The following is a 72,089-nucleotide window of genomic DNA, read 5'->3' on the forward strand; positions in this document are numbered from 1 at the left end:
TTTGCTTGGCATTTCCGGGTATTTCTCTACTGGTTGGGCCATGTTAACAATACCGTGTAACTGTCACGTTTGAAGGGACGAAATCGTGACATCTTCACGTCTCCCAGCATGGTAAATCGTCACATGCTCACGTCTTGCCGTGATACCGGGTTGCATACATTAGTATGCATTGATGTTGAAGTACTTAGGCTACACCACATTTCGGGTCCCGGGGGGGGCGATTTCCGCCAAAGATTTGGAAATTGGTCCGTGCGCAAAGCATTGTGGGAATTTTAAGACCGCGGAGTCTACACATGTGCAGCCTCGAAATGTCTCGTTACGAAGTACGCCGGCCTCGGTAGAATTCCAAGTATGCTGGACATTGGAACAGTCCTTCGGCGGCACTCGATGACGTAGTATGCTTCAGATAGTGAGAGGGGTCTGCCTGCAGGCCTCCACTCTCAGGACAGTTCCGGTGTAGGCTCCACTGTCAGGACACCTCCACTCTCAGTACAGGAAGTGACGATTCTGATGAACACGTTTTTTTCCCTGCCCCCCGAAGGACTCGTCTGATGGAAGTTTTCAAATCACAATGGAGACTCATCACGGAGGTGATGAGTCCGCTCATCATGCACTTTGGGTCGGCCTTGGTCAAGTACTTTTGACCCCCCCAGCCTGGTTCTCGTAAAAGTTGACATTTTTCGCTCAAATGACACAATGGAGGAATGTAACGGGAGTTGACAGGGGACTCTGCCCGCCTCACGAGTGCCTATTTTTTTTTGTGTGGCTATTTCACCCAGTTCCTTCTACCGGGGACACTGCCTGGTCTCGGGTGTCCCCCCCCGGCCTGTGTCCAGCCGTTTCCCCCCCCCCACTCATCCATATATTAACGGATTTTGACAATTTCTGTTGCATTTTTCTCCTCTCCTCTCACAGATCGAATGGCAAACGCGACCCACCATCGGAGGGCCTCCACCGGCCCGGCCTAGTGCCGGTGCTCTGGCGGTCGGTTCCTCCGAACTGTGGGTTCGACTCTGATGGCCGGGAGGGTGTGCTGCGTTGGGGTGGGTGGAGTTTCCCGGCTGGAACCTCCCCACCTCCGCCGCGGTGCACCCGGCAAACACGGTTGTTTCTCGAACCCTCCACTGTTGTCTAGCGGTGTAACAAAATAGAAGATGTCGTTATTTATATATATAAATATATATAGATATAATAAGTGGTCAGTGGCGATTTTATTTGTATTAAGCGTGCCAAATTTTTCCTGTTCGGAAAGTGGTGCTGTACTGAGAGTAACAATACAAGGTGTCCTATTTTTATATATATATATATATATATATATATAAAGATACATATATATATATAATTATTACAATTATTATATATCATATATATAGGTATTATGAGACTAGAGAGAAGATACAGAGGGGAGATAGAGAGATATAGAGAAATAGAGATAGAGGGATATAGATAGATATAGAGAGAGATAGATAGAGAGATATACATAGAGAGACAGAGGGATAGAGAGAAGATGGGATAGATATATATATGATATATATATATATATAGAGATATAGATATATATATAGATATAATATATAGATATATACAGAGGTATATAGATAGAGACATAGTAATATATATATACATATGTATATATACATATGTATAGATATTATACATATGTATATATATATATACATATGGTATATATATATAGATAGATATATGTATAGATAGATATACATAGTATAGAGAGATATATATATATATATATATAATATATATATATACATATGTATATATATAGATATACATATGTTATATATATATATAGATATATATATATACAGATATATATATATATATATATATATATACATAGTATATATATATATATATATCTCTATCCCTCTCTCTCTATATATATATAAGTGTCAGTACGATTTTATTTTGTATTTGCGTGCATTTCCTGTTCGGAAAGTGGCGCTGTACTGATAGTGGCGATTTTATTTTGTAATTCTTAGCGTGCATGCACTTCCTGTCCTGAGAGTGGAGGTGTCCTCAGAGTGGAGGTGTCCTGAGACTGGCGCCTGCAGGCAGGCTCCCATGGAAATAGTGTCTCTGGAGCAGCCTTCCTCGACATTGAGAAACACCCCCAGTGTATCCTCGATTATAGCTCCTCCAGAGAGCCTCCTCGATGCTCGGTCCTCGATGTGCATTTAGAGAAATGAGATGTCCTTCAACATGGCGCGCTGAAATCCATTTCTGGGTCACTACCGGAGGACCGAGAAGTCGAGGAGGGGAAATTCGAGAATTGAGAAGCCTTCTGTGTGTGTAAAAAGACGATCCACAAGCAGAGATTTGAGATCCACAAGCAGAGATTTGAGATCCACAAGCGCATTTTTGGTTGACAAATACTAAATAGATTCACACTTGCCTGATCGAAAGTTGTCAATGTTAAAGGTCCCATGTCGTGGCCATTTCCACTGATCATAATTCCATTATTGAGGTATACTAAAATAGATTTATACTGTGCAATTTTCCAAACTCACATTGGTTTCGCATACAGCATCTCTGTAAAGTATGTGTATTCACCGGTATTAACTCTCTGTCCTAAACGGCTCTTTGGAGCTCTTGCCCCCCCCCCCCTCCCTGTGAGCCCAGTGTGCTCCGATTGGTCAGCTCGGCCACTCTGTTCTGATTAGTCAACCACCAAAGAGGCTCCGCCCATGTCTAACAGTGCTTTTTTCGGCTCGCTCTGAGCGGAACATCAGTGTCTTACAATGGCGTCGGTACAGCCGTATATGTTATACGCTAACTAACCGAACTGTACCTACAACTGTTGTTATAGAAGAGTAAGTTATTTTTACATGTAATAAACTACTACTGTTTGATTAAAAATCTAATCATGGTTTGCTATATATGAATGATATGTTATAGGAGCAAATAATTCAGGGAAGAAAGGCTACTAAGTATTTCCATCAAACTTTATTTTTAGAAATGTACAAAATGAATATGTGTAAATATACATAAATACACTGTATATCATCCTTTCCTCCCCTTATAGGCGTTTTCGGCATCTTGCCTATCAGGTGTACTTTGAGGGTTTTTGACTCTGCAGACCGTTTACATGCATAAAAACCTTCATAACACACAAGGGGACGGGTAATAACCGGAAAAGCATGACATGGGACCTTTAAAGAGATATTCACAAATTCCTTTCGTTTATTTGTAAATTAATTGTATTCACAGATCTTTTTTTTATTTGTGAAAATATTTTGCGTATTTGCAGATCTGTTTTACATTTGCACATTTATTTGTGAGTTTGCAAATCTTTTAAATGCATTTGTGGATAGTATTTTTCATTTACAAATCACATATTTACACACAAATTATTTTTATGTTCACACAAATATTTATGAGACAAATCTAAGCCCATAAATACGCTTAATTAAATAAAACTGATCTGCACAAGCGAAGTCTCGCAGTGTGTCGAGCAGGGGTCGCTCTGGGCCGGCGAAGTTCGTTTTCCCATGATGCACCTGTGTTTCCTTTCTATCTCGCGCCTTTGCTCGCGCAGACCATCTTGCCTCTCAGATCCTCAGATTGCTGCTGTCAGCCGCTGCCAGCTCCGTGTTGTTGTAGTAAATAATGGCGGCATCGGGAGGAGGATTATCCCCTCCCGCTACCGTGGCGGGCTTGAGCATCCAAGCGCCGGCTCGGGCTCGCTTCCCGGGTCGGCCGTGCACGGTTCGCAGCAGGCTGCGCTCGGAGAAACGTATCAAATGCGGAAGGTTGGGCTCGGACGACGGGGATCTGGCTTCCGAAGGGCCGAGGCCCGTAAACATCGGCCTGGCGTTGAGCGAGGACCCGGCCCTGCTGCGCCTGCTCGGGGTGTGGGAGAAGCACAGCAGGCAGAGAGATGCGGGCTTCATGTCCAGTGAAGAGGAGGTGAATAAGCTAACTGTAGCCCGTCAGCTAGATGTGTAACAAAGGGTTTAACGGGGTGCATAAAGCCAGTTTGTTCAAATAACGATATTAGAATTAAATTATGTGTTACTTACAAAAAGTATTTAGGCTAACGTAGAGCTAGTTAGCCGTAACTTGGATAGCAAACAGTAACCCAAAATAGGCATTATGCTAGCCGTCTGCCTGCAGGGTATGCTTAAGATTGGTTGAGTATATTATAATTATATTGTACAAAATATGAATTATGTCTTTTGACATAAATAAATGGTGATATTATTGCTGTAAGTTGCAACAGCCATACATACACAGATATCAGCGTCAGTCCAGCTGAGTTTGTTTGCATGATAAGAGCATTAGGCGGAAACTTTGGCGGTATGATGACAATCGTGAATGAGTGTTGTTGTTGAAACCACTAAATGTCTTTGTGTATTCATCCCCTGACGCGCTTTGTTGAGTTGAATTTCCCACTCTGTGCTGACATACACAGGCGGCTTATCTTGTCGTATTTAACGTTGCAGCTGCTTGATCTGGGTTCACACTCTCCACGTTGTAGCTGTCAGCTGACTGCTCGGTGTTTTGAAAGTGATGCAAAGGGGACGCAAACAGAAAAATCACCTAGATTTGAATCATTAAAAAACATTGGACCACACTGAACAATCTTAAACCTTTCTTAAACTTAATTCTGCACTGCCCTTTGTTTATAAACATTTATCAAGCCCATCATGACTCTCCCTTTTGATAATTGATGTTTTTTTAGAGGTAAAGTTAAAGAGTAATCAAACTTCTTCTCTTTATAAGATCACTCTATTTAAAATAGCAGGAGTTTTAGTTGATGGCCTGCAAGCTACAAGAAAGCATGGAGTTAATGCAAAGTGCCATCTGCTAAAATCAAGTCTGGCTGATTGACATGGATGAGAGGGGGCAATAGCACTGAGGTAGAAATCGTGTTGGGAGAGATTTATTTAGTTTTTCATTTGATTATTAATCATATTTAGGCTTTGTGGACATTCAGGGTTTAGCCTCACTGGGCCTTTATAAATAAACAAGCTTAAACAGTCTTTTGATGCTTTTTATGCACTCTGGCCTTATTTAGATTAAAAATGCAAAAGCAATTCCTGTCAGGAATCTATTTCTTTTTCATGTGAATATTTTTGTTATTTGTGGAACGGTGAAAAACGTCCCCACCTTTGACAACACATTTAGCTTTCTTGTCGGTGTGCTGCTCTTGTTGTTCTGCGTTTAATGGCGGATCACAAAACAAATGTTACAGGTGCATACCGCCACCCACTAAATAATACAAACACATGTACCATTATCACCCAATAAAAAGTGTTTGGTGTATACAATGCATCCTTAGTAAGACCTGGATTCATTCATAATGAAACAAAATATTTTACGACAAACAAAAGAGGAATACACCACAGTATTTATATTATCTGTGTTTGTTCACAGAAGCAAGTGTCTTACATTTCATTCACATCAAGGGTGGTCTCCTTGTAGCTCCGTCCAGACAGGATCCGGGTTGATTATGGTATCATGCCAAATTTGTATCTAATCATATTATTTAATCCAGAGCAGGGGCTTTAGTGTCTGACATCAGTCGGACTTCACTGATGCAATCCCTTTAGAGTGGACTGTAACAGTCACATGGCCCGTGCTTAAGCTTGTGGGTGCTGTTCAACTGGAGAACCACACGTCACCTAGTGCCACACACTCATGTGCTCCTCAAGGGTTTGGAATATATATCAGTGGGAAGATTTCATATCTGACAGATCTATGGAGATGTTATTATATTGCACAGGAAGATGGATGTGAGAGATATGGAATCGGGTCAAAGCGTGATTTTGATCTGCTGTAGTATCTAATCTTTGCATCTCAGGTAGAGGCGTGAATGAGGGGTTGCTGCACGCTGACTGTTCCAACGATCTACTTAAATATTTGTGGCGATATAAATGATTCTGTATTACCCAGTATTCTGCTTGATCAAAATCTCTATTAGGGGAGAAATGGTTAAAAAAAGCCTGCTTTTTATTCGAATGTAGCTTCAATTCAATTCAATTCAAAACCTTTATTTATCCAGTTGAAATCCCATTGAGATCAATGATCTCTTTTTCAAGGGAGACCTGCTGCAGTAGGTTCCACATGAAGACATAAAAACATAAACAACAGAACAACAAAAGGACATCATACAGCAAAAATTACAGGGATTACAATTTACATAGCTATCCACATGTACAGGTACCAACAGCATCTGATGGTGTAGCGTCCAACCGAGCTTTAAAAACATGTAGTGGTACCAGATTGGTAATTTTCCATTCTTTTTGCAGACTGTTCCAAGTTAGTGGAGCTGCACATCTAAAAGCTTTCTTCCCTTGAGTGTAACACTGTGTATAACTACCATTATCAATCATGCACATGCAGAGAATCGGCTGAGTTATTTCTTAAAGTGAATTTACAGATTGAAACACCAGCACTGTTCTGATGCAACTCTGGAGTAAGACTGATGGTGCTGTGGCAAAAATTGCCCACACAATTCCATTTGTATTTTTTACCATTTTCTCTTTTTGATTCCTTATGGCACAATGAGGTGATAAATATGCATGTAATCTGGTTTTACTTTCACAATGAAAACAGCAATAATTACAAGTGACCTGGAAAATGTTCAAATGTTAAGATTTCTTTGACATTTTGGTTAAAAGTTGGCCCTTAAATTTTGTTTTATTTGTCACACTGATGGTGTGTAGGTCAGTCTAACGCCTAATGTAAAAACAAGTTATCTGAAGCAAACCTATTTTATTTTCAACATGTCTAAATGTATTATGTCAATTTAATGGTTGTACTTTCTTTCTTCTTCAGGAGGACGTTTTCACTGGATTTGGGACCACCACAGCTAGTCCACAGAAAACTCCTAGGTCGTCTTTACTCAGCCGAGCAAAGCTTCCCCCAGCTTCAGTCCGCTCTCTGGAAGCAAAGCCTCTATTAGGAAAGATTATACCTAAGAGTCCAAAATCGTCTCTTATTGGAAAAATTGTATCCAGAGTTCCTAAAGAAGACCATGGTTTCATAGAGAGCCCATCTAAAGACCAAGATATACCCAAGGTGCTGATTAAACTGCACGGCAAGCAGGTAGCTCCTACTGTAGTAGCCAAACATGCTGGCGCGCAGGCCTCAGATAGACAGAGCCGTACAAGAGCAGCAGGCTTTATTAGGAGAGCAGGAAAATCAGCATACTCGCGCAACATGCAAAACCAAACAGCCGCTACCTCAGCTGGTGGCACCAGGCAAGCTTCCAAGGTCAAAGAACCAGGCGAGGTGTCTGAGGATTCAGACACGGACCAATCTCAGCCACAGATATCTGTGAAACGCATGATTGGGCACACCAGACGCACCTCCCAAGCAGCAGCTCTGTCGTTCACATCCTTTCAGAAACGGCAGAGGAAGAGAACGGCTAAGGGTATGGGTGCCTCTCCAGAGGCCGGAGCTGAGGCCCAGAGTGGAGACGAAGCAGCAATGCCACTCGAGTGTAAAGCCACAGATTCCCCTGAAAAAGGAATACTCAAAAGGAAACACAAATCTCTGTATGGGCACAAGCGAAAGCCGAAGCCAAACGCTTCGCCAGAAGTTAGACGTCCGAAAGTTCGTCGTAATCGAACTAGGCATGTTTTTTACACCTATGTAACGGAGCCCATTCCAGCCCCACTGACTCCGGGTGGGAACCAGCAGCAGATGCAGAGTCAGAGTATCACCCCATCTGAGGGTGACCCCAACACCTCCACTACTGTAACGAGTGGACGGTCCTCCCGCGTCATCAAAACTCCAAAGAGGTTCCTGGACGAGGAAATGATCCCCTTTCCGAAGGGTTCTCTGGCAACATGGCAGAAAAGTCAACAGAGAGAGGATGGAAAACCAAGTCCATCATACCATGACTCGAGTTATGATGGCAACTCGCTGCAGTCAGACTGTGACTCTACATCTGTGACCGACAGCCCGTCTGCAAAGTTCCCATCAAAGCCCAGGCCAGGCACGAGCCACCTCGAGATTTACAAGAACCTTAAGAAACTGACCTTGAAACTGGCGGAGAAAAAGAAAGGCCACTCAGACACTGAAGGGAGCTATCAACAAAGTGGCGACGGGTTGACCTCTCACGTCAGGAAGAAGCGGCGCTCGAAGCTCATGATGGAGGAGATGGATGCGCCGGGTGTTGTCAGGAAACTAGCCGTGTTGGTGAACGCTGATATGGCAGCCCCCTCAAGTACGCCGTCAGGAGATACAGGCAGCAACAGTAAGAATTTGTTTGTGTTATTATTTAGAGAGATCTTGTTTTTACAGAAGCTCAAACATTACAGCACTCATTTGTGAAATGTATATATTAAAAGATTTACCTGAGAATGAAACAAATCTCTAGGCCTGAAAATAGAATCCATGCATAGGCTATGTGTTTTCAGTAGTTTGTGTGCAGTGATGATGTGTCTGGTTGTACACAATCTTACCAGAGTTGCTTTATTAATGTATTTAGCTACAGATGAAGCGGGAGGCGTCCCCGGGGAGAGCAATGAGGCGGTGGAAGTCAGTGGTCCCAGCTATCGCATTGGTCTCAGTGGAGCTAATAAGACTATGCTCCACCTGCTGAAGAAAGCCAAAGTCCAGCTCATCAAAATTGATCAGCAGAAGCAGCTAAAGATGTCGCAGGTAAGAACCGAAGATCAAGTCTTTGCAGAAGTAGGAAGGAAGATTTAAAACATTCAGATTTGGATACCCTTCTTGAGTTGCATGCAGGCTCATTTGAATATACTTCTCCTCATCTGAGTACTTTAACCCAATTTTTATCTGAGTACACTGGCCTTTATTGCAGGAGGGAATTTCAGACAGGTTGAATAGAGATACATTTTGATTTTAAGAATCTGAAATTGAGCATAATATGTCCCCATTTAAATCAATCTTCCCTAACTTTTTATACTATGGATAGTTCAAAAGCCACTAAAATCCCTAAGGCTGAAATTATATGTCAATGATGTGGTTTTCAGGCTCTCAAAATTAGAATTTTGGAAATGTAAATGTTGTAGCATGTCTAACATGGAACCTTGATTTTCCCTCCTCGGCTGGGCCGACAGTTGGGCTCAGGAGAATCACGAGTGCCAGTGACGAGAAGGAGGAGGAGGAGGAGAGTTGGCTTATCTCCCAAAGATAAAAGTTCTGAGGTAATAAATTAAACATATTAATGTCATGTCATATCTGATTTGCTGGTGAGGTTCCCCTTTACAGAATATTTGTGAGTGCTTCAAATTAATCATACAGTGCTATAAACCTTTAACATAGTATAACGTTTATTTTACATTAGGAAAGGGTTGCTAAATGTGTTGTTAACCTTTGCACTTCACAATGGGAACTGTATCCAGGGTGCGTACGGGTGCTGGAAATCCTTGAAAATGCTTGAAATTGTACGAGGTGTTTTCAAGGTTTGAAAAGTGCTTGAATTTTGGGAATGGTGCTTGAATTTGGGATAAAGTGCTTGAAATTGTAAATGCTTTACTTCGCTTTTTAGATTAAAAGAAAATAAAGAAGTCGGAGCGCGCTTAATTGCTTCGCTTTTACATAAAACAGCTCCGCTCCGGCCTTCCCGCGCAATGCGCGTGACCGGCAAGTGTTTTTGTTACGTGTGTGAGTGACCTGGGCATTCTGATGAGAGTGATAGATGACAGTATGCCAGGAGGTTGCCGTTTCAACGAGCGTTGGCTAGCAGAAGACAAATACAAGCCATGGCTAAGACGAGGGTCAAGCGAAGCCCAAGAGTAGCCTCCTGCAAAGTGTGCAACAATAACGATGCGAGAGTCTGCGCTGACGAGCCACACACCACACGAAAGGTACGCCATAGTAGAGCATTTTAGATTAGGCTATCGTTGCATGTAAAATACATGACACTTTTCTCTGTGCGTGGCAAAACAAGCTCGCCAAAATGGCTTCACTAGTCTGGCAGTATTTTAAGTGTCCGAAAATGACAATAAAATAGCGGTATGCAACGTGTGTGTGAAGCAGAAATCCTGCAGCTCCACCCGCTGTGACGGACCGGTGAGCGGAGCAAAACACACATTAAGAGTTAGACCTAACACACTTAGCTATTTTATCTACCTCTGGAACAAGCTAAACTAGTTATAAATATATTTATTCTTCACTGTCGGGTCGCTCATTACTGGATCAGTGAGCTGCAGGAGATACTGACGGGCTGTCAGGAGAGAGAGAGAGAGGGGGAGAGAGCGATATCGGTATCGGCCGATACTGATTCCGGCGATCGGCTCCAAAATTGGCGATCGGAGCATCCCTAATAATTGTATATGATATGTTTTATAATGATTGATCATGAAAGTGTTATCAAAGCTGGTAAAGTTGCAGCTAGTTTGAATGACTTTGTATACTACAGAGTAGCTTGTGAATTTACTCCAGGTGGAACTAAAGTCTGATTTAACACTTGATTATATTTCACATCATTCATCCACATCTGTGAAGTAACTAAAGGTATTAATACATGTAGTGGAGTCAAAGTACACCATTTACCTCTGACTTGTGTTTACTGCCAACCTAAAAGTACCTCAAAAATAGTAATCAATAATATATTGAAAAGTTATTTGGCTGATTGTTTTATATTGGCTCAGCCAGGTTATATGGGATGCCCAGTCTACGTACAGATGGGTCACTCATTTTGAAATATTAAACTTAGTTTTCTTTTCTAACATTTTTAATTTTTCATCGTCATGTAGAATGCTATTATGAAACACACATTTGGTTGTTTATAGCATAAAGAACATCTGATTTAATGTGAGGTAGGGAAATAATCATTTGAGTATAAGTATGTGTATATAAATATGTAATTTACAACAGCTGTAAGATGCTTGAAAAGCTTGAAAATGCACCTTGAAAATGCTTGAAAAGTGCTTGAATTTGACTTTGGAAAAGGTGTAAGAACCCTGTGTATCCTACTGTGAGTTTAATGTCAGATGAGATTTCATAGTGAGATGTTGCCAATATCTGTTTACAAACATTTCTGCATTTTAAATTTTTCTTGGTTTGTGTTCAGGAGCAGCCGCTAGGTGGGCCGAGGATCAAACATGTGTGTCGGGCAGCAGCGGTGGCTCTGGGTCAGCCCCGCGCCTTGGTGCCAGACGATATCCCCCGACTCAGCGCCCTGCCGCTCCACGAGAGAGAGGGCATCACCTTTTCTCCCGCAGCAGAAGGTACAATGCAAACACATGTGATGTTTTTAGGTAAAATGCAGAAATGATCTTCACTTCGTCTTTATAAGAGATGGTACATTTTGCATTGCACTATGTATGTGCAATGATTTGGATTTGAACAAGCAAGAAACTGATGTTTTCACTTGGTGCTGTTGTTGTGATGATGATGATCACATGAAGGAATAAAAGCAGCCAATAGATGGTTAACTGATCTTCCCTGCTAAGGAACTGGTTGAACTTGTCCAGAAACTGACACAAAGGCAATAAGGGAATCAATCATTTTAGTAACTGCAGGACATGAAAAGTCTTAAAGCATTCATATTTTAATTCTGCACAAGAAGGTCTGAAATGATTGGAGTTGTGGTTGCCTGTTGTTGGCAGTGATGGTTTTTCTTTCAGATTGTTGGCTGTTACACACTTTTATATTGAAGGGAGGATTGTTGTGAAACCGGATTGTTCCTCGGATCACTGGATTGGCTGAACATCAATGTCATCAATCAATGATTATTTATATAGCCCAATATCACAAATGTTACATTTGTCTCAGTGGACTTCACAGTTTGTACAGAATATCAATATAACAATACGACACCCTCTGTCCTTAGACCCTCACATCGTACAAGGAAAAACTTCCAGAGAAACCCCACAGTTTAATGGGAAAAAATGGGAGAAACCTCATGGAGAGCAACAGAGGAGGGATCCCTCTCCCAGGACGGACAGACGTGCAATAGATGCCGTGTGTAAATGATAATTGAACATAATTGAATTATTGTTTACATTTGAAGCTTCTATCAGGGTTTTCTAATGAAGCTTCATCATTTATTAATAATTTGTGTTGCTGTCACCCAAAGTGTGCAGCATGAATTGTTGCTACAGTTGTTGCTAGGACCATGGGATAATTGTGATTTCCACTTTATTCATAGATTGATTGTAAAGAAATTGATTGACTTGAGACGGTATATAGCCATGCTCTCAGGTAGGTCAACTGTTTTTCAATTCAATTTCTCCTATTTGCTTCATAAGCGTTGTCCAAACCTAAATACATTTCTGCCAGTTTCTGTTTGGCAAAGCTGATCTGCTAAAGTACTATACTGAAAACTTCACCAGCTAAAAATATTCTCTCAAACTTAAGCTTCTGCAGTTATAACAACAACGTAAAATTTATTATTTCTTAAAAGAGCACAATATTTCTAGCTTTTGGCAAACGTTACCTGCTGAGCACAAAAAAAACAAAAAACTGCTTTGTTAGCTAAATGTAGTTGTAAATAAGATATTTGCCAGCAAAAATATCTTTTGTCACACACAGATTAGCCACCGCTGTTGGAAAGCTTTACCCAACACTGGTCGAGTGAGCATCACTCAGTATGAGGTGAGGAAGTGCCGTTTGACAAGTAGACTCACTGCCCTGCACTTTGTCTCCTGAAGAACACATCTAGTGCTAATGGGAAACAGATATCCTTCCACAATGTAAATCCAGCTTTATTATTCACTTAAAATTATGTAATTTATTTTCCGTTTGAAGTTGCTCTGTGCCAGATGACATTAACACCACTGGGGGATGCCAGAGGTTGTCAAAGGAATTAGTAGTTTTCAAATCTCAAAAGGTCAGGTAGGAGGATTTCTACCAACAATGGATTTGTCAGAGACTCTACCAGCCACCTAACTTTATTCTAAAGTGACTCTTTCTTATTCCAACACTTTAGCAATGAGTACCTTTAGAAACCAGACGACAAAAGAAAATGTGTATATACTGTAACACATTCAATCACAGCATTTAGACCTGTGATGCCTCATCAACACTCAATAGTATTTGGCATCCAAAGATGTCGCCCCTACACACATGCACTGAATATTTAAACTGTATATTGTGGCTCTTTTACCCATCCTCTCTGTCTCTTGCTTGCAGATGTGGCCGATGATGACGATGAGATGCCTGATCCGGGCCGGGATCAGTGGTTTGTCACTCAGGATCACATCCAGAGGAGGAGGAGGATGGGCAGGGGGAGGGGGAGGGGCCAAATGTTCAGGAAGAAGAAGAAGGCGGCCCAGGGTCAATATGCCATTGGGGGAGTCCGCTCCCGGCGCTGTGGATGCTGCGAGGGCTGTTTGATAGAGGAGGACTGCGCAGAGTGCACCAACTGCCTCGATAAGCCCAAGTTCGGGGGGCCCAACACCAAGCGGCAGTGTTGCGTGTAAGTTAGACTAATCAGGTTATTACATTCACGGAGAGGGCTGTTGACATTTTAGCAAATCTTTTATGGACATTGGAACAGAAGGCTATCAAGAGATGGCAGCAAAATATATTAACTATTCAAATATGGTGATCTCAAGTTTTGCATACTTGAAGAAATGCTTGAATACTGAACCATTTTAATGCTAGTTATCTAACTCTGATGTCACCTATGAAGACAAATAGGAAACATATTCTTTATTATAGTAAAGAGTGTTTTACCAAATTCTAATATATTGCAGTTAATGGTGCCTACAATACTGTTTACCCTTTAGGTTAAAAACAAACCTATTTATGATTCATCTATTTATGATTCATCTACACATTTTTGGAGATGAATCATAAATAAACATTCCAATAAAACATTCTGATCAGTCAGATAATGAAAGGGAGCACACTTTTAACAACATTCAAAGATGTCTACCACTTACATTTACTCAGTTTTAATCATGTATATAATTACCTTTTACTGTTTCTTCTTCCTCAGATATAGGAAGTGTGATCGGATTGAGAAAGCGAAGATGGATCGCGTCATCAAACCATTGAAACGTATGTCTCCAAGTCTCTAATTTAATAAAGAGCCTGCAATAATTGTATCCGTACATTTTCAAATGTGTTGCTGTAATTAATTTTCTTGAAAATATTCAACAACATATCAAAAATATTTTGCTCAAAATGAATCAAGGGGCTCCCTTTTTTCTCAGTCAAGGCAAGGCATTTCCTCCGCCCCGTGTCAGGCAGTGAGGATACGAGCTGGAAATCTAGAGTCACAGCCGAGGGATCGTCATCGAAGGCGCCTGGCCTCAGGAAACATTCTCTACGTAACATCACGCCCCGCTCCTACAGCAGCCTGCTGAAGTCTGAATCTGAGGATGAGGAGGGAGTAGAAGAAAAGTACAAGGCTGATAAATTGCCAGTTAAGACAGCTGTAGCCTCTGATAACAAGCAAGGTAACTGAAGCTTAGGTTTTGTTTTGAAGTTTTATGAGAAGTTAGGACCAAACATCACCACAGTCGAATCAGAATTGTGTCTTAGATCTGTTTCTTCTTTTGGAGGTCTCGTTCCTCAAGATGGAGGAACGCTACCAGGCGACCCTCCGACTGAGATGCCGAAGCCTCGCCGGCTGTTCTCCAGAGGACCCGGGACCAAACCCAGAGCTAACAAGGTAAAAACATCCAGCAGATTTCCCTCCTTGGTGATCCACCTGATCAAACCTGGGGCAAAAATGTTACATTTCCAAATAAGTGGAGTAAAAATGTAAAGATAAAAAAACGAAACAGTCTGTATTTATGATAATTTATTCCTCAATCAAATTGTTGTTGGTTTAAATTAAACACTTAACTGACTGTGAATATTCATGTTGATAAAAAGACCATACATATTTCGAAGTAACACTTTGCCCAGGTCTGCATCTCACTTTCATTTGTTACCAATTTTAATTATTGAATCTTTGTTGGGATGAGTGAATCTACTTTTCAAATTCAACTGTGCTAATTTTCTGTTTCTGACTTTTAAGTTTCTCCTTCATATTAAACACCTTGCATGTGCTTAACCTTATGTTTTATAAATGATATATGAGTCAAGCTGTGCTCATATAAAAAGGCTGCCTATTTACCATCCAGTTTTGAAATGTAATCTGTATCTTAAAGGTCCAGTATGCAGGATTATGATAGCAACCGACTAAATAGCACGCAATGTTTAGTGTCAGGTGATTATACACTATTGGTAACATAATATATATTATAGTCCATTTCTGCCCTAAGTCTTACACACGGGACCATTCAACGCTATGGCATGGGTTGTTTACATGGGTTAAATTAATGACCTTGCATCTTAATGTGTCAGCATTAAATACACAAACTTCCAACCACATTAGCTGAATGTTATCACACAGAATAAGATATTTTTTTAATGAAAGTAGCACCACTTGAAATTGGTTACAATAAACACAATATTTATCTTATATATTTAACTTGAGCTGAAGTAAAAGAATGCATCTTGGCTGTGCTGCCTGACTCTTTGCTTGCTTTCGTGAGTTTGATTTAATCAATTCACATTCTGATCTTATTAGGAACAGCTTGCTCTTGTCTTGAAAGAATTGCACATTACTTTTGGCTTGTCTTTCACCTTTTGAGATTCTAATGGCTTAAGTCTTCTGACATTCTTCATGAGAAATGTCTCTTTTATTATGTATAGTCGCTGCTTTCAATTGCTGAGCTAATCTCACTCTCTATTTGTTAATTGGTTTTACTGGTTTTTGTCGAAGTACCATGTACCCATGCATACGCACCTAAAAACCTCTTCATACATTTCACAATTGGAAAAATGTCGGCGACTGCCTGCTGCTCTTCATTGATGATTGACTCAATCCAGTCACTCCATCTTCCTCCTCCTTCACACACCAGCAACAAAGGAAGCCACCATATTTTGAAGACGAGAATAAAGAGGTAGCAAGTTCACAAAATCAACCACATGTGGTGTGACATCGTAAACACCCAATTAGCTTTTGTTGGCTGCAGATTTGTTTGTTCACAAATTGTTATATTTCGTCAGATAACCTGCATACATGAAATCACTCATGCACTTTGAAAAATGTAGACATACATGAAGGCTCTAATGGATGCTTTTTTTTCTATTAAGGTTTGTAAAAAGCTTTTGAATGTCTGTCGTCATACTGCATATTGCACAGGGAACAAAGACAACCCCTCTACTGAAGCTACAACACTGGAGAACTCTCTTTGTTTGTGTCAAAATCAGTACCAAATCCTACTTTATTTTTCTCTTGCTCTTTTTAAATCGGTATCAACCTCAAATCTACGTGTCCAGGTGAGGTCATAGGGAGGTATAAATCTATAAATCAAGTGTCTGTTTTAAATAGATCAATAGTTACATCAAGGTAAATTAACTTATCATATATTCTCGTACTGTCTGCCTATTTGCATGGCACAGCTTACACACCTAAATGCTTGCAAAACATGAAAAGTTATTGGAGAATATAGCTTATAAAAATGGTTTTATGATTCTGGAGACTTGCACACTTTACTTATCTAGTTCTTCTACTTTGAGCTTCTGGGTTATCTTTTCTGCTGCGGAATGCATTTGCTGAATCTTCTTTACCTTTTCTTACTTGTCATTCCTGCCTAGTGTTGTTATTGCACTTCTTTTCTGTCACTTTGGCTGCTGCCAGTCGCCACCTCTGCATGTCACTAGTATTCGTATCACTGTGGAACCTGTCGTGCTGGTTGGCTTAGGCAGTGCCCTCCTCCACAGGAACAGGAGAACACGGAGCCGATGGAGTCCAGAGACACTTTACCAGAAACCAGCCCATCCAGAAGCCCAAAGCCGAAGCTGCAGCGGCAGCTACAAATACACTTACACCGCCTGCCTGATAATACCCTGCAGTCCGCTCTGTTTTTGCTAAAGCAGCGCCCCCAGTGTCCGGATGTTGGTGCTGCAAAGTCACCTCCGATATTGACCCAGCTAATGATGCAGCCTGCTATTTCACATTCCACACCGCAGTGCTCTCCAGAACTTCCCCAGCCTGTAACACATCCCGCTTCTCCACCTTCCCCAGCATCCCCGCATCCCATAACAGACCCCTCACAGAAATTTGTGTCGTTACGATTGCACCGCTTGCCTAAGACTCTGGTGGAATCATCCTTGCATTTGCACAAAATTATCCCATCATCTCAAGAACAACAACAAGAACCCCAGTCCACACTGCAGTCAGCTGTGACAGAGGTTTCGTCAAAGTTGTGTTTTCAGGAACATCCAGAGTCTGAGGTGCAGCCCCCGGATGTTTTGCACAGAGCTAACAAAGATAAAACTGTTCAAGTGCTCCCTCAGACCGTCCATCCACACACAGAGTTACAGGAGGGCCAGCTAAAGGAGCGGGAGGACAGGCCAGTGGATCAGCCTCAAACGGAGGAGGAGGACGGTTCTGTAAAAACTGACACACACTATGTCCTTCGTTCCCAGAATCCTGCAGAGTGTGCATCAGGGAACAGCCTGACTGGGTTAACCAACGGTTTTCCCCAAAAAGGCCTGTTGCAGAACAAGTACAAGATTCGTGTGGACTTCAAGGTGAGTTTTTGCATACATTTTGGGTCATTTTATAGCATGAGGTGTACAACTTCACATTATTTTTTTCTTAATGACGAGCTGTTTAGGGAACAGAGTCTGAAATGACTAGTAAACTAATTCATTGGAAAGAAACTGCTTTGTCATTGGCTTTAAATTGCATTTTCTTCTAGCTTGAAAAGATGAACCACTAAATATTTTGTACTGCACTTGCCCTAATCCTGATATTAGAAATAAATAGGCCCTGAGACAGGTTATGGGAATATGAAGTAGATATTTTTTCTATACATTTGATTCATGAACTGATACTCAAAATGCACAAAATAAAAAAACTCATCATCTTTCCTCTTCCTTTTTCTTTTCTTTCCTTGTGTGTCCCAGGAAGACTGTGCTGTCCAGAACGTGTGGCTGATGGGCGGCCTGAGCGTCCTCACGTCCGTCCCCACCACCCCACAACCTGTCTGCCTGCTCTGCGCCAGTAAAGGACGACATGAGGTAATTCTTTACCAGAGCTTATAGAACAGGTATCATAGTTACCTATTAAAACACTGTTCTGAGAAATATAGCGGTTCGCTCAGTATTTCATATTTAATCTCCAATCTATGATGGCTTTAAGATCCCCTCCACTCATGTTTAATCTCTTAAGGTCTGACCTTGACTATGCCAAGTTGTATCTGTATCTAAAAATCTGAGATTTAAACATTAAAAAAAAAGCCAGAACTTATTGCTCCAGCGCATCATAATACATACAACTTGAGGTAGTGCGATCAGTGTTAGACGTAGGGATGGGTATCGTTTGAAATGTATCGATTCCGATTCCAGTTATCGATTCCGGTTCTTATCGATTCCCCGTTTCGATTCCAAAATTGTAAAAGAAAGAGGTCAAACGTTTAGATAACAAAAATATCTTTATTCTTTTAAGCTTTAACTGACATTTTTACAAATAAAAAAATAGACATGCAATACAAATGTATTGCACAATAGCTGTGCTTTCTTTTAACTGAGCAATGCCTGTGGCAAGGCATTACACTGTGCCTTGTCTTTTTCTTTTTTAGTGTAGTGGAGCCTCACTTTAGAGCGTTTACCGCGATCCATCTTTGGTGTTATGAAGTGACTGAGCTCGTGAACTGTCGCTGCGCGGCAACTGTGGACCTCTGTCGCCTGTCAGCGCAACTTACATGATGCCATTTAAAAAAATTAAGGGCGGTGCCGGCCGTCAACGGCCCGCTGACGACCCGCTGACGACCCGCTGACGACCCGCTGACGACCCGCTGACGACCCGCTGACGACCGGCCGTTCTGTGATTCTCCAGAACACACAGATAGCCAGTCTGCCGCTGGTATTCCACCGGGTCGCCGCGGCGCAGACGGACCCGGTGGAATACAGGGTCTACCGCGTTTAGGAACCGTTAAGCAGAACCGAAATTGTGTATTTTGTATGGGTACCCGGTACCCGGCATTTTCTTATCGGTTCTCATCTGGAACCGAGTTTCGGTTCCCAACCCTAGTTAGACGTGACGAGGCCGGATCAAGAATTTCTGGATGAGAGACTTTTTTTTATTTATGTGGGAAACCAAACCCATGCTTAAACAAATATTAATCATGGCATGTCTGGAGTTGGATTTTAGGTTGTTGTTTAGGTGTTCTGGTGCTCTGCAGTGCCAATAATAACACTATTGTTTCCTTCTTCCTTCAGATGATATTCTGCCAGATCTGCTGTGAGCCTTTCCACAGTTTCTGCCTCTCATCCGAGGAGCGCCCCCAGGAGGAGAACAAGGAGAACTGGTGCTGCAGGCGCTGCAAGTTCTGTCACGTGTGTGGCCGTCGAAGCAAGAGCACAAAGGTATGCGACCCTGCAGCCCTTAAAGGAAACCCTTTTTTCTAAAACATCTGTTTTATGTATTTATTTTCCTTGCTCAACATATTCCTTCAGTTCATACTGTAAATATAAAGACCCATTGGTAATATCCTTTAGTAGTGGGTACAAAACCAACAGTATTAGTTTTTATTAGTTGCCTTCCACACAAGCAATATGAATAATTTAAAATATTGTACATGCAAGTAGGCAATTCATTCTTGGAGTTTTTCCATCTATGGATTTCTTTAAAGAGAAATGTATATCAATCGTGTCTTCAGGTAACACGATCATTACCTTTTATACTGTTTTGGTTTTTACCTTCATATCTATTTCTTCTACTATGTTCTGAATTAACACGCTATGTTTTTCCAACTCCGATGCAAAATATACTATAGGATAATAGGTAGAATAATAGATCATATTGCTTTATTTAGATGATACTTTTTTTGACAGAGTTATGGCTTATGATGAGGTGCTAGTCAAACATTTATGCTATTTATTAACTTCATATTAAAGTACTTTTCTGTTTCCCCCCCCCCTCTAGCCAGTGTTGCAGTGCATGAGATGCCAAACCTCCTACCACCCCTCCTGCTTGGGACCAACCTACCCCAAACCTATGAACTGCAGCATGCCTTGGGTAATATACAAATAGATATTCATATTTCTATTCCTTTAAATGTTTTGGAGTGTCTAAGGGATGTTGAGAGATAAACCATAAAAAAAATGTGCCTTTTCATCGTGATCACTCCTATAGCCTCATGCTGGCTGTTTTGTGTTGTCTTTGTGCAGGTGTGCATGACATGCATTCGTTGTAAAAGCTGCGGCGTGACTCCTGGAAAGTCCTGGGACTTGGACTGGAACCACGAGCAGGATCTTTGTCCTGACTGCACTTCTCTCCACAAAAAAGGTAAGACCTCTTTAGTGTTTTAGCCATATTTTTAAGTGGCTATATGTTTGGAAAGCTCCCAGACTTAGCCACCAGGTAACCAAATGACCTGAATCTCTATGTGTGGCTCTAGCAATGGATGATGTCACTAATTATATGATCTGCGTCTCCATCAGGTAATTTCTGCACCGTCTGCAACACGTGCTACAACGCCAATGATCAACACACACAGATGATTAAGTGTTCGCAGTGCAGCCACTGGATCCATTACACATGTGAAGGACTTTCGGGTGAGTAACTCTGTTTATTTATTTATTCAATTCCAAAAATGATTCAGAGTTTTATATTACAAACACTAATTCATTTCTTGTTAGTTAGATAATCACCATGTTATGTTGCAGTATATATTATCATAGTTTCGTATGTATAATGAAACATAAGTTGTAATGTAAAAATAATACAAGTGCATGCTTTAACTTCAACTACAGCTTACTTATTTTAAAACCGAAATGAATAATAAATCTGTATAATAATGAACTCTGTGTCTGTTTGTCATGCAGATGAGCTGGTTGGGATGCTGTCGAGCCAAACGGAGAAAGTGTTTTTCAGCTGCTCCCCCTGCCGAGGGCAGCCGACTGAAGGCAGCAGCTTGAAGGTGGAGCTGCAGGGGAGGCTGGTGGACGGGCTGGAGGAGGTGCTCACTGACCTCCTCTCCCACAACACCACACAGCACCTCCTCAAGTGCAAAATGGTAAGAGCTTATCCACTGGACATTGCCTTTTTTCTTCAGTCATAATCATTCTTAATTTTTCTCTGAATGTGTGTATTAAGCTCAGGTTAAAAGTCTTACAGTTTCTTTTTTCTTTTCTTTTTTAAACATGTATTTATTGATTTTTTACATTTATCACATTACACAAACACAACCGAACATTTCCCCAACATTAGACATATGGCAGATTACAAAATAATGCGGTTAGTGTGCAGTTACTAGAAATCAGTTTAAAGTACAGACCAAGAATATAATTACATTTGCAAATTCAACAAAAATACAATAAAGGCACATCCACAAACAGAGCAGAGTATAGCTTACAATTCTCCAAATAGATCAACCATATTCAACATTTCCTCACAGTAGTTTAGTCTTTTCACTCTAACCTTCCATAGCTTCTGCAATGTCCCCATTTTTTTATAAATTCCCAAAACAATTCCCAAATGGAGTAAAATTCAGAAGCTTTCTTCCTTACTATATATGTGAGTTTCTCAAGAGCCAGACTCGAAGTTAAATTGTTAAACCAGTGGCCCAGGGAGGGGCAACCAACATTTTTCCAACACAAAGCAATTGAGCGCCTGGCTTGCAGGTTAACCATTTTTCTTTCCCTAACCGATAGCGAACAGTCTTCTTGATAAATGCTTAAAACACAAAGTTTAGGGCTTAAAGGTATTGGAGACGAGGTTATTTGGGAAATATATCTTGTCACCGAAGTCCAACATCTTTTCATTTCTACCCAATCCCACACACAATGATACAGGGTAAAGTCTTCCAGTTTCTTAAACAGAACAAGCACTGTTTCAAAAGACAATACCCCAAGATTCTAATACTTGACTTTAACACTGATAAACAAACATTTGTAACGCTTTCCTTCCCTTAAAATTCCTCAGTTTTGTTGTTGTTGCAAGGGTGTTATTGTTTTTTGGTTTTTTATATCTACCAGATGGCGGAATTATTCCTCTCATTGTCCTGTGGTTTCTGTGTTTCAGTGTCGGGAAACAAACAACACACAACTTATCAGGGAACAGCAACCAGTGTGTGATCTACAAGCCATGGAAAGCAAGTTTAAAGTGGGCGGATACAGCTCAATAGTGAGTATATTCTTACTGACAATCTACCAAGACGAGCCCTTCCTGTTTTAAATTCCTGTGCATGTACAAAAGCAGTCAGCAATAAATGAGAGTAGCAATGACATTTTCCTTTTTGGATATCTTCTGTTGTTAAATCCTCATGATTGAAGCCCTGACTTTCTTTCTTTCTCTCTTTCTTGCTCCTTCAGAAATCTTTCCATGCGGATGTTGTCTCTGTGATGAGGAAAGCGCTGAAGGAGGAGGAGCTTCTCCCCGAGGAGCTGAGACCCACCAGTCAGGCCGGGGAACGCTATGTCAAAGTAAGCTTTCCTCACAAATCTCCCACGGTATTAGTTTATTTTCAGAGATCAACGTTTCAAAATGTCCACTAGAAATCTAATAATTTGTATTCCTTTTTCCACATTAACATCTCTAGGAGGGGAACACATCTTATAGTCACAATCTTATATCTTTATGTCTATTCACTTAGGCTATTGGTGTAGCGATTTTTTCCTTTTTAATTCAATTTGTCTTCTTTTGTTCTTAAAATATGTGTTAGTTTCTCCATTTCTTTGTGTAGGGGAATCCTGTTCTACTATTTGCTTTCCTGCTATCAGCCAGCACAACCTTGACTGAGTACTTATTTTAGTACCGTTTCCTCTGTCAGATTACCAAGATTAAGTCACTGCTAAATTCCTCTGGGTTAACAGGCTGTCATTCAATTATTAGACCCAAAAAATAGCCAAGAAAAGACACCTCTACCTCAGAACATTACCCGTGATCTCACTTTAATTCTTATTTTCTTACAGGTCGTTGAGCAGATGTTCAGTTGGTTTCCTGCAAGCCAACTGAAAAAGTGGAACTTGTCATCTGGAGAATTACCAAGGTAAAAAAACAAGTAAAGTTTACACACATTAGTCTCTTAATATAAGGGTTTCAACTAACATCACTTTTTTATTATCGATTCATTTGCAGACTATGTTCACCTAGTCCAAAACCCCCCCAAAAGTTGGTTTGATATATAACAAATACACTTCTCTTTGTAGTGGCATGCTTCCTGAAGCAGTCCTCCCTCCATCTAAGGAGCACAGCTATGCGCAGTGGATGGAACGGACATACCAGCCCAAAGAGCCCAGGGGCCCACAGGCGGGGAAAACTGAGTCTGTGGTTTCCTCAGTCACGACACAGCAGTTTGGTGTCCCGCACAGCCGCACTCTGTATTCACATGGTATGTAAACTATTGTATTTGTATCATGTTTTATCAACCTTTTGACAACCAACTGTTGTTAATTTATGATAGGGAAGTATCATCTTTACAGGATTCTCACATGCAATTGCCAAAAAGGAGCTTTCTTTGTCATATTTCTGTAGTATCTGAAAAGTCAAGAGCTTAATCATGAATTAGTCTATAAACATAATAAGGAGAAACGTTTTAAATGTTAGTGAACATGTACAAATATAAAACTCAAGGTAGTTAAGAATATGTTTAATATAATTGTGTGGCCCGAAATGCAATATCTTTGAATCTGTACTTATTTGTGCTTTCTCGCATTAAAAATATATACAGTATGATACAGTATGTTCTTTTGTATGTACGTTCACAGGTGTAAAGGGTGATCTGAATAGTACCAACACTGGAGATATGAGGCAGTGTGCCCTGTGCCAACAAAATGGAGATTTTCCTCCCAGGGTGAGTTTGGCTCACAGTTTTGGCTCCATGTGTTTTTGGTGCAGCGGCTGCAACTACTAAACATTTCCACCAGCAAATATTTTACAGTTTATTTCCTTGATTCATTGTTTGGTCTAGGCTACTCTATCTGCTGCTTATTTATTGACATGAATGTATTTCCCTCCTGACAGGATGCAGGGCGGCTGCTGTACTTGGGACAGAATGAGTGGGCTCACATTAACTGCTGCCTCTGGTCTGCAGAGGTGTATGAGGATAACTGTGCTCTTTTACAAGTGCACAGCGCTGTCTCCAGAGGGCGCCACCTGGTGAGATATTACCTGGAAATAAAGGCACTGTTTCTTGTAGCTGGATAGTTATTTTGTCTCTCTAGCTCTAAATGTTTTAGGATTGGCTTATAAGTGAAAACCTGTGTGAAACATTTTATGATATCATTTTTAGTCAATAAAACATGATTTTTGTCCTTGATTCTCCAGCGCTGTGATCGTTGTGGGCAGTCAGGAGCCACGGTGGGCTGCTGTCTCTCCACCTGCCAGAGTAATTTCCACTTCATGTGTGCACGTGCCCAGCACTGTGTGTTTCAGCTGGACAGGAAGATGTTCTGCTTCAAACACAGAGATCTTGTCAGTGTGAAGGTATAGACACAATTTTCTCCCAGGTTTCTCTTGCATTTGTTTTTAAACAGTAGTGGAAGATGAACTCAGATATTTTATTCAGCTTACCAGTAGAATTACAATAGTTTAGACTCTGTAATAAACTCATTTACTCAAGATTAGTAAAGTATACGTATCCAAAAATATAAGAGTACCAAAAGGGAAATTAATAACATCGAAGATTTGCCAATTTCAAAATATTTGTTATCATATTGTTTTGATTGGTAGGGATAGGACAATATAGGCTTTTGTCACGGGTCGGTATAAAAACAACTCATACTGAGATACTTGTGTTAATTTTCCATTATTGGTATAATCCTGAATATTCGCACATTAGTGACTTGGAAAAGCTGTCTATTAATTGAATATTAATAGATCTAATATTTAAAAAAATACAGGAATTATCATGTAAGAAATAACAGACTCACACAAGGTGCAAGTATATATCGATGTGTATTGATTTGTGGTTTATCACTGTCTCTTAGACGGTGTCTGGGAAAGGGTTTGAAGTCGCTCGGCGGGTATACGTGGACTTTGATGGGATCACTCTCAGAAGAAAGTTCCTCACAGGCCTGGAGCCAGAAACCATAAACATGACCATAGGTGAGATTATCTTGTATGCTGTCTGCGGTTGATTTGAGCCACTTGTGTCTCCATAAAGAGAGGAAATATTACTGCTAAAGGACAGACTGCCCTCGGTGTGCTAACACATATCATTTCTCCTTTCTTCAAGGCTCTCTGCAGATTCAGAAACTTGGTGTGTTATCAGAGCTGTCGTCAAATGGGAGGATGCTGTATCCCGTCGGCTATCAGTAAGTGCTCATTGACAACATTCAACTGGTCGATCTCTCATTATGTTGGTGACTAAAAACTAGAGATGCACTGATGGCAATATTTCATTTTTCAAAAGCATTTACTATTAAACAACTTAAGAGAATCTAAAACTGAACCAATTTCCAGGAAATTCTGCCACTTTTACTCAAACCATATGTCAAACTACTTGTGCTGGAAAAATCAAATCCGACTGAAAATTCAATTCAATTTAACCCATTGAACTTGCTGTTTTACTATTTGTGTCAGTAAAACAGCAAGTTCAAGTTGTATATCGCACACAACAATCATGCTGCACGTGTGTTCACTGGCAAAATAATCAGATATATTGGATTATATAATTATTGTTCTCAAAACGACTTTATTTATGTAAATGTGTTCTTCTTCCCTTTCTTTACCAGATGTTCCCGGCTGTACTGGAGCACTGTGGACCCTCGTAGACGCTGCAAGTACACATGTAAAGTGACAGAAGTTAGCACGCCTCTGCCTGGTGAGGAACAAGATCCACGGTGGGACAATGAAGATAATCACACCATAATCCACAGCCCCAACCACCACAGAGGTCAGCAGGAACTTTGTATTTCTTTATTGAATGACAGACTCACTGCTGTTCTGAATCTAACTGTATTTTTGGTTGCACTAAAGTGTTTCTTTTATAATGCTATTAGTAGAGGATAAATGATTCCGGTTGCACGCTGGTTGTGTTTGTTTAACACTTTTTCTTCCCTGCCAGATATGGAGTCCCCGGAGCGTTTAAGCTCGTCATCCAGCCCAGTGAAGTCCGCTACTCCATCACCAAACTCCAAACAGCACAACACACCCGGGTCCAAAAGTCCTGGTTACACACAGACCAGGAAACCAGCAGGAGGGTCATCTCGACCTCTTCCATCTCCAGGTAAATAGTTTGGTTAATATGTTTTGATTTTAAAATCGTACTATATTCCTGAAGTAGACCTCACTGGTGCCTTCTCTTCACTCTTTCTTGTTTGATGCCTTCAGGGTCCGCTCTTCCCAAATCGCATCACATCCTGACACTGAGGGACCTGGAGGACACCCGGCGGCCTCGCAGGCTCTCATCAAGAAGCCGCTGCAGTTCCTCGCCAACAGACAGCGACCCGTCTGTGCCGATGACCCTCCGCTCTGGAGGCACCATCCAATCCAGGTGTGCTCTGTTCAGCTCCCCTCCAAGGACATCCAATTTGGGGGCAGTGTCTCCTCCTCTGTCACGACAAAACTCAGTATCACCACCAGTCTGGAGCTCACCACCCCGATCCAACTCCAGCATTACTGCAGGGCTATCACCTCGGCAAGGAGCCATCACACACTCCCCCAGAGGGAGGCAGAACTTTAAAATCACCACACCCATTTCTGCAGAAGTTCCTCAGGACTTCCTAGCATCGTCTGAGGCAGAAGACGCAGCGGTGGCCACGACCAATGGGATCTCACTAGCACCTGGTAACCTAGAGGAGGAGGTGGCCCACCTGATGGCCCAGGAGCTGCCGTACACGGTGTTCGACACGGACACAGAGGTAGCCGTGGCCTCCATGCTGAATGCTAAGCTTGACTTTGACGAGGCTCTGCTTACTGAGAACGTTGGCCTTCACTGTGTAGCACCGGGCGGGAGGGAAGAGGTGGAAAACATAGTGCAAGATTTGCAGATGCAAGAAGACCACCGGGAAAATGACTCTGAAGTTGAAGACTCAAGCCATTACTTTAAATTTGCCCGCACAGTTGTGTGTGATGCAGCTAGCAGCTCGGACGCCTCAGCACAGCTCACTTCAACGCAGTCCATCTCCCAGTTAGATGGAGCGGACGGAGGGTCGGAGAGTGATGAAAGCGAAACGATCGATGATGAAGCTCAGGAGGACACAGAAATAGAACATGGAGGGAGTCAGATCCACAGCACACATAATACACCAACTAAGCAGCTGACAGTCACTCTTCAGAGGTTGGATTCAATCTACAGCATGCCAAAGTCAAGCCATGACCTTGAGGTACATGAAAGTACTCCACCGTGTGATATCCTTGAAAATAGTTATGAAAATGACGAGGTGTCAGTTCAGGAGGAAGAAGTTCCCATGAGCTTTGAAACGCCAACAGCTCAAGCGGATCTGTTTCTGGATTCCACCACAGGCCATTTTACTTCTTCTGAAGTTGGCACTGAAGTTGGCACTGAAGTTGGCACTGAAGTTGGCACTGAAGTTGGCACTGAAGTTAGCACTGAAGTTAGCACTGAAGTTAGCACTGAAGTTAGCACTGAAGTTGCCACTGAAGTTGCCACTGAAGTTGGCACTGCTGTGTGCACGAATAATATTGAATTAGGCCTCAATGAAGACAGCTGCTCATCGGTCGACTCTGTTGAAGGGTTTAAAGATGATTTGAAAGACCCTGACTACTCTCCAGATCGTGCTGAGGGTCAGGAGCGTAAAACCAAAAAGTCTCCCACAGCGCCGATGAAAGCAATCATCATAAAGACAAAATGTCCACCAACAAACCTCCATCGCTTGTCGCCAAAACCTTGTCTTCCACAGCAGCGCACCTTCAAAATGATGTTGCCACCTCGGCCTGTACAGGTTATAAACAATGCTTCCCCCGCTGTTGTCACTGTTCCTCGCACAATCACCTCCCCGATCATGATCAATGGTTTAAACGTACCCATTCAGGCTGCTGCCACACAGGGACGAACCATCGCCATTCGCCTGGACAACCCGACAGGAAGTCAGCAGCAGGTTGCGATTCAGAATCAAGCCGCAGCCACTAGCTCGCCGGCTCCCGCCCCTCAGGTCCTGTTGGTCAACCGACAGGGTCAGATCCTGATCAAAGACCCGAGATCCAACACTTATCAGACCCTCAGCACAAACTCTCCTGCCTACAATAAAATAAGCCAGATTGCCAAGATTCTCCACAGCGGGAATGCTTTGCAGCGCTCGGTCCCTCGTGTTGTGATAAAGCCGCGGTCCAGCCTCTCCTCCACAAACGTCCCCTCCGCCAGTAACAACACCACAACCACCGAGAGAAAAATCATCGTCAGAGTGATGCCTATGAAAAGCGCCGCCGCTGCAGCTGCCACGACCCCGGTGACCCTGCAGACGACCCTGCAGACGACCCTGCAGACGACCCTGCAGACGACCCTGCAGACGGCCCTGCAGACGTCCCTGCAGACGTCCCCTGAAGCACGTTTCTCTAGCATTGAAGCGAGCACAGCCCAGGCTATCATCGACAGAGCCATGGCCACCCACCGCGAAGTGCCAAAGACTACACCCCTCATCCTCAGTAAAACTTGCCGGCCAAAGGTCAGAAAGCCATTGCCGGTTCAGGCTTCAGAGGTCTCAGATCAGTCACCAGCTGCACATTCAGAATCCCACAGCAGTTTAGTAATCGAACCAGCACTAGCCTCGTCATCACGCCAGCAGGTCAGAGTCAAGAGAGTGTCGGTGGTGTCCGGACGATCCTCCAATAAGAAATCCAAGATGGACTTTTTGAGGGATCCCTCAAGTGAGCTGGATCAAGTTAATGACGCTAGGTATTTAAAGATTCCATTCTTCTCTGCAATGCATGTTTAAGTTAGTACCTGTGATAATAACTATTAAAAAGGATGAGAATGGATAATATTTTTCTTATTACTAATGTCATTCGATTCTAAAAAGAAAAAGGATTTTCTGTTTCAGTCTGAACTTATTGTTAGTGTCTACCTACCAACATTTGAAAATGTTACGATAAATAACAATGCTGCTTTTCTTAAAGGGATATAACTTGGAAGACACATTACTGATAAATGCAGCCAAATTACATTTTAATAAATCACAGTACTCCTTTACATCAAGGAAAAAGCTTGAACAAGACATTTCCAGCAGTAGATGCAGAGTTTGACGCCAGTTTTTGCAACCCTCAGCTGTCAGATAAAACATGGTGGCATCAATAAAACTTGATGACCCTGGAGGCGTAGAATTTCAATCAATCGCATAACGTTTTAGTCTCAAGTCTCAGGAATAAGTCATTAAGTCATCAAAATCTTTCTCGATTTCTTCCATTAGACCGAGTGGTGTGAGGATTAAAGCTCCATCAATGACGGACATCCTTGATATGGACCAGGAAAAAATGTCACATGAGCCTGAGCAGTTAAGGATTACCGCTCCACCTCCTCCTCCTACACCCTCCAGGTAAGTTCATCTTAAAGGATCTCTCAAAAAAGAGCCTTATAACTGTGCTATAAAGAAACAAGAATGATTGGAGTAATGATTGCTGTTGTGTTTCATGAATTTAATGATCAATGTTTACCCATCTCCATGTGCAAGATCTTATGTATGCTTTTAGTATTTCTTGCTAAATTGGCTTATTTTGGAGATGACCAAATCATGCCAATTTTTTACATTTAATTGACATGTGTTCATTTTTCCTCAAAGGTGTTGTGGTACTTAATTATATAATGTTTTACTTAAATGTTTGTCCTCTCTGTTCAGGCACCCTCGGGTTGAGACTCCGCCCGCACCTGTAAAAGCCAACAGTCCCATTCAGGGTAAAACACACACGTGGGTCGGCGCTCGCCACGGAGACCTCTCTGAATGGGGCCCTTATTCAGGTTTGCAACTAAACATTATCTTCAATTGTTTTAAACATTCAGAGACTAAAACTTTTGTATTCTGGCAATTTTAGATCTTGTTCTTAATTTGCCACACATTATCTATCTCTCTATCTCTTAATATTGACCTTAATACATAGGTGTTTGTTTAACTATGCTTTCTGGAAATGTAGCACCTTTTTGTGATAACTATTTACCTGTACAGGTTTTAGCTCAGAAGAAGATGCACCTGCAACCAAACACAGGAAGAGGACGTACATGAACCAGCCCCACCTGCGCTTCGAAATCACCAGCGAGGACGGATTCAGTGTGAAGGCTAACAGCATAGAGGGTAAGAGCTGCGTGTGTTCTGTCCTTAGCTCTGAATATGTTAACAAAGCTAACCTAGTAGCTGAGGTATAATCTTCTAGGTGTGTTGTGCTTGGGACACTGTTTTGGAGCTGGCTTATATCGTAACCTAAAACTAAAACGGAGAAAATAAGTGAAAAATAATGTCCTAATCTGAAACTAAACAACAACAATAACAACATATCCTTTCAGGAAAAACAAAATGTAACTGATACGATATTGCCTGGTTACAAATGATGTTATCATAGGGACTGAAATAATACTGCCAATTTTGGTTACATTAAACCTCTGGCTTGAAGAGCCTTGACATTCCAGCAGATGGCGCTATGCTGCAATTGCTTTAATCCCTTTTTAGTTTTTTGCATGAGTAATTAAATAACAAGAACATGATTTAAATATCCTACATTAACTGCCATTTAACCAAGCTTTTCATCTTAGGTCTAGTGTTTTCTTCTGGGTGTATTGGTGAAACAGTATTTAAGATGATTACCGAATTAAACGTTTGTGAACACTTCTACACTGTTCTTAACAATATTTTAACTAAAACTACTGTTAATCTTAGCATGGATTAAAGCATTTGAGACAAGCAAAACAAGAGAGTCTGGTCAGCTTGTGTGCAGTTTAGTCCTCACACCCTCTTATCTCCGCCCCCCCCCCCTCAGTGGCCTGGCGAGCGGTGATTGACGGCGTCCTTGAGGCCCGTACAGGCTTCCACCTGAAGCAGCTGCCTCTGGGCGGGATGAGCGGGCCGCGGGTGCTCGGCGTCGTTCACGATGCTGTCATCTTCCTGCTGGAGCAGCTGCATGGTGCCGCCAACTGCAAACGCCATCGCTTCCGCTTCCACCGCTGCGAGAACATAGAGGAAGAGCTTCCTCTCAATCCAAGCGGCTGCGCTCGTACTGAAGTCTACACACGGTACAGTTTTTTTGTCATAACTGGATTTATTTGTAGGAGTTCATTTGCTTAGGGCTTAGGGTTGGTTTGTGTCTTCTTCTTGTTCAGTAATTTAAATTGCAACTCAAAATGAATTTACTTTTTTCCCTATAATCAGGAAAGCGACTTTTGATATGTTCAACTTCCTGGCATCGCAGCACAGAGTGCTCCCTGTCATGGTGGGCCCCTTTGATGAAGAGGAGGATGAATTCCCACTTAAATCTTCCAGGTAAGAGGATTACATTTGTGGCACTTTATGATCCAAGCTTAAAAATCTTAACTTGAACAGTATTATTCCAGGTAGTAATTTATCTGCCCCTGTCCATGGTGACGTCATCCTTTCTGTGTCTCACTCCCACAGGCGAGCCACCAGCAGTGAGCTTCCCATGGCAATGAGATTCAGACACCTGGAAAAAATCTCCAAAGAAGCAGTAGGAGTTTACAGGTAAAAAATGACAAAAAGACAATTTCATTAATGTCCAAAACATCTTTTGTTAAAATGTATTTAACTGATCCTAATCTGAAATCCTTTCTTAGATCTGAAATTCATGGTCGCGGCCTTTTCTGCAAAAGAAACATCGAGGCTGGTGAGATGGTGATCGAGTACGCTGGCACCGTCATTCGCTCTGTGCTGACTGATAAGCGGGAGAAATATTATGACGGCAAGGTTAGAAAAAACACGCACTATTATACTGTATTAGTCTTCATAATCACACTCAACTTATTACGATTATACAATATTCAGCAGAATTTAAGGGGTAAGGTTAGAAAAACAGGGTGGAATAAATGAAAGATAGTATGGTATAATGTATTTCCTTTTACAACTGCCTGGCAATTACAGCATAATAGCACACGGAAAAGGCAACATACATGGAATCTCAAACTGTTTATTTACATAATTAACATCTAGCTTTTTGAAAATATGGTCTGGGAAAAAAAAGTCTGAACATTTCTAAAAGTATGTTATTCCAAAACAGAAAAGATTTGTCCAAAACCTGATAAAAGTCCAGAAAATGTTGATATCTAACACTCGTAACTCACACTAACATAATCTAGATTGATGGATTGCTCTAAAGTTAAGAGTAAATATATGTATTTTAGATTTTGGGCTCAACAGTACCTTTTTTTATTCTTTAAGATGTTCCATGTACTGAAAATGTGAAATGTGATGGTTTCCCCTCCCTCCCTCCCTCAGGGAATCGGCTGTTACATGTTCCGCATCGACGACTTCGACGTGGTTGACGCGACGATGCAAGGCAACGCGGCTCGCTTCATCAACCACTCCTGCGAGCCCAACTGCTACTCTCGCGTCATCAACGTCGACGGACGCAAGCACATCGTCATCTTCGCCCTGAGGAAGATCCACCGGGGCGAAGAACTCACCTACGACTACAAGTTCCCCATCGAGGACGAGAAGAGCAAGCTGCACTGCAACTGCTCGACGAGGCGCTGCCGTCGCTTCCTGAACTAGTACAACACACACTCGCACACTACGCACAAATAGCCATCTTGACAAATGCACTTGAACTCAGGAGGCTGACTCTGATGAACTGATGAAGGCGACTGTTGTGACGTAGCCATGAGGGAATTCTCTGATACACAGATCTGCTTTGCTTTGTTGGAAACATAATTTATAGACTGATGGAGGATATTGCTGTCCCCTGAACTGCTGTGAACCAGAGTAGAGCCATATGTTTCTGATGAGTACTATTTATGTAAATGCTGGAGTGTTGGTCTGTGAGAAAGTGCAGTTAAATTAAGGACAATGCACCTTTTTGGGGGGATTTTTGTACCGTTTCACCATCTCATACACACATTCTTACTTTTCTACATTGAATTTGTCAGGAGCCTCTGCTAGAAGGCAATTATTACCAGCTACAAACAGTGCAAGCTAAGATAGCCCGATTGCAGCTATTACTGTTATGCTGGTATATTTGTAAATACAAGGTCACAGAGGAGGATGAGGAGAATTTATTCAGCACCTTACTTTGACACGACCTTCTCCAGCAGCACTGGTGTCGCAGCAGGAGGGACGTTCAAACACATTCATCTCCAGGCAACTGTAGTGCAGCTGCATTTTAACTTCAGTCTGGAGACCACAAGGTGCTGGGGACATTTAACCCAAAAGGTAGTTTTAATATAGTTACTCAAACCCTTTTTCCCCCCCTCAGTTGAAATGTCCTGTTTTTATTTGTGACGGCAGAAATGCTGTGATCTAAATGCTTTTATCCTGCAATTACTGTCTGTTCTTTATCTGTTCATTTGTAATGTTTGTGTATTTAAGGTCTATAAGGGAGAGTTCCCTGGTGCAGCCAGGGTTCAAACTGAATATAATGATTTTGCTCCGCTGAGTCCCTTATACACCTTTTTGTATTTTTGTATATTTGAACAATAAATGTATATTCAACAAGCTGATGGAAATAAATGTGTTTGAGCTTTTAACTTTCTATTTGTAAGTTGAGGTTGAATTTATAAACCGAAGCTATTGCTGAGTTAATCAAAGTTTAAGTTACATTTCACATCCTCTTGTCTCTCACAGTTGTACTACCTCAAATATATTATGAAGCAAGATTTAATGAATTTGACGACTCATTTGGTAAAATAAAGATTCCTTATTGTTCAGTTTCTAATCATTACTTCTTGATAAAACAAATAACATCAATAATAATTCTTGCTATTATGCCTGCGATCTACCCCTTTGTGCAGCTGAGTTTAGCGACTGGATCTAGACAGATTTGAGACATTTTAGTTAAAAGGCTGAATGCTGTGGAAATATGTTTTCTTTTATTTATTGACACGCAAAGCTTTGTTACTCAATTGGCTTATTATGGATCCTTGCCTGTACAAAATTGTATAAAGAATTTCTAAACCTGTTAAATATTTTTTTACCTTCAATTTCTTTTTTAATTTATGTTCAATAAAGATTGGAAATGTTAAAATGTGCCTTGGATTTTCATATGATTTCAAATCAGTAAACATATTTTGTTAATGGAGATAATTAAGAGAACATGTGCTGTATAAATACCCATATACATTTTAAATGTGTCTTTTTTAATATTTTTTACATTTATGGTATTTTTTGTGTTTGTCTTTTTTCCTGATTGCGGAACCAAGAAATCTACAGATCAGTGACAAACTAAAGAACATTTAAAAAAAGTGTAAGGGTGTTAACCTGCAGCAGGTTTGTGCTCAATGGCAAATATAAAAGCCTCTAAAGTCTGCTGACTGTTTGAAATATCTCAATGTCTTCAGTTTGTTTTATATCTGGTGACGGAGGATTCATAGCAGAATTATATTAATCTTTAACAAACTATTTAGAATCCTCTATTGTCCTGTTTCATTACATGAGTGTTATGTAAAGGGGCCCTGTTGTGCTTTTTGAGGTTTTCTCTTTCCTGTAGTGTGTTGTATAGGTTTTCTTGCATGTAAAGCAGGGGTGTCCAAACTACGGCCCGGGGGCCATTTTGAATAGACCCTCAGCAAATTCAAAAAGTATAATGACTTGAGTATAATAAACTTCTGCTTGTCTTATATTGTACTTCTTAAATATATATGTTCAAATATATTACACAGTATTCATGTGTTAAAAAGACCACTTTTCAAATAAATTCAGTCAATTAAAGTTGAAAACATGTAAAGCCAAATAACACATTTACATAGCAACCTTGAAATATACCCTTCATATTTCCTCTTATAAGCGATCTGAAGCTTCTGTTTTAAGGAATGAGCTGCTAACAAGATAAATGAAACTCTATGGAGAGCTGTGATGTAGGCTGTTTTTTTCTTACAGCATTTTCAAGTTTACCTACATTGGATTGATTTTTCCAACTTATAACTTGACTTACAGTATGAGGCGATATACCTCACCTCTGGGAGGGGCCCAGCCCTTCGTATATCTTTCTGTATGTGGCTCCTCAGTTTGGACACCCCTGATGTAAAGTGTCTGCAAAGGCTAAAATCCCAAAGTTCATACCAGTTATCTGGGCTGTGGTTTCAGACAGAGGGTGAAAAGAGTGGCTGCAGCCAAAATACCTTTTTGAACATTAAAGCATGTAAACATGTCACAGTAGAAGCACAAAACACAACTATAAAAAACATTAGCATAATAGTTCCCCTTAATTTATTGACGATTTCCCTTAATTTGTCACCTATCTGTATGCACAAGTATTTCCTTTACGTTGATCCTTTTTTCTAGCGTTGCTGTAGTTTTGGAAAGAAAGTCTTATCAGGTTTGAGTGGATCACTGATAAACCTATTGAATGTTCCTGCAGCGAACTGCTGAGTAAGGAGCACCTGCTCAACTGCTGTCTCACATATTATTGACAGATAAGAAATGTGACATCAGTTCAGTGCACATCAGCATCTAAAACTGGACTCCTCTCCTGCATTGATTCTCAAAAGTGCTGGCGTCTGTGAAAAGGTTTCATATTCATTATCTACATGATCATGATATATGTATAACTTAAATATCTGTGATGGTTAATATATGTTTTACTTTACTAATAAATATATAACTCTGTACCTGGTAAAAAACGGGCTATTTTAAATGTCTCTTAATGTTGAGTTCCCTATGCTTGATTTTTCCCTCCTTTTAAATGTTTTGTGTGTGTTTTCAGTTGTATTCACACTGCTGCCTCCCTTAGCCAGGTCTCCTTGAACACACATACAAACACATATTCACGAGTTCTGATCTACTCAATAAAATGCACATAAAACATAAAAATACCTAATTGCTGAACACATAACAAGTTTGCTTTTTAAACAGAGTTTAATCTATTAGTTCTGATGTCGTTCAAGGTCTTTTTGTTGCCTGCAGCCATATGGCTCTTTCCCAGAACAGTTTTGCATTTTACCTTCCCGACCTTGAGAAATGTGCGAACGTAAAGAGCAGGAGGCGTATATAAAGAGTTACAAGCTGAACTTTCTCTGACATTCAAAAGATAAGTTACCATGAAGGCCCTGATATTCCTGGCTCTGCTTGGAGCAGCGTGTAAGAGACTTGCCGATCACTTTTTATTTCTCTGGTTTTGATAAATGAATATTTCTGCACTACGGGACCTTATAGTTTAAAACAATACTTTTAACTTATTAATGGTTTTGTTTATTTTTGTATTCATGGTAATAAAGTGACCTGATGTGCTGTTTCAGTTGCTGCTGAGGAGGAGAAGGTTGTCGGCGGGTACGAGTGTCCCAGAAACTCGGTTCCCTACCAGGTGTCTCTGAACGCTGGATACCACTTCTGCGGAGGATCCCTCATCTCCAGCCAGTGGGTGGTGTCTGCTGCTCACTGCTACAAGTCGTAAGTACAGGAAGTCACAATGTTTTTCCCCTGAAACCCGAGTCTGGAATAATACTTTTCCTCATCAAGCAGATTTTTTCTTGTAACCTCAATCCCTGGTTATTTTTTGAAAATCTTAAATAAGGTAATCATGAATCATAACGTCCCACTGCATAAGAAAAGGAGAAACCGAAAGATGTTGTGAGTTGGTTCTTTTGTACATTTCTGTATTTTTTAAATATAATTGTATGTTTTACTACTCTACTATGATAGCAAGCTAGAGTTACACCAACTAGAGTTAATGCTTTGTAATCACAGTCAGTCAAAAACGTAATACATCTGAAATTAGATAAATACAGTATGCATTTTTTTGTATTGGAAAAGCATTCGTTTAACATTCATAATTTTACAAAGCATAAATATTACTGCAAGTAGATTCACATGTAAAACCAACATGTTTCAGTATATTTGATAACCATTTTATGTGTGGCTCTCCAATAATTTTATTTTATAACATCAGCTTTCATTATTTATAATTGTAGCTTAGAAATGACAATAAGCAAAAGAGAAAGCTGTTAGATGCGATAAAATATTTTAAATCACATTCAATTCTTCCATCAGGCCGAATAAGTCTGACCTCGAAGGTTTAGTCTACTCAGTCCACTTAGTGCAAACCCGTGGAAAAAAGTCTTGGGAATTTGAAGGAAGACTTCAACCTTTCCAAAATATATATTTCATATATTATTTATATCCGTTTATCAATAGTGTGGCTCTGAATTAAGCCACTTCCTTTTGACAGACTTACTGCCTGCTGCTAGAAGTTTTGTATACGTTTATCATTGATAATCCACCCTTTAAATGAGATCCACTGATGTATGTGGCGCCAAATACATTATGATTGTAATTCATTTAAAATATTTCTAAACGTAACTTTCATAATTCCACCAGTCGTATCCAGGTCCGCCTTGGCGAGCACGACATCGCTGCGAACGAGGGCATGGAGCAGTGGATCGATGGAGTCAAGATGATCAAGCACCCACAGTACAACAGCTACAACCTGGACAACGACATCATGCTGATCAAACTGAGCCGTCCCGCCACCCTCAACAGCAACGTCCAGACTGTGGCCCTGCCCAACCGCTGCTCCCAGGCCGACGAGAACTGCATGGTGTCCGGCTGGGGCAACCTCTCCGCCAACGGAAGTAAGGGATGACTCATGCCCAGGGTTATTTACAGAGTTACACAATCACATAACAAAACACATGTCATTATAATCAGTCACTAAGAAAACATATGTAGTTCAAATGTTTTTGATTGGTGATTCAAGGAGTTACATCCGGAAATATTATTTTCAGTAAAAAACGTTAATTTAAAAATATAGCAGTTTTTTTGCTCTGTTCCCATCTTAATTCCGGTTTAATACAAATTTGACAGCAATTAAAACATTTTGTGGAGCTTTATCGCCCAGTTAAAAAAAATTGTTAAAACCTTATCCCGAAGTAATCAAATACAGCTCAGGAAAAAAATTAAGAGACCACTCAAAATTGTTCTTAAATCTCAATCTCTACATGTATGGCAGCCATTCCATTCCAGTGTCTGTTGAATGCCAACACAGGGAAATGTTGTCAGTAGTTTACAGAATAAAAACAAATTTCATTTCACTCAAACACATACCTATAAATAGTAAAACCAGAAAAACTTATAATGCTGCAGTGGTTTCCAGAGCTGTATATATAAGGATTCATTTGCAAAATGGGAGTCATTTAACTTTCCATTGAAAAATGAAGTCATCTTACTTCACTCATAATATTTGAATATTGGCAGATACAGTAACTAAGACTTTCCTTCCTGCTCCACAGACGACTTCCCTGACAGGCTGCAGTGTCTGAGGCAGCCCATCATCGATGACAGGATCTGCAAGAACGCTTACCCCCACCTCCTCACCGACAACATGCTTTGCTCCGGATTCATGAGCGGAGGTGCCAGCAGCTGCCAAGTGAGTCGGACTGAACCACAGTGAACACACAGGGGTCAGGATGTGCAGGAGTGTGCATTTCTTCCAGCAGTACACAGACACACTATAGCACTTATTTCACTGAGCATTTAGATGATATACTCCTTCAATGCAAATGCTGCATGAATCCACTCTAAAATCCTTTAATTATAAAACAGATACGTTTTCAGTGTACCCGTTTTCAGTGTACCTGTTTTTAATTCCACTGCCACTGCTGTGTCTGTATTGATGACTGCAGGAAGATGATGCAACAGTATTGCAAGAGACATTTTAAATCACTGGACATCCTTCATTTTTTCAGCAGAGTCCGATAATTACATGCTTCTCATGGCATACACTGATTAAATATCCGATCATTTAAAAAAAAAAATGTCTTATTTGAAAAGAAGTTGATAACCTGTAAAAGTTATTAGCGCCTCTAAGGTAAAAAAAGGCCAAGATGCAGTGAGCAAAGAAAGATGATAATTCCACAGCTTTGAGTGTGTAGATTTTGGGCGTTTTAATTAAAAACAACTTGGTATATGAACGGCTGATCATTGACAGGCTACAATTAAATTAGCGGAACAATAAATAATAATATAAATTGATAATCCTTTTGCCCTGAACCCGATATATATAGTTCACCCCTAGGTTTTTATATGTATATGATCAATGTGACTTGAAAGAAGCTTAAAGATTACAGGTGCTGTGGGTACAGTTGGATGATGATGAACATACAGTATATGATATACTTATTAAGCAGTATATAAAATAATAAAGAGATGTATTTCTGTGAAAAATAGTCTCTCAATCCACAACTCTCAACCACCTGCAGCAGTTTTGCATTATAGAGCAAACATCTGTCAACATATTTTCATTCATAGGCTACAAATTATACAAATGGGTATTACATGTCATTCCATGGGATCTCCTTTTGAAACCTTCAGAAAGACAGTTTGAATGCAATGCCTGCCATGTACCGTGTTTGTACTATTACAGTAAAATGTAAACCTGTGTCTTCTTCTGCTTGTGTTGCAGGGAGACTCTGGTGGTCCTCTGGTGTGTAACGGTCAGCTGCAGGGGGTCGTGTCCTGGGGTTATGACTGCGCCATGCAGGGACATCCCAGCGTCTACGCCCGAGTGTGCCGCTACAACAGCTGGATCAGCAGCACCATGTCCAGCAACTAAACACACAGTCGCCCATACATCCACATGCAAGCTGACTTTGTAACACCATACTGTTGTTATATTTGTATTTTTTTCATATAAATCTTATGAATCACATGTTAAGGCATGATATTCAAAAGAATCGGACAAATAAAAAATATTTCATTAGCATTCCCCAAATCTGTTTTGTTTAATACATTGAGTTTCAAAGTTATTGTCAACTAAACATGCTTTGTGTTTTAACTTATTTTTAACTTATTCTGTTCTCTCACAAGGCCACTACTGTCTTGAAATTCATTTTAAAACTATACATTTTGGCAAAACAGCCAAGTATAATAGTTAATTTGTACTAATTGTACTATAGACACATGCATGTCTACAAAATGCTTCCTGCACTCTGGGCAATGGAGTGATATGTGAGACAAGTAACTTGTGTAAATAAGAAGTAAGGCATAACTGCATTTTATTTGCCTTTGCATGAGTTTCTTTGATAGTTCTTTATAAACTTTGCTGTTTCTTGTTCGCTGAGGAAATCTAAACATACAGAGGAACAGATACTGACAGCAGAGGGGAGAGCCACGCAGACATATCAAACAGGAAAGCATGCGCATGGGTCATAACTATAATTAGGGATGGCAAGACGGTATATATTAAACTTAAGGACATAAGTACCAGCAATATGGCATAGATTTGGCCTAATCGTAATTATAATACATTTGCACAAAAAAAAGATCCTCTGATTATAATTGTACAGTTTAAAGAGCACCAATGAAGGCATCATTTAACACCATAAGTATAAATCCCACGTGGTATATACTTATACAGTATGGACATGCATGTACTTAGGTAAGGCTGAACTAATCAATATTCCCATTGGTGATTAATAAAGAAATAATGTTTTTGTTTAACTGTTAAGTCTCTAAAATGAAGGAAAATACACATTCTGTCATCCAGTTGCTTATTATTTCTGAGCAATCTGAGAGGCAAATCCTTGACATTAGAGAAGCTGGAATATACCAATTTCCAACATTCATATTCAGTGAAACAATTAATGAATATACTAATCGTTTCAGCTGTGGCAGCAGATGAATCGATGCAAGGGGATACACTGGCAGTGTGACCAACCTGCTCTGGTGTAAAACCGCTTGTCATCGCAGGGAGCCAGCTCCTTGTGTCTGGCAGGCTTCAGTGTCAACCCATTCTGGGACCTTCAGTTGGCCAAACCTGAAAAATCAATTATGATTTTATGTGATGAACCAGCTGACTGGACCGTTTGGCAAATGAAAATGGGATTTATTCAACACATATGTATGGAATTTTAATTTATTACTGTGTACAGGGGCGGACTCATGCTATCTGAGCTGCAGGACCAAAACATAATAATAGGGCAAAGGCTGCATGCAGTTTTCTCTATAGGAAGGTCCTTGTATAGAGTATATTTTTTTACTATGTAATACTACTTTAACTCAAGTTAACAATCTAAGTACTTCTTGCACCACCGCTTCCATCTGATTTTCAGATGCATTTAATAAGCTTGATACAGAGAAATGAATAGCGAAAAATATTTAAGATATGGTTTCCTTGATTAAAATGTCAACATTGTATTTCACTAGTTCTAAATATTACTACACTTACAGCTGTAAATAAATCAGAGACAATGCATTTCCTTTTTGTTAAATTTGCGGCAGACTTGGCACTGTCTTTATCCTCCTGTCACATTATCTATATCCTGTATGCCAGTGATGATTGACGTATGCCATGTTGTCTGTAGCTAGGTCCTTCTCACCTCTTCTGGGAGTCTGTGACATTTAGCAGGCTCTAAAGGAAACTGCAGTGCCAGGTTTCTGCCGCAGCATCCCTGCTGACTCCCAGGCTGTTACTGTGATTTCTCGCATACATTGTAGCCCACATACAATATTTTCTAACCACATTTGCTTTTTTATTCCTTTCACACTGCCCTCTGCAGACCCAATACACATTACACATTATCCAATTCCAATTTATCAAGTGCATCTTTTTAATATCTTTCAATTTAAAATTCCTTGACTGACTTTATTTAGTTGAATACACTTAATAGTTAATATTTGTGTCTGTAAACAACATCATTCATTAATTCTTAATTTTAAGATAGCCTACTTATAATGTATTTATACTATGCATCTGTTCATGTAAAACCTCTGGTTAGGATCAATACAGTATTATCTTATCCATAAATAAAAAAGAGACATTACCACTATACTATAATATTTGGGTTACAAAAATGTCAACCAAAAGTGCCTAAAATTATTTTTTGGCAAATCCGAAACATAATTTCAGGAGCAGCCATGCGTAACAATGCTCCAATAATATCTGCAAACATTGTGCTGTAGTAGGCTACATCAGTGAGGAGGGCCTTAAGAAAGGAAACATGTATTCAAGTACACAACTATTTGCAGGAACATTTGACTAGAATCAAACCGACCAACTTCTCTGATCATGAGAAATAGTTTTGACCTAAAAAGCTATGTGGAAGTCAACAATCAAGCACATTTCTGATTTTGTTGATATGATTCCTTCAATATTTATACAAAAGTATATGAAACCTCATAGGCCTACCTAGGATGTAAGGTATTCTCAATATTATATTTAGTTTTTAGGTGTATGTCAAGGTTGTGTGATTGGTTGTTTCTTTGGTCCAGATATTATACGAAATATTGAAAAAGTACACTTGTGTGTTGGGCACTTTTTGTTCAATTTGCATACAGCCTGTGTAATTGGACAGGTGGATATCAGCCATTTCATCATTTCTGAGGTGAGCTTACAGAACCTTCACAAACTCGCTCCTGCTGCTGGTTGACATCTTCAACCTTGACACATTAAAGACAGACTGGTGAGCTCAAATTTAATTTATACTTTTATCATAATGCCTTTTTAGAACTAAGCTACGCCCGTCGCAGCCGTTGGAAAGGCTGGAACTTTTGCTAGCTAGCTGCTAGCTAATGTAGCTAAAATAGTGAGCGGTTAGCTTACGTTAGTCACTGATAGCACTCATGACATATGCTCTATCAGTTACCGACACATACGCCTCTCAATTTATGAATTAATAAAATATATCTTCCTTTTCATATACGCTCCAAAGCCCAAAGCCATGTGGTCGGGTTTTGGATGTAGGTTTGTCTCACTTTAAGCCATGGCAGCTAATGCAGCTGGAGGATGGATTCTGAGGCGGGAGGGAGGGAGATTACCCGATTTAAATGGATGATAGCCTGAAATGACCTCCATAGCAGCTCCAAATTCCTCCTCCTAACCCAGCCTTTAAACCGAAATAACTCCACCACTAACGGTAATATGAATTGTATATTTAATTTGCATAGCCTGTCTCGAGTTCGTGTTAAATGGAGGTTTAAACAATGTTTAATGAGCTTCTTCACCGTGATGGTGATGCTGCGTATGAACTATTCCCATTGTTTCCCAGCAGAGGGTAGTGTTGTTGTGGCACCCATTTCACATCATCTCTGGCCCATTTCTATGTTAAAACAGACCCGAGGAAGACTTTTCAAGAAGTGTGCTGCAGTCAGCTTACGAGAAGGCAACTTCATGAGAAAGCAGCACCAGTGGATGGTAAGAAACATTTTACTTTGGCTTCTTTTGTTTTCAACCAACCAGGAGCCTTAGCTGCCTATATTATAGTCTAACTGCATCTTTGATTTGACTTGCTTAGAGTGCTTATGGATTTAAACAAATAACGAATTCATGTCTATCATAATATATTTGAAATTATGACCTTTGATAACACTTTTCATAAAATATACTTGCATGTTTGTCATGCCATCTTTTTGTTGTGTTCCAAGGTGGAAAGTAATGCATTATGTGACTACTATGAGGGTGTTATCAATAAAATACATCATACCTGGCCCGAATGTAGTTATGTCTAAAGACAGCAAATAGATTAAGCTTCATAACCAATTGACATAAAGTATCTCTCTTGACCTGCCATGACCCGCCTTTTTCTTATTTGGTCTCACCTGATAAAATATTAGTAAAATGTATTAAATCATCTCAAAGCATCATAAATGCCACTCTCAACATCTGCAGGAAACCTGTGGCAAAACATAACTGCAAAATTACTTTATTTCTAAAGATCACTTATTTCAAAAGCCTCTCAAGGTCACAGTATGTACGTTTTACTCAGCTTTTTACTGTATAACATTTTAACACAATGGCATATATGCCAACCTTCATCCCAACTGGTATTGTTATTTATTCTGACATGTTGCCACGTAGAGTAGAAAATATAGAAAGTTTAAAAATGTTTGTGACCAGCGAATGCAAACCTGACAATATTAATTGTCTATCAGAATTATAATGTTTTAATTTTCTATGAATTCAAAAGTAAAAAAATAAAATACGATCTGAGCAAAGTCTGACGTGTGCATGTCACAATTGCAGGCTTGCGCTAAAGATTGAGTAATAACTTGCCAAATAAAAATAATCGATTCATTGTGTACTTTTTGTAATCTTTGGTGAAAATACCAAACATTAGCTTGTAATACTGTAGCTTCCTAAATGTGAGGGTTTTCTCCTTTTCCGCGTCTTATTTGATTGTAAATTGAATCCCTTTAGGGTTTTAATTGTCAATTGAAAAACATAAGCCAACTGAAGGCATCACTTTTTGTCTCTGGTAGCTGAAGATAAGACTCTTTCATTATTTGTGAAATGTTTGGACTGAATGATTCATCAAGAAAATAAAAGTAGGATTAATTAATGAACATCCAATCATTGCTTGCAGCATTAATTAAATTATGTCTCCAAATAATTTCAATTTTTTGTTTTGTTTATGAGTGTAGTTTGACTCTATAAACTGCGCCTAAAGTTCTTCTCATTAAATTATTTATTTCTCTGACCCCAAAAAGTCATGTATTTCCTTTCTGGTATGTAGGCTAACATGATATGCGGATTACCAGCAGCGTGTGAAACAGTGCATCTAAAGCCAAGGTAGATGAATGTGAGTTTACAAATGTGCAGACATGTTCACACACACACACATACATACACACACACACACACACACACACACACACACACACACACACACACACACACACACACACACACACACACACACACACACACACACACACACACACACACACACACACCACACACACACACACACACACACACACACACACACACACACACACACACACAGAGCAGCCCTGTGCTCTCTATGTCAGCCGGTCTAAGCTTCTTCCCCTCCCCCCTCTCAACATCTCTCTCCCCTTTTTTGTCCCCCTCGCCCTCTCCTTTTCCCTCCCGCTCGCTCTCTCCTGCCTGCTAGCACTATTTTGAGCCTCTGCCTAGGAGAGAGAGCGAGAGAGGCAGAGACAAACAGATGCGCAGTTAGAGAGAGAGAGAGAGAGAGAGGGAAGGGGAGGGGAAAGCAAACAGGATTTAGAGTTCAAGTGCACGTGCAGAAAATAGGCTGAATAGAGGATAGTCGCTTCAGAAAGGAAACCAGGAAAAGGAACGATCGGGGCGAGAGACAAAGCACACAATCGCTCTTTCTCTTCTTCCTTCCTTTCTGTTTTCTTCCTACAGAAAGAAAAGGTATAAGCTGTAAAAGAGAGGGGGAAAAAATGCAAGAGCACAGAATTCGAATACCGTGAGCATAAGAAAGACAAGCAGAAAAATGTATTCCTATTTCTGCCCCCTCCTCTTTCCTCTCCCCACCGACACACTCCTCCTCCATCCCTCCCTCTTGGATATTTCTCCATGAACCCCCAGTCTCTCTCTCTCTCTCTGTCTTCTCGCTGGCTTTTTTTTTTCTTTCTCTCCTCCCACCTCTTCACACACTCACCCCGGAGTCCTTCCCACTCCTTCCCCTCACGCGCCGGAGACCGACAGCAACTAGCTCCGTTTTATTCCTTTTACTTTCTATTAGCTTTTGGTTATGCCCTCATATACAGAGGCACCATCACCCAAAATGCGTGGCGCCCCTGTAATACACAGGCCGTGGATTGTCCCCGCTTTACAGTAAATGCTACAAACCGCTTGTCCTTTCCTGTTAACAGTTTTTTTCTATTCTTCTACAGTATTTTTCTGTCAGAACCCGACTTCTGTTTAGATCTCTTTTTTAAAAACAGTATCCGTATTCTGAAGCGAGAGCAGAGGGTGGAAGAAAAGAAAAAGAGTGTCCGATGAATGGACAGATGAAGGGGACAGGCAAAGAATGAGGGGAAAATGGAGAGCATGGGAACGAGAGAGAGAGAGGTAGGAGAAAGAGTACCGGCACATGCAAGAAAAATAGGAGGGGGAAGAGAAGGGAAGGGGGACCAGTAGGGGATAGACTTAGGAAGGAGGGACGGCTGGATAGGAATTGGCAAAATCGCGGGAAAAAGGAGAAAAAACAAAACTCCAGAATGAGAAGGAACTGGACTTCTCGCCAAACTTAAGCCCCGCGGTCCGTGGTCGCCTTTGATTTTCGTTTTTTGACATGATTTTTCATCACTTCTCCGGTCACCCTCTCATTCATCTGTGAGTATACTGTACATGCACGTCGTTTTCCATACTGTACATTCATTTTCTCTTGCTTTCCATTTCTATTTAAAAGCATTTTCCTCTCCCTCACCAACATTTTCATCAGTTTTTTTAATTCTTGTTTTAGAAATGTGTTCCCTAGGTTGCTAATCCCCCCCATCCTGTTCATCTATCCCATCTCGCGCTTCACCTCTCTCCCTCTTTCTCTCCTTCCTCCTTCAGCTGCTCTTTATTGTGGGTTATCGCTGTTCTCTTAGCCTCGCCTTGAAGGATTAACTCTGCTCACATTTAGATGAGGGCTTTGGAAAGGGATCACTGAGTGCACCCAGTTTTAGGGGGCCCATGCATGGGAGGGTAGCTCATGAAGGAGGCAGGGTGTGTGCATTTCATGTGTGTACCTATCTGTATTAGTCATGTGTGTCTGCATGTGTGTGTTAGTATGTTGGGGTGTGATTTAGAGTTAACGTAGCTGGCATTGGTGGACAGTCACTCCTGAATACGCATGCGCGGATTCGCACAATCACGTTTCATGTTTCATAGTAGTGAAATGATTGTGATGGTGTTTGTTATAAAACGCAACAAAACGAAAGGTGAAGTTATGGAATGTATCAAAACAGTGAATTACTGTAAGTATTGCAGGATTTCTTCTTCTCCTCTCATTGCTCCCTCCCATGCTTCTCCCCCCTTTTTCTATCCCATCATCCATCCGTTCATCCGGGTATCTCCCAATCTATCTTTTGGTCCGCCTGTGAAGACAAAACCCATGGTTCGGTATCATAAAAAAAGATATGGGTATATTTATTACAAAGCATAATCGAAGTAAAAAACTTGAGTCCGTTTCGACAAGTTTTTTCAATTTTATAACCTGCGTATTTGGGTGAGATTACTTTAGTTTGGTGGGGAAGTTACAGGTGAGGCTGAAGGCTTTGGCACATATTACTACATGTCGACAGTAGCAGATAACATGAATGCGTTATTCTACTGAAAGTACGAAGGACCTGAAGACTAGACAGAGGCATTTGATACAAGTCTGCTATCGTCCATTTGCAGTCCATCTGCTTTAACCTCGATCCAGTATACCTATTTCTCCCTCGGTGTCACCCTCAGATATCTCCTGCCATCTCTTTCCTTTTCCTTTTTTACTCCTGTGTGTTTTTATATCTGTCTGTTCTGTTTTGATTTAGATTGACTCCTGTTATCTCTGCCCGCATTTTCTCTTATACTTGTTATAGCTGTTATCTGAATCCAAGATTATCAACTGGTATCGTTTCGAGGGGAGTGTGTGTGTTCCTCCGCCAACGTTTTTTTATTGGTGTGTGAGTGTGTGTTGCTAAGGGATAATTACAGAGACACCTGTGCTTGTGTTTGTCCTTTTGTTTGGTTTTAAATCTTTATTTCATCTGTTTTTGAATGATGTGAGGTTATTGAAGTTTTGCGAGGAGGTGGTGGTAAAAAAAAAGTGCAGACATTTTCATACTACACACTGCATATGTGGGGGAAAAAATGGCTGATTTGAAATCTGAGGCCGTTAGATAACAGTCACTGGCCTAGTTCTGTAATAATATTCAGAGTCTAAATGTGGGTAAATTAATTCCTATGCAAGGAGTTGATTAACACACAATGATATGACATTTATGGGCGGACAGCATCACTGTGATAAGCCAAGGCGGGAGCACGCTTCTGTTTAGCGGCTTCCCAGGCTCGACCTTTTCATGACCTCCACTGTAGCTCTCAAGAAAATGAAAGGAGAAGTCTTTGATGTAAAAAATGTGAAGGAATAAACGTATGCGATTTTTTTAGCTAAAGAAACAAGAGAGATAAATCCCCGAGAGCTGTCAACTTGATCTTATTTGTTTTTAAATCTGACTTTTATCTTGCCAAACCTATCTAGCACCTTTGATTCCACTCCTGAGGAGATTTGCTGGTAATGTCAGTACAGTGGGACCCCCAGGTTATGAGATATTACTCAAACAGACCTGGTGTTATGTAATCTTACATAACTGAGGCGGCAGCTCAGCAGGGTCGTGATCAGAGGCTCTGGAGGAGAAGCTATATGGGTCTGCTTATGGTATGAACTCACTGGCAGGGTCAACACACTCTGGGCCTTAAAGGGAAAGGGGCCCCAGCTGCAGGAAGATACTGCAGAATTCACACATATGGACTTAAGTGCCTGACACCTAAAGGCTGAGGAAATAGAAAAACCTCCCCTATAGTAGGAAAGACAATAAAAAAACTACTCCTGCTGAAGAGAAATATAGCTATAATTCACTTTAAATCAGTAATTCATCTCTGATTGAATTCAATCTATAATTTAATAATTGGTTTGCTTGAAATATGCAAAGATTCGCTGCCTGAAAACTAGCATAAATCTGAAAGCAGAATCTCTGTAGCTTCACACAAACAGCAAATATTCACGGTACTACAGTCGACAGCCATGACCCATGATTCTCTACAGGCTCTATGTGAATCTCATGTGTTTCTCATTCATAATTGATGACATTCAACCGCAGCATACATTAATGGATCGAACAGACCTCAGGAATTCCCATGCAAGCTGTCATTGTTGTGTAGCCGGTTTGAATTTGTGCTGCTGAATTTGTATTTTCCCAGCTGGAAACTGACTAGTGCCAGTACAACAGCCTAACAGGCGTGGTGTGAAATTTGAATAACACAATGAAATGTAGCCCAACAATCAGAAGTGTTGAAACAAATCGAGGATTTAAAAGATCTGGAAACATAGTTTCTAGTATAGTAATAGTATCTGGAAAAACAGTTCACAAATCATATCAAAATATCATGTTTTTTTAAGTATCTACAATTTTCAAGGTTATTTACAATGTGAATAATGTTTAATGTTTAATAATATGTCTGTTTTTCAGGTTGAGCCTCTGAGACAGCCTGAACCGTTTCATTGAAGATCTGATTTTTATCAGGTAAGAAAAGATTTGCTGTTCATTTATTTAACTCAAAAAAAGGTCCCGAATAAGCCTCTGATCCTGCGCGTTCCTAAAGATTAAATCTATGTATAGGTTTGTTTAAAATCAAGTGCCTTACTGATGAGAGTTTTGCTTAATGGCACTCAGCAGTCAGGAACACTTGATCAGCCATTTTAGTCTGTGGCCCGATCGAAAAGTCAATGCACTTTTAGAATAATTGAATTACTCTTCCCTGAGTCATCCTGTCCTGATTAACCTCACAGATATGTGCTAACGTGAAAGCAGCCGGCAAACAATCTTTCATTTAGCTAGCATGCCTGTTTGAGTCAGTTTGGTGAAACACTTTTGGCTGTGGCTTATCTCAGTAAGCAACAAGTGGAAGGGTCATCTGTTGGTCACATCCAGATTATCAGATGTTGCTGAAAAGTGAGAGAGATCGGGTATAAAGAGCGGCCTGTGGTCTAGCCTAGGAGCTAGCTTTGGAGATGCCTCACATTACATTTTTGTCTTTGTGCTGATGTCACCCCCATGCCCCCGGTCCAGCAGCAGGAGAATAAGAGCTACATTCTGCCTCTACGACACAATAGAGCCCTTCTTGCCCTGATATTTTCACAATGTGTTTTTGCAGGGCCCTATGCACACACAGACCGTGGATTCAGAGCTAGTTGAGCTGTGCACTTTACCTGATATTTCCATTCTTGTTGAAGGTGTTTGCTCAGAGATTTCAAGCTGTTTGCTTCCGCTGTCAGAAAGAGCTTTGTAAATACACTGCAGGTCTTTTATTCTATTTTAACATTAATACGCAGCAGCCACTCAAAATGGGAAATGTTAATGCTGCTTCGTGAGCTGTGTAGGGTCTGTAGCATGTGTGAGATTGTTAGTGATACTTTCATGGGTCAGGTAGAGGAGCCATGTGAGCCACTGCAGTACAGTATGGTGGTGTGGCATGGGTTAACGTCTGAGGACAGGAGGAATGTGTCCGGGTCGACGGGGAGAATTCCTCAGTCTTGTGCGACTAGGTCACTGCACTGACAAGAGTCTGCCACCTATTTTACCTTGCGCATTGCCCTCCTCTATCTTTTTATAATTCTTCCTGCCTGCCTTTCTCTCTCTCTCTCTCTCTCTCTCTCTCTCTCTCTCTCTCTCTCTCTCTCTCTCTCTCTCTCTCTCTCTCTCTCTCTCTCTCTCTCTCTCCCCCCGTCTTCCTCTGTCTGACTCCAAGTCTGTCCTTCTCTCGCCTTCCAGTCTTTTCCTTTTCATCATTTCATCTTTTGTTCTTCCTGATCGCTCTTTGTAGTTTGTGTCTCTCTTCTGTCTCTGTTAGTTAATCTGTCTGTCTCTTACTATAGCCGTCTATTTTGCTGTCCTACTTTGCCGCATGTTTTTTCACACTCTTCTGTCTGTTATTTGTCCCTATGCACTTTTTGCTCGTGTTGTTCCTCTTCAAATATTCATGCCTGTAGGTGTTTATTACTCTGTTGTTTGTCCTTTTTTTGTATCAAGTCTGTCTCTCCCGCTTTTGTCTCCTTCTTTGGCACATTGAGCTCAGAGCTGCAGGTGCTTTCAAGAGGACATGGGGGAGTGAGACAAAAAGAAAGATATCATATACACTCTCTATATGCTTGTGTATCTGACACTGGCATGCTTGTTATTCATGCAGTGCTGGAGCATGCATATGGTGCCTGGTGGTGCTGGTCATGTATGATTTATACTGCGTGTACGTAACACACAGGCCGAGGGCTTTCACAGCAGCTTTCTGTGTTTGTGAGTGAAGGAGTTTGCAGAGTCTCACCTTTTCATTGGCTGACAGCGGGGGTGACAGACAGACCCCCAGGTGGAGGATGGTTTCCGCTGATGGCAGATGTGGCGATTTGACACAGTCTGAACCTGAAATGGAAGCACATTTCTCCCTTTTACACAGATGTAGGCTGTGCACAGTTTCATAGCTCGTGAAGAGGGATATGAGCAGCCACATCTGGAGAATCTCTTGTTCTGCCGAGCTCTGCATCCACAGACATGTGAATTACTTTTGGAATAACTGGCTTAAACCTTTTGTGATTTATCGTTTCACTAAGTTGAGAGATAGTATTGGTTAAAAAAATAGAATGATACAGTTTTTTAAGTAATTATAGTTTTCTGTGATTGACATTATGATACACCATCTGTTGTTTTTCTCCTGTATAAACTTCATATATAATATCATGCTAGAGTATTATTATTATTCAAATATTTGTATTGATTTTCCACATATAACAAACAGCAGCGCTCAACACTCAAAAATACAACACACACAAAATATCAATTGACATCCAGAAGAGATACAAAATAGGTATATCAAAAATAAACATAAATTATTAAATTAAAAACTACATGGTTAAATAACCAAGAGTAAAAATGAAAACGTAAATAAATAAAAACAAGGAGGGGGGGTTGGCTACGTTGTTTTCATTTCAGAGAATTCGTTCTCAAAGTAGGACAGAAATGGTTGCCAGACCTTATAGTACTTTGCGATAGAGCCCCGGGTAATGTGCTTTAGCTGCTCAAGTTTAAGATGGGACATTACTTCCTCTACCCAGCGCTTATGAGACGGCGGTGCAGCCTTCTTCCAACTAAAGAGTATCAGACGTCTAGCAAGTAGGGTAGAGAATGCCACAGCCTCAGCCTGATCAGTTGTTATTCGTGTCTCCTGTGGGACCACGCCAAATAATGCAGTCAATGGGTTTGCATCCACAGCCGTGTTACACATGTACGAAAAGGTTTTAAATATACCAGTCCAAAAAGGGGCCCATTTTGGACAGAGCCAAAACATGTGACTTAGGCTGGCCGGGTCCCGACTGCACCTGATGCAGGTTGGGTCTAAACCTGGGTAAAATGTGGCCAGTTTACTTGCAGATAGATGTAACCTATGCAAAACCTTAAATTGTAGCAGCCCATGTCTAATGCACATTGAGGACAAATGTGCACAAATGTAATAGCTGCCTGCCAAATAGTATCTGATATAGTTATTCCCAGCTCTTCCTCCCATTGCCTCATTAAGTGATTAAGCGACGGGCGGCGACCCTCTGAATATTGTCATATAATACAGACACCAGACCCCTGTCACAGGGATCCATATTTAAACAGTCATCAATCCAGGTACTCTGGGGCTGCTAGAGAGAAGTGGGTCCTGACATAACTACGTATCTGCAAATATCTGAAGAAACATGACATGTGGGATATTAAAATCCTTCTTTAACTGTTCAAAAGAAATAAAGTGTCAATTTTTAAAAAGATCTTTAACACACCTAATCCCTCTCCCATGCCATAACCGAAAAGATGGATCAGTGAGAGATGGAGAACATTTTACATTTGCCAGAATTGGGGAAGCAATAAGTGCCCGTTTGTGTTTGAAATTAATTCTAAACTGAGTCCATATCTTTAGAGAGCCTTGGATGACTGGGTTATTCGTCCAGTAGTTTTTACTCAAGGGTAGTGGAGCGCAAATTAAAGAGCAAAGTGACACTGGATTACTTGAATGCTGCTCCATTACAGACCAAACTGAGGATTCGTCCGTCACATCAACCCAAAACATCAGCTTGTGGATGTTGGCAGCCCAATAATAATACAAATAATTGAGTAAGGACAAACCACCCTCCCCCTTTGGCCTTTCCAAATACTCTTTCCTAATTCGAGGTACAGCTTTATTCCAGATAAAAGTGGCAGTGCACTTATTTAATTCCCTAAAGAAGGATTTAGGGATGAAGATTGGGATTGCCTGAAACAGAAATAAGAACCTGGGCATGATCGTCATTTTAACAGAATGAATCCTGCCAGCTAGTGACAGGGGGAGGGTCGACCATCTCTCCATGTCCAGTTTAGCCTTACCAAGCACTGTTTTAAAGTTATTGTCCATCAGATCTTTGTATTTGTAAGTGACACAGACACTATGTATGTAAAGCTGTCCTTACAAACAGAAAGGGAAGTTCTGAAATGACATTTGACGTGCTTTATCATTTATGTGGAATAAAACACTTTTACTCAGGTTTAATTTATAGCCTGACACCCGGCCAAACCCTGCGATAAGTTCCAAGGCAATAGGGGGATCCGAAAGAAAAAGAAGAAGATCATCCGCATAGAGCGACAATTTATGCAATTCTCCCCCCCTTTGCACTCCAATTAGACTAGCGGTCTCTCTTAACAGTATGCTAGAGTATTGACTGTAGGTAATCCTCATCTTGTGGCCTGAATTCAAAGGAAGATATTCAAAAATAAATAAGTGACAAATTGAAGGCTGAAATGATGACTCAATAGACAGGAAAAACAATTGCCAATTATTTTTGAATGTTTATTAATAACTGGTTGAATTCCTTTTCAAGCAAAAATTCAGAATTCACTCGATTTTTTTTTAATGCGAATATTTTATATCTTTCTATATCTAAAAATGTTATCAGCTAAATTGAAAAACTGACAAATAAATCAATAATGACAATTATTTACAGCCTTAATACATAAGTCGATACACATCAAAGTTTTACACGCTTAACCTTGATTGACAGCATACCATAGTAACTGTTCTGTCATGTTAAATTATTAACCGTAATATCATACCCGTCTCGTAGTCGATTTAGGTTAAAGCTGAATTATTAAGGAAATTAATATTCAATACAAAATATTCAACATTTAGGAAACTATAAATAAGTGACAACTTGTAATGAAGCATTCATATTTATGCATGTCACACTATAACGATATTATATTCACCTGCGTGCCAGCCTCAACTATTAAAAGTAAGTAAAAACAAGGGGAATGACAGACTTTTAGGTACCACTTTACAATAAGACTACCTTTTATAAAGGGTTTACAATTAGGTTATAAATTAGGTTGTAAACACTTTATTAATCATTAAGAACCATTTATAAACCAGTTATAACATAGTTTTCATACATCAACACAGGCTCACTATTTGGCAAGATGACTAAGCCTTATATTGGCTACTTAGCGAGAATCAACTCAGTGAGCAACAGATACCAAGGATGCTGGCTGATGAAGAAGACGAAGTAAGCTAACTATATAAGACTTAGCAGTACAGATAAATGTGGGCTCACTATTTGGCAAGCAACCGGTCACAGTTGCCCTGTTTATCTCATGTCTTATAAAAGCGTATTCATGATTAATAAAGTGTTCACAACCTAATTAATAAATGAATTACAAACTATTCGTAAACCCTTTATAAGGGTAGTCTTATTGTAAAGTGGTACCGACTTTTGTGATAAAGCTTTTCAAATGCTTTCTCATTTTTCTCTGACGACATCTGTGTTTGTTCGAGTGTGCATGTTCGCCCGTCCCGCCATAAAGCACCTAAATGTGGCGGTTTCAGACAGTGAGGGGAGGTGAGACGTGAGTAATAGCAGCGACTGATGATGTCACAGCCTCAGCTACCCCCATGACCCGGCTTTAGGATAGTGGCGCGCAAGCACCCGTGGGTAACACACGCCAAAGCACATTAGAGGCAGGGAGATGGAGAGAGGCCGGGATGGATCACACAGAACACAGCTCAGGGGGACAGAGAGAGAGACAGAGAGACAAAGAAGAAGAGAGAAAGAGAGGGGGGGAGGCTGTCAGATTAAAGAGGAGAGACAGGAAGAAAGGCTGAGAGACATGGCGATGTTTGCCTCGCTTTGCTTCTTCTTTTTTCTGCAGTCTGTCTGGTTGGAGTTGGTGTTCTACATCATGGCCTCAGGTGTCTGTCTGTCTGTCTGTCTGTCTGTCTGTCGGATTGACTTCCTCTATCAGACAAAATGAGTCTTTGCATGAAAATTAGAAAAACGTTGATATGAAGTTATATAATAGTGGATAACTATTTTAACAAGGAATAATGCCAAACATTTTCTGAATCCAGCTTATCAGATGTGAGGAATTTCAGCTTGTCTCATTCTCATGTCATTGTCAGTCAATTCTTTGTAGTCATGCACAGCTGATCTGACAAAACAAGGCCTTAGAAGACGCCATCTTGAGCTTGTGATTGGCATTTTTCAATCCTTTTCGGACAATTTAGAGAATAAAGCGGTTAGATAAAAAAGATAACAGAGTTGACAACAGTTAAAATAACATTAGTTTAGCAGTCCTACATATGATCTCTCTATATCGAGTTCTCTCTCTAATGTTCTTTTGATTTCGGATAACAGACATTACACATTTTATCCGCAAAATCTCTCACGTCTCTCTGTCACTTTTTGTCCCTTTTTGTCTCATTTGTATCCACCACCAGTCTCTATCTCTCAACTTGACTCATGGTTCAAAAGGGTAAAATTGTGGTGTGAATTCAACAAGCATGCGATGAGTGACAGTGATGTTGTTGAAGGACTTCTTCAGACATTATTCTCCACGTAACACTGATGTATCGACTCAGAGAGCTGCTGTCGCTGGCTGCATCTACTTTCTGCAACACAGTCATCAACATTTTCTCTAGTCGGTACATTGAATGCTAATTTATTATGACTTATATAAAGTGATAATAGCCTTTATGTAGCACGGAGAAACTTATTAAAAGACAATGGTTGTATGATCTGAAACCTGGCTAATGGTGAAAGTGTTGCATAAGAAGTGAAATAATTGCTCACTGTCTATAGAGGTCATGGGCCATGGCTACAGGCAAGAAACAGATTTTATGGCCATATAAAGTTTAACTCGCATTTCATTTAGATCTTAAGAACTATTTGATATGTCAATTGTAAGAAAAATAATAAGCAAAATCATAGATGAAAGATTACCTGTAGAGTCTCTTTTTTACTAAAACTGACTGTTTGTCAGACAAAAGAAGTTATTTGAAATCATCTTGCACCTTGTCTTTCATTTTTTCTGACATTTATTAATCCAAACAACAGTGAAAATTATTGTTATTTGTAGCCCCACAGTTGTTCAAATAGGCACAGTTAAATCCCCATGATTATAAAATGAGAATGTCATCATATGTCAATGCTTATTTATTTTTAATATGACAAAAATGTGTCAGGAATAACTCAATAACTTGTTAGGTAGATAGTCAGTGCTGCCATCTTTTCCACCAGACTAGTAAAAATAGCAACGTTGCATAATGGGCCTTTAGCCGATCTTACTGTAAATGATCAAATAACATCTAATCAGATCAAAGTTTTAGATGAAATGAAAGAGCCTGTTATATTTAACCTGGTACGCATGATGCATTATGTGCAAATCATAATAACTGCAATTAACAACTGTGTGTGATATCCCCGTCGCCATTCATGCTTCTCTTTCGAGGTGAAATGTGAATTGTGGGAAATGCATCTCTATAGGTAACCTCTTCAATTGAACAACATTACACACTACAGATACTGCACTTAAAGCTAACTGAGGCATTTATCATTGAAATTCTTCTCAAGAGCCGAGGAACCTTGAGCTGGAGAGTGCCCGTTAACAAGCACTCAGCCCCCATGTGTTTGTTTTCGCCACCATCACTTCAAAGTCTCATTCACTTCCAACTCCCAAATGGCTCTTGATTCTTTGATCTCATTGCAAAGAGATGAGCAGATACTTAAAGATAAGCAATCCTGTTTGTAATTTCAAGGCGATACTCTGAAGCAAAAGAGGCTCAAATATTTTTTCTGCATAATCACGGCATTGGTATGATATATCTTAATACTAAGAGAGTCAAATTAGCAAAAATTGTAAACTTCAATAATTGTTTTAAATACACACAAAGATTTAATAACACTCAAAAGAGTCTGAGCGGCTGCAATTGATACTGCTACAAACCATTGCCTATGTATTGCTCAGCTCAAAATAATATTCTCAACAATAGAAACATGATACTCGATAAAATCTCTGGGGATTTATCCATCACAGTCTAGACAAATATAGTCGATAGGAATATCATATTTCAGCAGAGGACCCTACATGTGCTGTTTGACAGGAATACAGCTTCAATAGCACATTTTAGACCAGAAATCTTTGTCCAAATCCAATAGGGAGAGTATTAAGTGAATGAAACCCAAACTAAAACCTGTCAGTTGAAGCTATAGCACTATTTTTGATTGATCAGTTCACCAATCTAATGCAGCTTTTTGAAACTGTGATAATAGATAGATCTCATACACTAATTTTTCAAGCTTAATGCAACACATTCAAGATTCTAACCCTAACCCAAGCGGGGGGGGGGGGTGCTAGTGGACTAGACGGCGGATAAACTGTGGCACGCTTACACTAATTGCGCCACATAAGCGCATAATGGCGTGCCGCATTTGCGGACTGGCTTACCTGTACGTCAATCAAGTGGCAAATGCCATAGTTATGCTGCGTTCACACCGGACGCGATGCGATGTTTGGGGGCGGCGCGATTACATGTAAAGTCAATGCAGAGACGCGGACAGACGCGAATTCGCTCCGACGGCGCGGATGAAGCGGTGGACGCGGCGCGAATCACGCGATTGAGGCGATTGCACGGTGCCGCGTTAAACGCGAGAGTTCAATTTTTTCAACTCGAGCGTCAAATTCACGTGACGCGTTCTCGCGGAAGCCAATCAGCGGTGAGGATCTCAGCCGCCGTCACTGACGTTCAACCACACAACATCAGCCGTTAGCTGTTAGCAGTTAGCACACAGAGCTCACAGCTCCTCATATCTGTTCAGAAACTGGACAAAAGTTAAACAAGTACAAACCAGACCGTCTGTGCCATGGCGAATACAGTCGCTGCTTTATTTATGTCTGTAGGCCGTTGTTATGAGTGTGGACGGAGCATATACAAAGTTAGCTTAGCCTGGTCGACCCGATCTTCATTCAGAAAACAAGCATTTTAAAAGGTGTTTTGCCTGCCGTCTTGTCTGCAGACTTGTCAAAGCATTAATTCATGGTTTTTACTAACCGGTATCAGTATGTTGTTACTTCGGCATCATTTATAAACGTGTATTACAATTTAATCACGGTAAAATATGTTCATTTTGTTGTAGTTGTAGCTCCCGAGCCAGCGCGTCTTGTTTGAATGATGCGAGTAAACACAGCTGGCAGCCGCGGTGAAACTCGAGCGTTTAGAGCGATGCGATAGGAGCGATTAGAGCGAAGCAAATATTCGCATCGTGTCCGGTGTGAACGCAGCATCAGGATGGATGATAGGCTAACTTTATAAAAAAAAGATTTGTCTGTAAATGCCAAGCTTCAACTGGGAATTAAGTAGAAATGTCAGAATGAAACCCTCGCTAGCCTGGGATTTTTAATCTTATCATGCTTGGTGGAAGGACAAATAGTTTTACAAAGTAATACAGAAAGGCTCTTTTATTAGAAAACATTGCACTACAAGCATTAAACATTTTAAAAAGAGTGGATTGAATAAAAACAGGAAATACTTAATCAAGCGTGAAACACAAACATAATTATCTTATTCAGGCATCATTTTCGAGCATATTTCAAACGGTTTTCCATGGAAGATAAATTACAACAAAGTGAAATAATGTTATCCAATATATAACTTTAATTAACAATGACATTGTATTAACAATAGCGTTATAAAGGAAAAACACTTTAGTATTGCTTTTTTTAGTTTTGTTATATTTTATAGATTTTCCGAAAAATATATGTTTCACCGTTTATTCTTGTGAATACTCAGCCCTGTGATGAAGGAATGCCTGCTTAGGAGCGTTCACACCGCAGTACTTTTCCCACTTTAGTTCCGATATAGTTCCGAAATGTTGCGTTCACACCAAAAAGAGCCGGAACTAAAATGAGTTAATGAGAACCTTTTTACCCCCTTTTCCGTCAGTTATCCGTCCCTGCTAGAGAGCAGGGACTTTCGTGGGAGAAAAAGGTTCCTATGTCTGATTGGCTGGGCGGATTGCAAACCACGCCCCGTAAAACTCCCAAAAAGTTTTGTGAAGTTGCCATTTTATTATCCTCGCATTAGCATGATTAGCATTAGCATTAGCCCAGCGCACAAACGCAGAGAGACTAACTTATGGCAACACAAAAGAAAACATTGGAGCGGTGGGGATGAGGAGGTGTCGGCGTTCTGGCGATTTACTCGGAAGTCCCCAACTCCGGGGACTTCCGGCCGGGGACTTTGGGTGGCAGTATACGCCGTGAAGTTGTTTGCGGCCTGCCAGTAAACCCAAAGCAGAAGAAGAAGAAGTGACGTCAGCGGCTTCATTTGCCTAATCCTCCCCCAGGGACTTATTCCGGTGTGAACGCGATCTGTACTTAGTTCATGAGAACTAAAGAGTTCTGATGAACCTTTGTGGGAAAAGTACTGCGGTGTGAAAGTGCCTCTTGTGTCCGGTGCACAGCTGCTCTCATTTCTCTCTCTGAATCCTCTCTACCTCTCCTAACTGTCCATTTTAACCGTCAATGACCTCAAATCACTGAGGTTTTGGTTGTAGAAGTTAGCGGTCTTTCCCGTGAGCACAGTTGGCTGCTGTGCTGCTGGTAACACCTCACCCCTCCAACCCATCAGCACTCTTCCTCCCCTCCCCCTCCCCCCTCCTCCTCTTTGGTGCATCACCCCACTCAATCGCTTCAGTCTCTCCTTCTCTCTCCTTTACTCCCTGGCTTAATATTGATCTGAATTCATTTGTTTCCTATTGATCTGCCACTCCACCCTCTGCCGCATTGAACAAACACAAGGACACACACACACACACACACACACACACACACACACACACACACACACACACACCCACCCATGCAGGATGCAGTACATGTGCGTCTCGTGCAATCTGCACACGTGCACACACGTGTGCAATTAAAAAAAGGTTCAAAACGCTCGTTTACTCACCCGTTATAGCTGAACTGGTTTGAAGGTTATTATGCGCAAAAATACACACACACTGCAGACAGACACACCTGCAATCACACACTCTTTATCTGACAGATTTCAAAGGCAAACAAAGGATGGAGGGATCTCAGCTCGAGCATCAGACAAGCTAATGACATACAAAGAAACCTGGATTCCATATTGATCCAACACCTCAAGAGTGAGATGAAAACACAGGCAGTCTGGGGCTGCTGTCGGCAGGCGACACAATTACAGCTGCAGTTCATTTCTCAGGTTTTTTCTGAATCATACTCAGAGTCATTAGTTCAACAAATGATATGAATTTAGTTAAGTGGCAATTGTTCCAGGAGGTATTTGAGCTGAAGTGTCATTTGTGTCAGTAATAGAGTTTTACTTGAAAACCTTTCATAGTTGTCAGAATAAAATAGATAAATTAAGTCAATCAAGTTTTATTCTACCCTACGTTGATTGATGGTCTTTATTATAAGTAATACAGAAGATTGTAAGAAGCAGATGTACTGTGCAAAAAGCCCAAAACAGAAAATGATTTATTGTCACTCTACAATACAGGGCTGTACAAAGAAATGCACTTGTAGAACATTTATGACAAACCAATCTACAAAAGTATTACATTCTGGTAGTGCATCCTTAAATTTGCTTCAAGATGAATGTAAAATGCGGCAAAAATCCTTGCTGATGCGCCAAGAATAAATCAAGCATTCGCCTGAGTCTTTAACTTCCATCTGTTTTTCAGTGACAAGACATTAGCAAGGAGCATGCTGGGTAGTTGAATAGCTCCTAGCTGGGTTAGCTTAGCTCCCAACTCGGCTCTCCTCCTGGGGCGGTCACTCTGCCTTTTGGTCCATCTGGTCTGATGTTGTGGGTGGTGATCGTCTTAAGTTCTGCTGTACTTTATCTAGTCTTCCTGCTTCCTTCTCCGATTTTAATGAGTGCATCTCTTTCATTGCCTGTACATGCTCCAGTAAAAAAGAAAGAAAGACAACGATGGAAGAAGTTCAGGAGAGCTACCCGCCGCTGCATTTTTATGAGCCGCTGATCTCCACAGCAACCAACATTTTTGTACAACAAAAGACCTCAATGATGCAAAATAAGAAAATATATCAAGATATAGCTAAACAGTAGGGATGCTCCGATCACCAATTTTGGGGCCGATCGCCGGAATCAGTATCGGCCGATACCGATCGCCGATCCGATCGAGTGGGCGGGGCCTATGGGGATCTTCCATTTAAAGTGATGTTTAAAACTCAGTTAATGGGGCTCATTCACTGGCGCTTCCACAAACAACCAACATAATTATTACATTCAAATGAAGTACATTATTCAAGTTTACATTAACTTTGGATAATAACACGGGAGAAATGAGCGGAAGCGCTCTCTTTTCCTCTCTCCCCCTCTCTCTCTCTCCTGACAGCCTGTCAGTATCGTCTCATGCAGCTCACTGATCCAGTAATGAGTGACCCGACAGTGAAGAATAAATATATGTATAACTAGTTTAGCTTGTTCCAGAGGTAGATAAAATAGCTAAGTGTGTTAGGTCTAACTCTTAGTGTGTGTTTCGCTCCGCTCACCGGTCCGTCACAGCGGGTGGAGCTGCAGGATTTCTGCTTCACACACACGTTGCATACCGCTATTTTATTGTCATTTTCGGACATCTTAAAATACTGCCAGACTGGTGAAGCCATTTTGGCGAGCTTGTTTTGCCGCGCACAGAGAAAAGTGTCATGTATTTTACGTCATCATTTTACGTCATGCGATCGGCTCTCGCGATCGTCATTTTTAGAGAGAACCGATCGATCGGCAGAGAGTGAGTATCGGCCGATATCGATCGGCGGCCGATCAATCGGAGCATCCCTACTAAACAGAATATTGATTGTTACAAGGGTCAGTGCATGGTTGGTTTGGCGTTTTTGTGGGAATTCATTTAAAAAAAAGAATATCTCCAGCCTTATCCTTTATGGCTCGAATGTTAATTTAGTTAGCCAAGCGGCGGCTCTTCGTATTCAATAAGCTTTGACAGGTTGACCAGCCTTTTCCGCGACCCCCAGACACTCAACATTTTTGGTTGGTGGCATCAAGTTGCCATGACACCAGACTGTTTGTCCTGCCCTCTGACCTCCTTTCAGGACATGCTGTGCAGTCAGACTACATCTCCAGCAGCGGCTTGAGTTCAAAGGGCCGGGGGGAAAAGAGGCAAGAGGGAGAGGCTGTGTTTTCTCTCGCTAATATTAGATAAGATGCACAACAGGCACTACTCACTCTCCCTAAGTACATGCAGACGGGAACATAGAGACCTATATATACTTACACATGTGGGAATTAATGAGCGCACACCAACACAAAAGCTGCACATCTCCGTCTTTCATTGTGTTGCAGTGTCATAATTACTGCATTTGTTTGTCTCGCTGCTGTTTAATTTATGATGGCGAATTGTATTTTCCAGCGTTAATGTATTATTCATTACCGTTGGCTTTAAACGTTTTTCGCTGTTCTCTCTCATACATGCTTTGTTGACGGCACAGTATTCTTTCTTTCCATTATCTCCCACTTTGGTAATTCATTTCATACTCGCACAGGTTTGATGCTTCCTTCATCATAAATGCTAGCGTTTCTCTTCATTTCTTTGTGCTGCACATTGCTTCATCTCTAATCAGGGATTGGTTTAATATGGCTTAATTATCGTGGTATCCTTTCATGAGTCCAGGCTGGTTTTTGCTAATAAACGGCTCTCTTAGACTATGTGGCCTGGATAAAAGCTTAGATAAGGTTGTGTCGGGGTGACTGACTTTATTTATTTACCTATCCAAACTTCATGGCTCAATGTGTTTATTGATGTTCCCCTTGCTATCCTGTGGTATGCTAATAGTTTGCATGATGCTCTACTGATTTCAGGAATGCCTTGGTCAACCAAAGAAGCACCCTAGTGAGGAGAGAGCCATGGGAAAACCAACTACATCCCGGTTGAGAGGTAAATGCTTTGGCAACATCTGTTTCTTCCCGTTTTATACCAACAAAGACTCTTTTGATACTAACTGAAATGAAAGAGAGAGCAAACAGCTTGAGATATCTCAGCTAGTGATGGAGAACGTCAGCTCGGTATTCAAAGACGCCAACATTTCCATGTCTCTCAGCTTCTTTTCGTCCTCTAATTTTCTCTCCTCCCTGTCTTTTTCATTTTTACTCTCATCATACAAACATATGAACAATTGTTCTTATTGACAGCATGTATCACAGCCAAATGATGATATCTCCAGCACCATATAAACTGACTACTTTTTAGCTGTCACACATTCAAACCTGTTAAAAGAAGACTAAAGCAGAGCGCAATCCTGTATGTTATTCAACATAATTATATATAGCACTTACATAACTGCTGGGATTATTAGCAGAACTCTCTCTTTTCTTCCTTTCTTTTTGAAAAACATCAATGACTAAGAAAATAAATTGCATAAGCAAGTATACAAGCCAGCAACAAAAGCTGCCTCATCATTTCTCACCCATGCAGTCAAACCAGTATAAATCAACATACAAAATGGAATTATTTAACATTATGACATATTGTACACATATAAAAGCCCTCATAGAATAGGAGTTTTCAACAATTTTCTTTAAACTTAGACATGCTGTGTGCATTGTGCACATTTCTGAATATGCACACACAGATACACACCATTAATCCTCTCCTGCTCATACTTATACAGGGCATACAAACACTCATACACACACATACTGGCCGATGCTACCCAATAGCCATTGACAACAGTGCCCTAGCAACCATTGGGCATCATGCCAAGCCGCCGAGGTTGCCTGGTACTGTGTTCCCATGGCAACGTTTTCTGCCTTTGTAAATAAGGTACTTGGAGAGCAAAATAGGGGGGTTTGGAAGAAACTGCACCATGGAATCTCGTTCTGTCTTGAGAGAACTCATAATTTGTGGTTTGTGAGTAGCAAATACTTACCCTGGCCCTGCACTGAGCTATCATCTGAGACAAGAGGTGCATTAGCATCGAACAGGGCTCACGTCTAAATCCTTCCCACACAAAGGGTCAGATTCAGTTTTAAGGAAGACCTGGCAGAAGCATGTAATCTTAATCCCTCCGCTAGCTTTAAAATGTATTATTTTTTTAAATAATAATCGTTAAAAGTAATAATTCCAATCTACTTCAAGCTTTGGTGAAGTTAAATGTGAAAGAATATCTAATTTATTTCATGTATATTTTATCTATTTGTTTGTCTATGTACACATTTGTCTTTTCTCGTTCTAATCATTCACTTTAGTTTTGCACTGATTTTCATTGTTCTCAAAACATTTTCATTTTATGATTTCCTTAACAGTGTGTGCCATTCTTTAAAAACAAACGGTCTATCAGTGGTCCTCGGCCCAGAGTTTGAAAACCGCTGTCTGACGCCGGCATTCCTGTTGAGCTGGCACTTTCCAGAAGATTCATAGCTGCGGTGAACAGTTTGTTGGCTGTCACTGGGCAGATTCTGCTCCTCCGTGCCCCTACATTGTTTGGGTGGCGCTGTAGTCTCTGTGCGTCACTTCTCAAAGAGGATGTGTGGTGGAGAGTCACCTGAAGTCTTTGTTGTGTCCTATAACTGGGCAGAGCCTGAACGTTTTTTCTTTTTTTGCCAAGAAAGGATTTTGCTTTAATTAACCAAAATGTCTTGTTGCTAGGCAGATGTGTGCTTGATTTCAATTATGTTCCCTCAATAATTATCTCTCCGGTTGGTCGATGGATTCTTTCTTTTTTTGCCACATTTCTCATGCAACCACATGGTGCTATTTGAGACTTTCCTCTCTACCAGTCCATTGTTGGTCACAGACTCCATGTATTTATTATACATTTTGAAAGATTGAACGCCTATTTTTGAAATGCAGACTGAGATTTATAGGTTCATAAAATGAAAATGGCCATATATATCGGTTATCCTGCTGTGATCTGATCAAGAATGATTGTGATTGGTGGTTTGCTGTGCATGCAGAGCCTGCATGTCACTCCTACTTAATATCGAACGTCCTAAAAAAAAGAGAGAAAAAAATTGGGCGATGTGAATATTGCGCATAACGCGATTATCGTGCAGCCCTAATTCAGGTGCACTTATTACCAAGCTTTATCTTCTTTTGGCCCTCTAGAACATCTTTGTTGAAAATAACATCAGTGTTTAGATATCTTTGTGATTATTGGTACTGCATTAGAGCACACCATGTGTTTTTTTTGGCTTCATTCATATTTTGATGATTCAGGCCTACCAAAATATACTTTTGCTCAACATGATTAATTTGTTGTTGCTCTCTCAAGAGGCCAAATTGTAATCCGCACAAAGCTTCACCTGACCCGACACCAGCCGGGGTTTGGGCTAATGCAGCACCCTGGCCTCCAATGCAGGGGCTTCCCACCAGACTCCACTGGCACACAAACACACCCAGGCAGATTGGCAAAGGGCTGGCATTGGCACAACCATGCCGCATTCATGCGTGATCCGACTGCGAATGAGGCGGTGAGAGAGGTTTAAAAAAAGGGTGGAGCAGAATCAAGGGGATCAAGAGGGGGAGACTTATTAGGAACAGAAAGATTGTCTGAGGGGAAAAAAAAGAAAGAAGTTTCAGGAGATTTTGAGGGCTGAAATGCTCAGTGATCGAGAACAAATAAGAGGCACTTGGAGAGGTGGGAGGACGGCCAAAGAAAGAAAATGAAGGGTAGGCAGAGGGTGGGCTTTTAGCCTGGCAGAGGGCAGTGGAGAGAGGCGAGGTGAATGGGTTTGCGTTTGGAAGCTGGCCAATAAAAAAAACCAATATGTCTCTATTAAGCCTACAGTGTTGCCATACCGTACCATATGCAGTACATAATAAAATGCATCTGTGTTCCTGGCAGGATATAGTGAACTAACCTTTGAGGTTTCAGGGATCTAAAACATTTGTGTTTGAATCCAGCTCTGTCTCCCAGTCATCCAAGACTTCAAGGTTGTATTTTTGGTGCATTGACCAAGCTGAAAAGGAGGCCAAGCAACAGCGCTGCACAGCAGCTATCAAGTAATCAATTAGTCCTTGAGGCTCAAAACACAGCCATTGACTGCTAACAACGGCCAATTTGATCACCTCAGCTAGAAGTCCAATGTGTGGGAGCGCCCTTTTTATTTTTATGGAGAGAGATTGACTGAATCCAAATCGTCATCCAATTACTCACCCATTAGATCCTATTTGTGATACTGAAAACAGCTCTAAATTGTGCCAATGTATGTGCTACTCAGAACGTACCTTATTAAACATTTCTTAATGTGTCGAGATATATTACACCATTTCTGGAATTCTGATGAGGGTAAAAGTACATAAACACATCAGCAAAACCTAACTTCACTTAATGACGATAAAAGACTACAGCTACCTGAACTTACTGTGATAATATGTCACGTTTCAAGGTAAGAGTCCCTCACATTCATTAATGCACTCACTAACATTAGGCTGAAAGGAGGAATGGCCATTTCTACAGAGGTCATTATCTGGCCTCTGTAGGGTGCTTCACATCTGTGGCACGGTTTGCCCATGTTAATGTTAGGACTTGAGGGCAGTGACGTGTTGTTCACTACTCCCGCTATCCTATTAGGTAACACTTGATGATAATCCTCCCCCACAAAGTCAGTTTTGCCTTTTTAAGTACCATAGCTTTTCAAAGAATATTTGTACCTTTGTGTCACATTCGATAGAGAGATGAGCACAAAGGTCTGAATACTTCAATTGAACAGGGAATCATTTTTACAAAAGAGATAAAAGATAATCAAACATTTAAAGAAAACAATGTTATCACATTATGAATAAAGATACATATGCTCAGTACAGTGAGAGAAATGAATTAAAAAGCATAAAAAATGACATAACATGCATTGCAGAGCTGCAATGAGAAGTCTATTACTCAAGTTGTACATCTCCAGAAAAATATTTAACAAAAATGTAAATATTAATGAATCCATCGTCATTGTAAATGCCACAACGTTATGTTTGGTACCCCTCTGCGTCTTAATGATAGCGAGCATAATATCTTTGGTTTTTTAGTCGGTAGGACAAAACGAGCAGTCTGAGGGGACGCCACCTTGACCTGTGGTTTTCACTATTAGCCAACTTATTATATGAAAAACTCCCCATTGAGGGCAACCTGATAGCCAAGTGGTTAGAGCGCATACCACATAGGCGCTAATGCCATGAGCAGCGGTTCTCCAGTTGGTCCCCGACTGGCCGAAACTGTAAGCTGAATGTCATTCACTACTTTCTTTCCAACCATTCCCTTTTACTACCCACTATCATTATCAAACAAAACCCATCAAATGCCCCTTAGAAAAACAAGAAAACAGTTGCACAGCATATTTATGGGTAATGAAAATAAATGTCAGTTGCAGCCTTAATGTTAATCCTAAGAAAAAATGTGCCAAAACATCTTGAATAATATACTACTGTAGACAAGTAAAAATAAGAAATGTTGTTTCTTCAACCAGCTGTAGGTGTCTGCGCTAATATCAGATTCCTTCAGGTACTATGACAGGACTGGAATTTAACTATTGGTTCGATGAAAGGAAAACAGAAAAGGAGTATTCGACTTTAACCTCAGAAAGACAATGAAGTGTGCTCAGTAGTGCTGAATCGAGTCTGTGAGGATGCGGAAGATTCCTCCAGCTCCACTTGCAGAAGTAGGTCAGGCAGACGCCTACAGTTTGCAACTGCAGGTTAAGTGCTTGTCTTTGTATTCAGAGACAGTGAAGGTCTGCCATGGCCTCTAGTGGGGGCTGGGGGTGGGCCACGTACTGCGTCTACCCACAAGAGGGAGACAAGTCTACCGAAAATCATATTGTGCAGTTATTTATCCACCCTCAGCTCATATTATCTTTACTTTCCAATAGTATCACAATATTAAGCTTTAATCATGTAGCAGCAGACCCATTTGTGTCTTATCTTTATAAAACGTGTTATTCTGATATAAATAAATGAGCTTATCAATGAAATGACCCAGCTGACAGGAAAAGACAAAGACAGACAGTGTTAAAGGTAAAGAAGACTCTGCATGGAAGAGAAGAGACTCCATCGCTCTGGTGCTCTGCAGTTTGAGGTAGTTGGTTGTATGGTTTCGCATCATAAACAGCCTGGAGATAACTGTACAACCTTCTAGCTTTCCCTGCGGTGTCACCCATCTTTCTCAAGAAGGACATCACCTCTCATTCCTCTCGAAGAGGTAAGTACAACGACTGACCTGACAAAGAAAAAAGGAAAATAATCGACTGACTCTATGTAGGGCTACAGGCAAAAGTTGCTATTCTATTTAACTTACAATTCAAATTTAACATGACAAAATAGTAATAATATAACATTAATAGGTGTAAAACAATATATAGTACATTTGAAACATTATAAAAGGTCTGATGGATGTATTTTCAGTGATGAACAAAAGAGATGCGTTCTCATTCAACACCAATTGAAAATTAATTCCACATTTTCCCCTTAACAAATTACATTTTAAGCCCATAATCATACTAACATGAGAACTAGCTACAGTTTTTGCACCGGTTTTAAATCTAATACATCTGAAGTACTAATCAGGTTTTGCTATGGAGGTCCAGCTAATCCAGACATCAATACACCCAGCTCGCTCTGCAGTGCTGTTTGATTTGTTATTTGGTGCAGTCCAATGGGGTAGAGAGCCAACTATCAATAACTGTTGGCTTCTAGGCTTCAGGCGACACTACACTGGAATGTGATCGAGAACATAGAAAACCCCGGGAACATTTCGAGAGCTCAAATAATGAATTTATTGTGGGTTGGGTAGATTTTTGCCATGGTTGATAATGTAGATTTTAAACTGCTGTATGAAAAGGGACTTTGGATTGAATTATTCCACAAATATTTAGCATTTCATGTCAAAATCTTTCTATTTAAAAAAAATTAAAAATCATTTTGAAAGCAGTCCTCCATGTGCAACTCATAAAAATGCCCCAACTATCTATACACACTGTCCCCTCTGTAGAGTCATGGTAGATAATTACAGTGCGCCCAGACGATAGTGTCCTGGAGCACGAGGCAGTATGTGAACTTGCTCACCGCCTCTGCCTCCTTTTCCTTCTTCTCCTCCCTGCGCCCCAACCAACCCCCCCCCCCCCCCTCTCCTCGCTCCCCACCACCCCACCCCCCTCTGTCCCCCAGTGTGTCTGGCTAGTGGCTCAGACACTCGGTATCCGCATTGCGTTGCAGTGCTCCAGCGAGGAGGGGAAAAAAAGAGCATATATCAGCATATCTGCAGAGCACTGCTCTTTTCTGTACGCACACAAAGAAAAGACTCCCCGGCAAATACAAGCGTCGCAATAAAGCCGCTTGCCTCCCGTTGTCTTATTAAACGTGGCCGGTTCCTGCATTTGTTTTTATATTTATTACAGGATTTCTACTTTTGTTTGTTCCTCTTGCCAGCTCTATTTTCCCGTTAATTCTTCTTAAATATTAATAATATTGTATTAATCCGTTTAATCACATGAAAATAAAAATAGATATTCTTTAGTGAAAATTGTCACAAGAGATTTTTAATATTCACACACAGCTTGTCATTTGAGAAGCTTTCTGTCAAAGATGCAAAAGTTCAGCTATGGGATTTCACAATTTCTGATGATAATGTTCACGAACTATGCGATTAAGGCTATTTTGGAATTTGTGTAACATTGGCGGATAGATTGATATGTGATGAATTGTGGAGGAGGAGCAGCGGTGTTGTGGTCAGAACGGCTGCGAGGTTAATCACCTTTGTGCTCGCCGTGGCTTTGATCCTCATGCTGTGTAAAATCCACAGCCTCCCTCTGTGAGCTGCCTCCACCGCCCTCTTCCCCCCCCCCCGTTCCCTCCCTTCTCACACACACACTCTCTCTCACACAGATGCGTAAGTGCACAGCGGTGCACAAGGACACTCACACACATGCACCTCCCTCCGAAAACGTTAACTCTCTCTCCTCCAGATGCACGTACGTTCAAACACACACAAACAAACACAGTAATAGACACCCTTTTGCGAGACACGGCAACGTGTTAACTAGACTGCAAGATGGGCAAGTTGGGACGTCACGCCGTAAAAAAAATGTAAGGGGTGATAGTGGGAGAGAGGGAGAGACCAGGAGTGGAGGATGAAAATGAGGCGAAGGGCTGAGACAGAGCAGGGGGAGGCGGGGACAGAGTGATAGAGAGTGTTCAGGCAAGAGAAGAAGAAAGAGCGATAGCTGGAGATACTGCATGCTTGCATAAGTGAGTGTGTGTGTGTTTGTGTGTGATGTATGTAGGTGACACAGATTAATGAAAGGAGGGGGTCATAGATGGAGGCGCTGCTGGTGGTTGTTGGGGGAAGTGAAGGTGTTGGTACAGCACCAGAAAATGGAATCAATTGTCTGTGTGTGTTTTACTATGTGCATGTGTAGCGTACCTGCATCACAGACGTTGCCGGCTCGGACTCTTATCGCCTGGAGAATTAGTGATGTGACTTGGCAGAGGGAAACGGGCACACACAGAACCAGGGACAGCGCCTGAGAGAGGGATAGAAGAAGAGGAGAGACAAAAAGAGGAGAGCGAGAGATGGAGGGGTAGCGAGGGGGGAAAAGCTTTTCTGTCTGCCACCGCCACGTACAGCGCTCAGAGAAAAGGAAGACTGTGAAGACGAGGCAGGATAGGTTTTATCAAGCGTTATTTTCTTTACGACTGGATTAATTATCGCTTTCTTTTTTCTCCGAAAGGGAAAGTGGATCAATAACTCATTGTTGGAGCATGTGTTATATATATGTGTGTGTGTGTGTGTGTGTGTGCATGTGTGTGCATGAGTACCTGTTTTGTGTACATGGACAAATGTTTGTGTGTGTCGGAAAGGGCAGACGGTGAGTTCAGAATGACTTAATGGGCCGGCTAACAAATCCAGACAAGCTATTCGACTGACCACGTCCACCCGCCATCTTTCCTTCATTTGTGTCTATCTTCATGTTCATTCTTTTTAGACTAAGGTCATTTTTTTTTACATGAGAACATTTATCTTAATTCTCTCTCTAGCTTCTGGTTTTTATCCTCTGGTCTTTGTCTCCGGTGCTTTTCGGAGCAGCAGTGGAGCTCATGAAACTGGGACAGAGGAAAACATCTTACAGAGACAAAGAGGAAACAGAGAAGCAGTCAGATTTCTCACACTGGCAGCCAAATGTTTCATGTTCTGTGTGCCTTTGTGGAGTCGCATGTTTGTCTGCATGTGTGCGCACCTGGCCACAGACAGATTTAGTAAGTAATGGATTGTTCTGGTTCGTTGGCAGACGATGAAGACTTGCATGTGATGCAAAAGCTGCGTTTCAGCTGTTTACCAGTTATTTGGACCCTGGCTCATATTCTTCATGTGGCATCTGCAGTGTAAGGCTTGTGTGGCATTTATTTTGTCTGGTGAAGAGTAAATCAGTGTAACTCCCTCAAGGCTGAACATCTTTGTCACGGGGGAGTGATTGCATAATCCTGTGAGATCACAGGGCCTGTAGGAAATATAAGACGACAGTGTTGTCTGCGGCTCCGGGCACAGCTGTCTGTGGATGTTTCATGCATATGCATAAGCGGAAAGTCGAGTGTCTGCGTGTTTGTGAAATGTATGACTGCTTGGTCAGGGCTTAACGCTCATACAGGCCGTTTGCTCATCCCAAATGCAAAATCCAGATTTATACATAGAATTTGAGGATTTTCCTCTGCGTACATGTGTCTTTGTCTATCTGTCTGCCAGCAGGGGGCATTTCGTTTGAATGTCTAACCGCACAGACCTGCACTGGATAAAAGGCGCTGGCTATGTCAGGAGGACGGACGGTAAACGGGCCGCGACGATGGAGCGACGGATAAATAACGAGAATTGATATTTTATGGTTTACAATGTACCCTAACTAAATATGTATTTTTCCGCAGGATGTGATGCAATCCATTTTGTGAAGACGTGTCGAGACGAAACAGTCGGACTGCATCGATTAACAAACAACGGTAACCAGCCAATATGATGTAGGCACTGTCACTCATTAACGGCCTATTTTTATTTTAATATAAGATGAGATGTATCTGTCTCTAGTTGAAATGTTGATTCAATGTCAAAATGTATCTCTTTAAGCTAACGAACAACATAATGAATAATAGACCAATATGTCATTTACACACAAACATACGTCATGGGATCTTTTTCATGTTATAATTTCACAGTTTACAGAAAAGACATTGAGTTGGATTTCACCTGCAGACGAGGCTGATTGATCAGCTGATTGATCAGCTGTTTGTCTGGCGTGTGCTTCATTGTCCCTGAGACCC

The 72,089-nt window shown here is 40.9% G+C and overlaps 2 protein-coding genes across 4 annotated transcripts; both read left to right on the plus strand.

The window, feature by feature from the left end:
- The first annotated feature begins 3,560 nt into the window (after window positions 1-3,560).
- On the plus strand, window positions 3,561-34,036 carry kmt2ba (lysine (K)-specific methyltransferase 2Ba). Of its 3 annotated transcripts, none has more exons than XM_034124238.1 (36): window positions 3,561-3,930; window positions 6,805-8,230; window positions 8,465-8,637; window positions 9,060-9,146; window positions 11,018-11,174; window positions 13,081-13,366; window positions 13,892-13,953; window positions 14,109-14,354; window positions 14,460-14,569; window positions 16,675-17,487; window positions 17,866-17,979; window positions 19,180-19,326; window positions 19,886-19,978; window positions 20,131-20,248; window positions 20,404-20,517; window positions 20,788-20,978; window positions 21,986-22,087; window positions 22,276-22,386; window positions 22,876-22,952; window positions 23,113-23,294; window positions 23,671-23,756; window positions 23,927-24,061; window positions 24,230-24,388; window positions 24,892-25,009; window positions 25,140-25,218; window positions 25,639-25,799; window positions 25,971-26,132; window positions 26,237-28,760; window positions 29,272-29,397; window positions 29,698-29,816; window positions 30,022-30,147; window positions 30,827-31,079; window positions 31,216-31,326; window positions 31,459-31,542; window positions 31,635-31,764; window positions 32,293-34,036. In XM_034124238.1, the coding sequence occupies exons 1-36, from the start codon at window positions 3,631-3,633 to the stop codon at window positions 32,566-32,568; spliced, it is 9,558 nt and encodes a 3,185-aa protein (XP_033980129.1). In that variant the 5' UTR covers window positions 3,561-3,630; the 3' UTR covers window positions 32,569-34,036. The 3 variants fall into 3 exon arrangements, with proteins under 3 accessions (XP_033980129.1, XP_033980130.1, XP_033980131.1); XM_034124239.1 differs by having other exon boundaries at window positions 17,383-17,487; XM_034124240.1 differs by lacking the exons at window positions 3,561-3,930; window positions 6,805-8,230; window positions 8,465-8,637; window positions 9,060-9,146; window positions 11,018-11,174 and adding an exon at window positions 12,481-12,543.
- A 1,970-nt stretch (window positions 34,037-36,006) lies between these two features.
- On the plus strand, window positions 36,007-39,708 carry LOC117477557 (trypsin-3-like). The gene is made up of 5 exons (XM_034124241.1): window positions 36,007-36,087; window positions 36,246-36,396; window positions 37,324-37,577; window positions 38,235-38,371; window positions 39,407-39,708. The coding sequence occupies exons 1-5, from the start codon at window positions 36,048-36,050 to the stop codon at window positions 39,554-39,556; spliced, it is 732 nt and encodes a 243-aa protein (XP_033980132.1). The 5' UTR covers window positions 36,007-36,047; the 3' UTR covers window positions 39,557-39,708.
- Window positions 39,709-72,089: the final 32,381 nt, after the last annotated feature.

This window comes from Trematomus bernacchii, unplaced genomic scaffold, assembly GCF_902827165.1.
Source record: "Trematomus bernacchii unplaced genomic scaffold, fTreBer1.1, whole genome shotgun sequence".
Lineage (NCBI taxonomy): Eukaryota > Metazoa > Chordata > Actinopteri > Perciformes > Nototheniidae > Trematomus > Trematomus bernacchii.

Coding starts and splice junctions, on each gene's coding strand:
- kmt2ba (XM_034124238.1), top strand. CDS start 3,631: ATGGCGGCATCGGGAGGAGGATTATCCCCTCCCGCTACCGTGGCGGGC. Junction 29,398..29,697: donor CCTCCTCCTACACCCTCCAG/GTAAGTTCATCT, acceptor CTCTCTGTTCAG/GCACCCTCGGGTTGAGACTC. Junction 31,327..31,458: donor TTCCCACTTAAATCTTCCAG/GTAAGAGGATTA, acceptor TCACTCCCACAG/GCGAGCCACCAGCAGTGAGC.
- LOC117477557 (XM_034124241.1), top strand. CDS start 36,048: ATGAAGGCCCTGATATTCCTGGCTCTGCTTGGAGCAGCGT. Junction 36,397..37,323: donor GCTGCTCACTGCTACAAGTC/GTAAGTACAGGA, acceptor TAATTCCACCAG/TCGTATCCAGGTCCGCCTTG. Junction 38,372..39,406: donor GAGGTGCCAGCAGCTGCCAA/GTGAGTCGGACT, acceptor CTTGTGTTGCAG/GGAGACTCTGGTGGTCCTCT.